General features: G+C 59.7%; 4 protein-coding genes across 7 annotated transcripts; 1 reads left to right on the top strand and 3 right to left on the bottom strand.

Moving 5' to 3' along the window:
• Positions 1 to 6,856: 6,856 nt before the first annotated feature.
• Positions 6,857 to 21,109, top strand: MAP3K10 (mitogen-activated protein kinase kinase kinase 10). 2 transcript variants are annotated; one of them, XM_040976314.1, is made up of 10 exons: positions 6,857 to 8,156; positions 12,738 to 12,918; positions 15,302 to 15,450; positions 15,812 to 15,987; positions 16,540 to 16,786; positions 18,169 to 18,285; positions 18,782 to 18,950; positions 19,037 to 19,149; positions 19,372 to 20,064; positions 20,518 to 21,109. In XM_040976314.1, exons 1-10 carry the CDS (start codon positions 7,472 to 7,474, stop codon positions 20,838 to 20,840), a joined length of 2,853 nt encoding a protein of 950 aa, XP_040832248.1. In that variant the 5' UTR covers positions 6,857 to 7,471; the 3' UTR covers positions 20,841 to 21,109. The 2 variants fall into 2 exon arrangements, with proteins under 2 accessions (XP_040832248.1, XP_040832249.1); XM_040976315.1 differs by having other exon boundaries at positions 7,124 to 8,156; positions 19,372 to 20,058.
• A 232-nt stretch (positions 21,110 to 21,341) lies between these two features.
• On the bottom strand, positions 21,342 to 23,312 carry TTC9B (tetratricopeptide repeat domain 9B). Its single transcript, XM_040976607.1, has 3 exons — positions 22,888 to 23,312; positions 22,166 to 22,348; positions 21,342 to 21,448 (listed from the first exon to the last, which is right to left on the bottom strand). Exons 1-3 carry the CDS (start codon positions 23,306 to 23,308, stop codon positions 21,342 to 21,344), a joined length of 711 nt encoding a protein of 236 aa, XP_040832541.1. The 5' UTR covers positions 23,309 to 23,312.
• A 2,046-nt stretch (positions 23,313 to 25,358) lies between these two features.
• LOC121153779 (cyclin P) lies at positions 25,359 to 27,960 on the bottom strand. The gene is made up of 7 exons (XM_040976525.1): positions 27,937 to 27,960; positions 27,687 to 27,854; positions 26,696 to 26,785; positions 26,458 to 26,613; positions 25,942 to 26,100; positions 25,705 to 25,856; positions 25,359 to 25,524 (listed from the first exon to the last, which is right to left on the bottom strand). The coding sequence occupies exons 1-7, from the start codon at positions 27,958 to 27,960 to the stop codon at positions 25,359 to 25,361; spliced, it is 915 nt and encodes a 304-aa protein (XP_040832459.1).
• Positions 27,961 to 32,115: 4,155 nt separating this feature from the next.
• On the bottom strand, positions 32,116 to 66,820 carry AKT2 (AKT serine/threonine kinase 2). Of its 3 annotated transcripts, none has more exons than XM_040976311.1 (14): positions 66,644 to 66,820; positions 53,374 to 53,503; positions 48,441 to 48,569; positions 47,505 to 47,616; positions 38,385 to 38,538; positions 37,941 to 38,072; positions 36,541 to 36,606; positions 36,073 to 36,141; positions 35,511 to 35,633; positions 34,683 to 34,811; positions 34,376 to 34,590; positions 34,188 to 34,275; positions 34,002 to 34,104; positions 32,116 to 33,486 (listed from the first exon to the last, which is right to left on the bottom strand). In XM_040976311.1, exons 2-14 carry the CDS (start codon positions 53,417 to 53,419, stop codon positions 33,407 to 33,409), a joined length of 1,446 nt encoding a protein of 481 aa, XP_040832245.1. In that variant the 5' UTR covers positions 53,420 to 53,503; positions 66,644 to 66,820; the 3' UTR covers positions 32,116 to 33,406. The 3 variants fall into 3 exon arrangements, with proteins under 3 accessions (XP_040832245.1, XP_040832246.1, XP_040832247.1); XM_040976312.1 differs by lacking the exon at positions 66,644 to 66,820 and adding an exon at positions 56,054 to 56,148; XM_040976313.1 differs by lacking the exon at positions 53,374 to 53,503 and having other exon boundaries at positions 66,644 to 66,799.
• Between the last annotated feature and the right edge of the window lie 568 nt (positions 66,821 to 67,388).

Below are 67,388 nucleotides of genomic sequence, written 5' to 3'. Positions count from 1 at the left end.
GGACCACGATGTTCAACTTCTTTATATAAAGTGGTGCTGTTTCAGCAGACAGCCCGCCTGCATCCTACAAACACTTCAAACCATCTTTACACTGTTGACAACACCCCGTAAGTGCTGACAGAGTAATCACAGCATATTGTTGAAATAGTGACAAGGAGGATGCATCTCTTGCAATTTTTAAAACTTGTCTTCGCTGCACGGATGCAGCAGCGACGGTGGCAGGGGAAGAAGGCCGCCCATGCTTGCTTTGCATGCGCCTCGTGGGAAGCCTGAGGACCCGCCCACGGCTCCTGTGTGCGTGTGACCGCGCTGTTCCAGAGGCTCTGCCTGCAAATCTGGCCAAGGTCATTCTGCTGCCCACGGTCTGAGGGGGCCCCGACTTGGCGACATGGAGCAAAGGCCGCCTTGACGGCAACGCTGTTTTACAAGGAACTGCATGGACAGGAGGAAACAGCAAAGGATCCCACAAGGTCAGCACACAGCTGGCCTCTTCTTCACACCTCTCGCGGTGCCTGGGGCAGAGAGAGCGTTCTCAGGCTCCCTGCGCAGCCGGCAGGGCCTTCATCGCCTTTCTCATGGCCCCTCCATCTCCAACATCACCTTTTTAGTCCAGACGTGAGCTTCAAGGTTGCACAGAGGCCCGGGCTGGGCAAGCAGAGAGGGCTGGACTCTGTCTCACTCGCCCTCATGCCATCTGACACCTTCTCTTTGCTGCCTTTCAAGACCTCCTGAGGTCCAGATTCGCCCACGCCCGAGGGTGTCCCACCTCTCCCCTCTCCTCTCAGCAGGCTCCCCCTCCTGGATGTGCCCTGTCCTCAGACCCATCACCAAGGGACCCTCAGCAGCGACACCCCAAAAAGAGAAGCAAGAGGAAACGTGGGTGGGACGGTGCCCTGGGCCCGGGCGTGGGGTGGGGGCGGCTCCTTCAGTCTGCGTGCCAAGCCGGGCTGTGCCCAGCTTTGCAGGCCTTCTCCGCAGTCCCTGTCCCCACCACGTGTCAAATCACAGCTCCTCCCTGTCGGCTAAAAGCGGGTGTGAAGAGCTACAGCGTTGGAAGAGGCTCCGTTTCTCGGCTCTGGTGGCTTCGGCAACCGAAATTCACTTTCTGGGGTTCTAAAATGATGCTTGAAGACCAAGATCAAGGTGTGGGTGGGTTTGGTCTCTCTCAGCTGCTTGCATTCTGGCTGGGTCTTCACTCCGTCTTGCCCCATGTGCTGCACAAAATGTGATCACTGCTCAGCCGCGTTCCAAGGAGATGGGGCAGGGGCCGGGGCACCACTCAGCTGGCAACAGGGGCAGCTAGTCCTTGGCTGTGTAGATTTCAGAATTCTCAGTGTAAGAGGATTCACTACCCGATATAGGACTGAATCTATTTGTTGTCCGTGAATGCTAGGGAAAGGTACAAATCATTAAATAAATAAATAAATATATATATATATATATATATATTTTTTTATTGGAAAGGCAGATTTATAGAGAGAAGGGGAGACAGAGAGAAATCTCTTCCCACCCACTGGTTCACTCCCCAAATGGCCACAATAGCTGGATCCGAAACCAGGATCTACCATGAGGGTGCAGAGTCCCAAGGCTTTAGGCTATCCTTTGCTGCTTTCCCAGGCCACAAGCAGGGAGCTGGGTGGGAAGTGGAGCAGCTGGGAGAGGAACCATTTAGGATGCTGCCACTGCAAGGTGGAAGATTAGCCTATTGAGCCATCGCACTGGCCCCTGGACAAAATTTTAGCAGACCAGTAAACTAGTCTCACACACACATAATATAAGCAAACACTAACCATGCAAGGAAATGCAATTTATTCTTCTTTTTACAATCTACTTTTATTTCTTTGAATCCAGAGAGTTTCTCTCTCTGTTCACTCCTCAGATGGTGGCTGCTGGGGTAACACCAAGCTGGAGCCCGGAACTTCAGCCTGGCCTTCCACGTGGCTGGAAGAGGCCCAGCTGCTTGGATCATCTTCCACTGCTTTCCCAGGCACACTAGCAGGGAGCTGGATGGCAAATGGAGCAGCTGGGTGAGGAACTGGTACCCAAATGAGATGCTGGTGCTGCGGTGGCTTCACTTGCTGTGCCATGACATCGGCCCCCAGAAGAGGCATTCTAATGCAGACTGGAAGGGACTTTCCACAGATAAAATTACAGGACACGTGAGTTGAACTGTTGAAAGTTACTAAGCACAGTGGGTGGTCAAAAGGTTAGGACAGCATATCAAGGTCCTTGGTGGTGAGTCCAGCGCTGCTTGCAGGTCCAGCTTCCGGCTCATGCAGACACTGGGACCCAGCAGACAAATGCACAGCTGCTCAGGCTACCCACACAGGAGACGTGGATCGGGCTCCTGGCTTCAGTTCCCTGCTTTGGCCTCACCCCGCAGACTCCAAGGCTGTTCAAAGAGTGAGCCAGAGGGTGGGAGTGTATGGTCTCTCTCTGTCCCCTCAACTTCTGAATCATGAAACCCCCAAACATGCATGGAGACCAACAATATAATCACATGGATTCATCCCTGGGTGTCACAAGCATTTAGAGAGTGAACCAGCATTAGGAAAATATGTGTTTGTAAGTGTGTGTGTGTGTGTGTGTGTGTGTCACACTCTGCCTTTCAAATATCAATAAATAAAACTTGGGGGGGGCGGGGCCAGCATGGGAGCTATAAAGTCCTTCTCTTGTAACCGCCAGGATCCCATACGGGCACCGGTTTGTGTCCAGGCAGCCTCGATTCCCACCCAGCTCCCTGCTTGTGGCCTGGGAAAGCAGTCGAGGACGGCCCAAAGTCTTGGGACCCTGTACCCTCATGGGAGACCCAGAAGAGCTCCTGGCTCCTGGCTTCGGATCGGCGCAGCACCAACTGTTGCAGGCATTTGGGGAGTGAACCAGCAGGTGGAAGATCTGTGCATGTGTCTCACTGTCTTTGTCATTCTACTTTTCAAGTAAATAAATAAGTCTTTTTAAAAAATGCTGAACAAAATAGAAATGCAGTTAATATCATTTTTATAAGTTTAAATCATAGACACAGGAAAAGCATGTAAATTTTCTAGGAATCTACAGATATCTGAGAACTACAAAACAAACATGTTAGAAAATGACCATGGGGCTGGTATTCTGGTGCAGTAGGTAAAGTTGCCTCTTGTGACACCAGCATCCCATATGGTCACCAGTTCAAGTCCTGGCTGCTCCACTTCTGATCCAGCCACCTACGTGGAGACCCAAAAGGCTCCTGATTCCTGCTTTGGCCTGACCCAGCCCCTGAGATTATTGCAGCCATCTGGGGGATAAACCAATCTCTCTCTCTCTCTCTCTCTCTCTCTCTCTCTCTCTCCTGCCTTTCAAATAATGAAGACCCTGGGAGGAAATAGGGATGGCTCAAGTAATGGCATCCCTGCCACCCAGCCCTGGTTCCTGAAGATGCCAACATGTGCAGCAGTCTAGTCCAGCCGGTCCTGCATCCCATTCAGCTCTCCTATACACCCATGGGTGCTGTGGCCTTAGCTCAGCCCAACCCACCCCCAGACCCAGGTCACACGTATGCGGCTGAGTGTTGCTGCCTTGTCGAGCCTGGCCCACCCCCAGCCCTGGCTCTCATGCTCTTCAGTGGGAACCATAGTCTAGCAGAGGAGTGCCCACAGTTGTCCTACCAGGCCCATTCGCAGCCCCCAATTTTATGAGTACCAGCAGGTGCCATGGCCCAACCTGACATGGCCAACTCCAAGTCCTGACACTCATTGGTGGGTACTAAGTCCTAGTCCCACTGGCCCGACCCATTTTGGCGCTCACCAGTGGGTGCTACAGCCTAGCCAAGCTCAGCCCATCCCCTGGCCCAGCAAGTCCTACAGCCTAGCCTGACCTGCCTCACACCCATGCTGGCTCTTGCAAGTACCAGCAGGTGCTGGAACCTAGCCAAGTCTGGCCCACTCCCAGACCCAGTACACACACATGCCTTGCCCAGCCTACTCTGCCCACAGCCTCAGTTCTCGCACTTACCAGTGGAAGTTGCAGCCCAGCAGGAGAGTCCCTAGGGTTCCCCAAACCAGGCCTTTTCACAGCCCCAGACCTTACATGTGCTGGCGAGTGCTTCAACCCAGCCTGGCATGGCTGTTCGCATCTCAGCTCTCACTGGCAGATGTCGCAACCTAACCCAGGCAGGTGCAACCCACACCCTATCCTGGCTCTCACGTGCCAGCGGGTCCTGCGACCTGGCCCTGCCTGGCCTGCCCCCAGATCTAACCCACACAAGTGCTACAGCCTTATCTGGCCTGACCCACGCCCAGTCCTGGCTCTTGTGCTCCCCAGGGGGAGCTGTGACCTAGCAGTGGAGTTTAAGTTCTCCTGCCAGGCCTACTCCCGGACCCAGATCTCACATGTGCTGGCAGGTGCCATGACCCTGCTTTGCATGTTTGCTTGCCCTTAGTTCTGGCCTTTGCATGTGCAGCCGGAATCACAGCCTGGCCCAGCCCAGCTCCCTCACAGCCCCACCTCCAACAACTGTCCAGTGAGTTCCATGATCCACCCTGGCTCAGCCCTTCCACCCTCAGCTCTCAACCAAATCAGTAGGTGCTGCAGTCCCACCGAGATAAACTTATAAGTCCCCTATAGAATTTGCCCCCAGATCCAGTTCTCAGATACAACTGAGTCTTGAGAAACCACATACATAAAGCTATGGCAATGAACAACAAATCCTAGGTCAAAAGGGAATACCTCGAGCTGCTCTTGTGACACAGATGGGTGCTAGTCTCCCAGAAGAGGCTGGTTCAAGGTTCAAGCCCTGGCTATTCCACTTCTGATCCAGTTCCTGGCTGATGTACCTGGGAAAACAGAAGAGCCTGGGCTCCTGCCACCAGCGTGAGAAACCTGGATGGAGCCTGAGGCTTGTGGCTTCGATTTGGGCCAACCTGAGCTATTGCAGTCATAATCCTCTCTCTCTCCCTCTCTCTCTCTCAACTCTATCACTTTCTCAATGTAACTCTTCTTTTCAGATAAATAAAACATGATTTTTTTTTTAAAAGCGATTCACTCCAAGGTGGGTATTCAGCCTGGCATTTGGCACCCCCCCCCACTCTCACAGGATGTAATGCCAGGCTTCCACACCTCCTGCTGGCGCATCCTGCTAACCACACCCGGGGAAGCGGCAGTGGTGGGCTGTGATCAGATCCCTGCCACCCAGCTGGGAGGCCTGGATTACGTTCCCAGCTCCTGGCCTCAGCCCCAGCCACCACCTGTGAGCCGCTGGAGAGTGAATCAGCAGATGCAAATGCTCTGTCTTGCTCTAAGATATCAACATTTTAAAGACTTTTTAAATTTTTGTATTGGAAAGTCAGAGTTACACAAAGAAGGAGAGACAAGGATCTTCCATCTACTGGTTCACTCCCCAAGTGGCCCCAACAGCCAAAGCTGAGCTGATCTGAAACCAGGAGCCTGGATCCTCTTCCTGGTCTCTAACACAGGTGCAGGGTCCCAAGGCTTTGGGCTGTCCTCGACTGCTTTCCCAGGCCACAAGCAGGGAGCTGGATGGGAAGGGAGCAGCCGGGACACAAACCAGAGCCCATATGAGATCCCGGCGCATGCAAGGCAAGGACCCAGCACCAAGTTACAGTACAGGGCCCCCATCGTCAACATTTCCAGACCAGCAATTCCCATCAGGAGGTACAAATCCCACATCTCAAAGGTTGCCACACAGTGCTGAGAGCAAAATGGCCCGTGGACACTCTCCCTCAGCGTCACTCTTTGGGCTTCAGCCACCCTGCTGGTCCAGCCCCATACACGGTGAGGTAATCCCGCCTCTGAGGCCCCCCACAAAGCTGAGTACCCCGGGGTTACAGCTGAAACCCTTGCACTCCAAGACAAGCCACGCTTCCTTCCAACAGCCTTCTGGATGGATCCTGGATTTCCCTGAGGGGCAGGCAACGCCTTCCTCCTGACACACGGACGGCTCCGTGAAGAATCCAAAGCCCCTCTTTTGGGGTCTCCCAACTCCTCTCCCCTTCTCGCTCAAGTGAAAACCCACAGATCTTGAGTAACCAGGAAGCCCCTGCAGAACTCAGTTTTCTTCTTTAAATAGGAAAGCAAGGTTTCGTTTAAAAAAAAAAAAATCTTGGTGGCATTGCATTTTTGATTCTGGGACAAGTGACTTCAGCTCTCAGAGTCAACTGTAAATTGGGCAGAATGAGCGAAGAGTTAATGACCCCATGTCCATAAAGCAGTGGCATAAGATACACAATAAGTCCTCCAGAAATTGAAACTCGATGGAGATGGGGGGGGGGGGGGCGGTGAGACTCATGATGTGGCCAGCACTTGTGTCGCCTGTGACAGCGTCCAGCCAGCATGTCTTCCCCATAGAGGCTCGCCACGGGCCGGGTAGACCCTCTGGCCAGCTGGAACCACAAACCTGCTCCTCTCAGGAGGTCCAGAGTGGGGTGGGGGTGTCTACGGGTGTGGATGGGGTGGGGATGTTGGGTCCTGAGGATGGACTACATCTCCCGGTATGCAGATCGAGTCCGGGCTCCAACGAGCCGCAGGAACCTCATCCCGGCGGGTTTCGGGGCCCTGTCATTCATTCATCTGCTCCCATTTTCCTCTTGGCTAAGTGCGGTCCGTTAGGGTTCATCACCTCAGCTCCCTCCGCAGCGTCTGTGAGGAGCGCCGGTGCCTTCCTTCAGGCGTCCGAGGGCGCGTCAGAAGTCGGGTGTCTCTCCCCGGGAGGACTCACTCGGCCCCTTGGGGGTCCCCCTGTGACCCCCGAGGCGGGCAGCCAGGCTCTGGGATGTGTGTGTGTGGAGGGCGGGGATTGCTGGCTCGGGGCCCTAGGCCGCGCGGCCGGAGACTACAACTCCCAGGCGGCACCGCGGCGGCGAACGTCACTTCGGCACCGCCGGCGGCCGGTGGAGGGCGGGGGGCGGCCAGGGGCTGGGGCCGACCCGGGAGGCCCGGTGCCGAGGATGGGGTCCGCCAGGCCACCCCGCGCCTGAGGAGGCCGAGGGGCGCGCCAGCCCTGCCCCATTCCGGGACGGCCGCCCCCAGGGCCCCGCTGCTCACCGCCCCCGCCCGAGCCGGCGGTGGTGGCCCGGGATGCGGAGCCGGGGACCGCCGGTGGAGCTGCGCGGGGTGAGAGGCGCGGGGAAAGGGGGCGGCCTGCTGCCCTCCCCGTCGTCCCCGCCGGCGGGCCCCGGCAGACGGCGGGGGAGCTCGCGGCCAGGCCCTCTGGGCGCCCTGACGTCTCGGGGAGGAAGGTGAACCTGCCGTCCTGCCCCACCCCGCGCCGCCTGGACCAGAGCATCCGAGGGGACGACCCTGCCCTATTGACAGAGGCTGCTGCTCGCTCCTGCGGAAGGCCCCCCTCGAGCCATGGCCCCCAGGAGCCCCGTACAGCCCGCAGAGACTGTCCCGCATCCCGGCTGCCGGGGTCCGCCCTCTGCATCCCGCGGGCAGCCTGTGTGAAGCGGCCTGCCCGCAGCCCCCGGGCCGTCCCCCCATGGAGGAGGAGGAGGAAGGGGCGGCCGCCAAGGAATGGGGCGCGACCCCCGCGGGGCCCGTCTGGACCGCGGTGTTTGACTACGAGGCGGTGGGTGACGAGGAGCTGACCCTGCGGAGGGGCGACCGCGTCCAGGTGCTTTCCCAGGACTGGGCCGTGTCCGGCGACGAGGGCTGGTGGACCGGGCGCCTCCCCAGCGGCCGCGTGGGGGTCTTCCCCAGCAACTACGTGGCCCCCGCCACCCCGGCTGCGCCCCCGGGCCTCCAGCTGCCCCAGGAGATCCCCTTCCACGAACTGCAGCTGGAGGAGATCATCGGTGTGGGGGGCTTTGGCAAAGTCTATCGAGGCCTGTGGCGAGGCGAGGAGGTGGCGGTCAAGGCTGCCAGGCTGGACCCTGAGCGGGACCCGGCAGTGACAGCGGAGCAGGTGCGCCAGGAGGCCAGGCTCTTCGGAGCCCTGCAGCACCCCAACATCATTGCCCTGAGGGGCGCCTGTCTCAGCCCCCCACACCTCTGCCTGGTGATGGAGTATGCCCGAGGAGGCGCCCTGAGCAGGGTGCTGGCGGGTCGCCGGGTGCCCCCTCACGTACTGGTCAACTGGGCTGTGCAGGTGGCCCGGGGCATGAACTACCTACACAATGACGCCCCTGTGCCCATCATCCACCGGGACCTCAAATCCATCAACAGTAAGTGGCGTATTCCCCCGCAAGACTTCCTTTCCGCAGAACCTGGTCAGGCCAAGCCATGGTGGTGGGAAAATAGATGACATTGTTAGGGGCGGCCACCCACCTGGTACACCTGGTGGACACCTGGCGGCCAGGCAAGGCAGGCGTTGCACCTGGTCTGGGAGGAAAAGACTCCCCACCCCACCCCGGGCTCCCAGTCGCTTCATCAGTGAACATCCGGGAACATGGGGATGGTCCCACGTGGCCTGCTGTGGACAAGACAAGTGCCACACATGCCCGCCTGCCTTCAGGGCGCTTGCTGTGTAGCCAGGACACCAGAGGCCATCAGGATCCATAGGGAGCGGGCATGGATGTCCCTTGCCCTAAGCCAGAATTGCAGGGGTCCCTGTGCCCCCGGTGCTCATGTCTCGTCGGCTCCGGTTCCTGAACGTTGCTGCCACCCAGGAAGGACTCTGCACACTCTAGGGCTGTTTGAAGGCAGGAGGTAGTAAAATACAGCAGTGGAGATGCAGGAACCCGCTGACAGGACGAGTCCAAGTCTTCATGGCACCGTAGTCTAGTTGTGTCATCATGGTCACATGACTTCGCTCCAAGCCTCAGTTTGCTAGTCAATAACAACAGATTCCTTTGCAAGTCACTCACTTAGCCTAGGGCGAGCACTAGTCAAGGATTATAGTTTGTTTGAGATATCCCTAGGTGACAGGTAAACTACAGTTCTTTGCAATGCTCCATAGATATTTCAGATTTTGTGCCAGTAATTGCCCCAAGATTCAGCATCCCAAAGCAACAGTCAGTTGCTGCGCACACGTCTGCTGGCCGGCGGGCATTAAACTGGGGCTAGGCCTAGCTGGAGAGGCCTTGTTCCAAACAACTGCCTCCATCTTCCTGAGACCTCGGGCTGCCTCAGGAGTGTTGTCATGGGGACAACAGAGGCACAGGAGGCCACTAAAGACCCAGACTGGGGTTCCTGGTCAAAGCAAGTCACGTGGCCATGGGCTAGAGCAGTGCTTGTCCCCTTCAGTGGAAAGCCATCATGGCATGTGCCATAGCGTGTGGACACAAGTCAGCAACATGCCGACAGAGGCCAAGGGAAGACCAGTGCCCCTTACACGGAAACCGCAGGCCCTGCTGCCAGGCTGCCCTGGGAGTGGAGGCCTGACCAAGGTTCCTACCTGCTCTGCTCCAGTTCCTCCATCTCATTTGCCTGGGGGGTTTCAGTTTATCCCACAACGCTTTGTTGCATGCATCCTACCTCTTTTACTTCTTTCCAAGATTTGTTTTTGTTTTAACTTATTTGAAAGGCAGAGCAATAGACAAGTGGGGCCAGGTTAAAGCCAGGTACCTGAAACTGGATCTCCCACGTGGGTGCAGGGGCCTAAGCCCTTGGGCCATCCTCTGCTGATTTCCCAGGCTGTAAATGGGGAGCTGGATTGGAACTGGAGCAGCCAGGCCTGGAACTGGCACCCATATGGGATGCCAGTGCTGCAGACAGTGGCTGAACTTGCATGCGGAAGCTCCTTTCAAACCTCAGACAGAATGCAGTTCCTTGGTCTTTTTCTTTTTATGACACCGCACGGTGTTACGAGTGATATATTAGGTTTATCTTCCAGGCCAATAAGAAATACATTGGTCTTGCTTAAATGTTGGTGTGCATGTCACTTGTCACGGTGCTCAGCGCAAAGTCAGCGCTTCTTTTAATGTTCTTGAATGAATGCTTGTTATCCAAGGCAACAGAGGTGGAAGTGTAATTTACATTTATTTATGATTTAGAAATAATAATTGCTACCACCTTAACCACTCTGTGTTCATGATGATACAAAGACGGTTTCATTTAATCCGGAAGATAATCCCACAGGATGTGGTGTGACCTCTGACACTGGCATCCCTCATGGTCACCCAGTTATCATCCCAGCTGCTGCACTTGCTCTCCAGTTCCCAGTCAGTACAGCTGAGAAGTCAGCAGAAGGTGGCCCAAGGCTCTGGCCCTCTGAGCCCACACGGGAGGCATGGTGGAGCCCCAGGCTCCTGGCTGGCCCTTGCAGCTCTCTGGGGAGTGGGCCAGCAGGAGGAAGATCTCCCTGGTTTCTCCATCTCTCTAACTCTCCCTTTCAAATAAATGAATTAATTTAAAAATAATAATCTCACAGGATGTTATCATCCTTGCTCTACTGAAGAGGAACTGAGGCCAAAAGAAATAAACACACCCATGTCTTAAAATTGCTCATTACAGAATTTGGTCAACATCTGCTATTCTGTCGTAGCAATATCTGAACTGTACCTTGACCATTGGGTTTTTGTGCTTGTGTGTGTGTGTGTTTAATTTTTATTCTTTTTAAAATGAATTTGAAAGTGAGGGAGAGGGCACTCCCATCCACCACGATAAAGGCACCATGTGAGGTGTGAGCCTTCTGTAGCCAAGCATCTGGATCCAAGACCCATCTCAGCTCTGACTCCAGCTTCCTGCCGATGTGCACCCTGGGAGGCAGCAGGGCACGGCTGCAGTGATTGGCTGTCTGTCAGGGCATGGCTGCCGTGATTGGCTGCCTGTCACCCATGCAGCTGCAGCTCCTGGCTTCTGCCGGGCCCCGCCCCCAGCTGAGTGGGCATGTATCAGATGAACTAGTATCTCAAGCAGCACTTTCTTTTTTTTTTTAATGTTTACATAATTGAGAAGTGGACCACTCATCAGGTTGGGAAAGGCCAAGGAAGATGGATGGGACAACTGTTTACAATTTTTTACAGTGTGGAAAGAGCAAAGGGAGGGGCCACTCCTTGCTGCCAGACTGCATCAGCACCCGCCACTCGATTCATCTTAGAGACCCCGATATGAGGAAGAATGTTCCAACAATGTTCAATGTTTTGTTTGAGCGGTTTTGATAGTTCTGGAACTTTATTGCACCAGGGTTGAGAAAATCTTTCCAATATCTATTGGTTGATAAATTCCACCTTAGTGAGCTGGGTGTCATATGCCCCGTGTGCACCAGGGCATGCTGCGCCCTGTGCAGTGACAGAGGCATCAGCCACTGAGGAGGCCCAATACCAATACACACACTCCAAGATTGGACACATATCTTGTGATTTTCCATTTGGCTAGTGGTCTAGTTGAGAAACCTTGCCAGACCTGACTTGTGTGCACCAGCTAGTGCAGGTTCTGGCTCAGTCCGTCACCCGCATCAGCCTACACACATACCAGTGAGTGCAGTTGCTTAGTCATTTCTACCCCCAGTCCCACCTCCTACACAAACCAACAGGTGCTACAGTCTAACCCAGTCCAGCTTGCCACGAACCCAGCCCTTATGCTCACCTGCAGAATAGTCAGGATGATTCCCAGTAACCTCCACCCAGCCCACTCCCAGTTCCCCCACACCAAAACCCAGGCCACACATATGCAGATGGGTGCTGCCGCCTTGTCCAGGCTGGCCTGCACCCAGCCCTGGCTCTCCTATTCACCAGCAAGAGCTTCAGCCTAGCAAAGGAGTGCCCACAGTTTCCCTGCCAGGCCCGCTACCAGCCCTGGATCTTGCCAGGGGATACTGAAGTCCAGCCTGACATGACTTGCACCCAGCCCTGGCACTTGCCAGCAGGTGCTACAGCAAACCCCAGCCTGCAGTTACTCTGACTCTTCCATGTGCCAGCCGATGCGGTGGCCTAGCCTAGCTTGACACTCCCCCCAAACCCAGCTTACATGCAGGCCAACAGGTGTTGCAGCCCCACTCAGCCTAGTCCACCCCCAGTCCCAGCTCTCACACTCACAAGTAGGAGCAGTGGCCTATCAGGCTCGTCCCCCAGCCCAGGGTCTTTCACATGCCTGTGGTGCTACAGCCCAGTCTGGCATGGTGTGCTTCACCTCGGCATCTGCCAGCAAGTGCTACAGCCTGGTTCTTCCTGGTCTACCCCCAGTCCCAGCTGGTGGGTACTGCAGCCTAGCCCAGCTCAGCCAGCCCCTAGTCCTAATCCTCATGTGAACTGGAGGGTATTGTGGCCAAACCCGGCCTGGCCTGCACCTTGTCCTGGCTCTCACACCTGCTAGTGGGTGCTCTGGACTTGCATAGTCCGACCTGCCTTCAGACCCAGCCTTCACGTTTGCCAATGTGTACTGTAGCCTGCGCTGGCCTGGGCTGCCCTCCAGACTCATTTCTCACATTCACCAGCAAAAGCTGTGTCCTAACAGGCAAGTTCCCCTGTCAGACTAACTCTGTCATGAATCTTACACACGCTAATGGGTGCTTGGCCCATCCTAATGTGGCCTACCTCTAAACCCAACATTCACCAGCAGGCCCTCAAGGAACACCTTGGCCGCCACACTGCCACTGCCCTAGCCATTGGTTCTCAACTGTTCATTGTCGGAGTCAGGAGGGTAGAGGACCCAGGGGAGGTTCCATCTTCCCTCCTCGGGGCCTAGGGCTGGGATTAGATGGCTGTGGGAGGCTCACAGGTGTTCCAGGCCGGGAAAGGAGCTGCTACAGGGTGGAACAGCTTAGGGCAGCAAAGAGAGAGAGGACAGGGTAAGGGCCAGGATGCCGGAGCGTGTGGCCCCGCACGTGGGCAGTCTGGGTAACCCCGTTTCTTCCCGCCCCGCAGTCCTTATCCTGGAGGCCATTGAGAACCACAACCTCGCAGACACGGTGCTCAAGATCACAGACTTTGGCCTCGCCCGCGAGTGGCACAAGACCACCAAGATGAGCGCCGCAGGGACCTACGCTTGGATGGCACCCGAGGTCATCCGTCTCTCCCTCTTCTCCAAGAGCAGCGACGTCTGGAGGTGCTGAGGGGCGGCCAGGGGGCCTGCAGGAAGGGGGACAGAGAGGAGGGAGTGAGGGCATGGAGGGAGGGAAGGCCTGCCAGGAGGGGCCTGGCCCAGCAGAGGGGCCTGCCCACAAGACCAGGCCACCATAGGGGTGCCAAGCAGTTGACTGATTCACTAGTAGAATGATCCAGATTAGAACAAGAAATTTAAAAAATAGGTAAATAGGATATGGGTGTCAGCACCAAAGGGCTCCTTAGGCACCCAACACAGCACTCCCATTTGACTGGCAGGAGATGGAGGCTTTTGAAGACGGATAACCATCCATCAATCCATTTATCCATCCATGTATCCATCATCCATCTGTCCATCCGTCCATCCATCCATCCACCCATCTGTCCATCCATCCATCCATCCACCCATCCGTCCTTCCACCCATCCGTCCATCCATCCATCCACCCATACAATGGTGTTGGCTTTAAGAGACATGGCATTGAGCAAAAAGTAGTAAATATTTTCAAGTGCAGAAGAAGTTCAGAGAATAAGCAGTGTTCTAAGTGAGGGAAACTATAAGAGAAATGTTGAAGCGACAGTGAGTGTGTGTGCTGGATAAAGGGCTGGTGCTCCAGATGAGGGGCTGATGGTGCAGGAGGCCCAGCCATGCCAGCTGCCAGGAAAAAATGCTTCACAGGCAGGGGGAACAGCTGCCCCCTGAGAGGGGCCCGGGTGGGGAAAAGCATGAGGTCCTTGTGGCCAGAGCAGAGAAGGTGGGGAGGAGACGCTAAACAGAAAGGCTCGGGCTGAGGGCCTAGGCTGGTGTTCTGTTCCAAGTCACCAAGTGAATTTAGGAATGACAAGATCTGATTCCAGGCTTCGGAAGTCCCCTGGGTTGCTGGGAGAAGGGTTAGAGGAGGTGGAGGGAGGTGATCAGGAGGGGTCTGCTGACCAGCCATGGAGCAGCAGCTGTGTGAGCCACAGCCTCTTACATGATTGGAGCCAAACTCAGGCCTCCCCACATGCCGTCCCTGGCTGAGTTCCAGGAGGTGGAGAGCAGGAGCGAATCAGAGCGCAAGTGTCCAGCTCAACCTAGACATCCGCGGGCTTCAGGTCAGGCCTCACCAGTGGCGAGATGCGCACCGGGTCTGTGTGCATTACAGCTGCAAAGAGGAAACACCCAGCATAAAAACGAGATGGAGGTTTTATCCAGGATGCCCAGGCCTGCCCCGGTGCCCCCAGGTGAGGGGCTCAGTCACCCATGTTGGGTCCCTGTGGGAGCTGCCGACACTGGGCAGGACGAGCCATTGTGGTGGGGTGCCAGTCTGCACTGTTCCATAGCATGCTGTGGTATTTGTCCCCACAGCGTTGCGGGGAATGTGGGGGGTCCACCTCCAGGTGAAAACCCCTGTTCCTTCCTTTCACCTTGCACAGCCACTGCTGTCCCCAAGGTTGCTTCATGGTTCCAAAATTGCTGCTTGAGTCCAGCCTCTGTGTCCACATTCTAGCCAGTAGGAAGGAGGAGGAGGAACAGAGGACACTTCCTGGAATCTGGTTGCCTGTGACACACCCCTGGGCCAGGACCAGGGGAGGGGTCGTGCGGGCAGAAGAGCTGTGAAGGAAGCTGGAGGATGCGTGCAGCAGCTCCCCTCTGTCCGGCTCCCGTCCGCCCGGGCAGCCACAGGAGAAGCGAGGCCACAGCTGCAGGAGGGCAGACGCCGTGTCTGTGGTTCCGGTGCTGGGCACACGCTGGGCCCTTCATAAGCATGCATGGGAGCTGGGAGAGTGCAGGAGCGGCTGCAGGCTGGGCACTGTGCAGGGCAAGACAGTCAGGCTCCAGAAGGTTCCAAGGGCCACTGGGGATGAGGCACACGTCATTCACTAGCACGGAATGGACTTCTGGGGCCCCAACGCCAGCGTCGTATCGATCTGCACCCCAGAGTGGCCCTGCCACCTCCCAGCTGTGGGACCTGGGCAGACAGCTCCACCTCTCTGATCCTGCGGATAACATGGGGGTCCTGTGATACCTTTGGCCTCGAGGGTGTTGGGAGGATTACCAAGAGCGCTTTACACAGGGCCTGGCCTGGAGTGCATGCTTGAGGAATGTTGAAGCACATTACTTTGCTGGCAGGGGTCTGTGGGGACAAACCAGAAGGCCTCTGCGAGGTGTGGGAGAGCATGTGGGGTGGGAGGAGGAGAAGGTGGGTGTGTCTTGCAGGCACAGGAGATAGAATTCAGGCAGGGCTGGGGGAAGAAGCAGTGAAGGAACATCAACCCCAACCCAGCTGCTTTGAAAGGGGAGGTCAAGCCAGCCAGGGCTGGGCACGGGGCCAGGAGCAGGGCGGGGGCATGGGTGAGGATGGTGAGCAGAAAGCTGTGGCATCACCCCCCTCTCCCCTACCTGCAGCTTCGGGGTGCTGCTCTGGGAGCTGCTGACGGGTGAGGTCCCCTACCGTGAAATCGACGCCTTGGCCGTGGCGTACGGCGTGGCCATGAACAAGCTGACGCTGCCCATCCCCTCCACGTGCCCTGAGCCCTTTGCCCGCCTACTGGAGGGTGAGCCAGGGCCCCATGGAGTGGGTAGGCTCAGTTTGGGGTGACAGGGCCCTCAGGCCCAGGAATGAGGGAGAAGGGCCTGGACCCCCACACCCCTGTTCAGCCAAGCCCAGTGCTCTGAAGGCAGGCAGCCTGCCAGGCTTGAGGGACCTGGGGTTTCTGTGTGGATCATAACCCACAGGACCCCGCCAGCTCACGAGTTTCCCTCAGTGGACTGTGGCTGCCTCACCCTCAGCTCCAGGGAAGCTGGTCGCCCACAGTCCCCAGATGTCCCCACTTTACTGTGAGCTGGCTCAGGCCCCTGCTGGGATACCTGTCGCCCTCATTGCCCACGGCTCTCCTCTCCCTCTGCGACCCCCAGAGTGCTGGGACCCTGAACCCCATGGGCGGCCGGATTTTGGCAGCATCCTGAGGCGGCTGGAGGCCATCGAGCAGTCAGCCCTGCTCCAAATGCCGCTAGAGTCCTTCCACTCGCTGCAGGAGGACTGGAAGCTGGAGATCCAGCACATGTTCGACGACCTGCGGACCAAGGAGAAGGTGAGGGCTGGGGGGAGAGGCAGGGAGAAAGTAGGGGGGGTGGGGAGGGGAAGAGAGGGAGGGGCAAGGAGAAGGTGGGGGCAGGAAAGGTGAAGGCAGGTGCTGGGATATCGGGCCCCCTTCATCTGAGTGGCCGTGGGGTCCACGCAGGCTCAAGGGAGCCTGTTTGCATGTTAAGGAAAGCTGCTCCGGTCGGTGGCTGAGCAGAGAAAGGCCTGTTCCCTGGAGTACTCCTGGTGATACGGAATGAGGCCTGGGGTTGGTTTTCAGACACCACAGCGAAGAGCAGGAGGAAGAGGAAAGGGGGAGTGCGTCGTGTGCGTGGGTGCCCTGGAGCCTGCTGCTGTCTGTCTGCGTGGATGTTTCCCATATTGAAGAGTTAAAAAATATTTTTTAATAAGAAAAAAAAGGGCACTCCCTTTTTTGCGGCGTGGGTAGCTCATACAGTCCCCTGTCCTGGCTCCCAGAGTGTCTATTGAATTTGAGGTGGACCTAGCCTCCCGGGGCTCCTCCCCCTGCCCCGCACCCCCAGCTCCAGCGTCTGCTCCCCAGGAGCTCCGCAGCCGCGAGGAGGAGCTGCTGCGGGCTGCCCAGGAGCAGCGCTTCCAGGAGGAGCAGCTGCGGCGGCGGGAGCAGGAGCTGGCCGAGCGCGAGATGGACATCGTGGAGCGGGAGCTGCACCTGCTCATGAACCAACTGAGCCAGGAAAAGCCCAGAGTCCGCAGACGCAAGGGCAACTTCAAGCGCAGCCGCCTGCTCAAGCTGCGGGAAGGCGCCAGCCACATCAGCCTGCCCTCCGGTACCGCTCCCACCCCCTGGGCCGCGCTGCCCCTCCCTTGTTACAACTTGGCTGTTAACTGCACTGTTCTACATCACGCGCCCCCACCCCTCCACCACGAGCCCCCTCCAGACAAGGTCTCACGCCCCTGAGAGTGACCTTCGCTATTTGCCTGGTGCGGTCACTTCTACACCTGAATCTTAGCTGAGAGGCAGAGAGCAGCGGCAGGCTGGGGCTGGGTGGGTGCTGGCTGGAGGTGGCAGGCACCTGGCTGAGCGGCATTAGTTGCGGGCGTTTCCTGTGTGCCCCCTCCGCCTTAATCCAGGCTAAGAGCAGGACTGCCTGTACAGCACTGGTGGCATGAGCTGGGGGACGTGGCTACACCTTGACCCTCCGAAGCAGAAGGTTCGCAGGCACCAACCACAGAACTGGATTCCAGGCTTAGTCAGTCAGTCAGTTCCGGTTCCATGTCTATTTCTAGTTTCACAAAGACAGCTTCCCAGGCCATGTGTCCCCCAGGCCCCCACAGAGGGACATGCAGTGCGTCCCTCTCCCCGACAGCCAGGCCCTGAGCCGCTGCTCCCAGCAGCGCTGACCCCAGGAGACCTTTCCCATTAAGAGAAGCAGGTGGCGGCAGCTTACATGTATGTAGCCCCACTTACCTGTGCAGTCAACACCCCCAAAATTTGTTTCTGACATATTTTGCCTTCTCTATCTTTTTTTCACATGCAATCTTTGAACCCCAATGTGTATTTTATAGTCACACCACGTTCCCTCAGAAATGGCTAGACACTGCACGGGATGCCTGCAGCCCACGTCATAGGGCTCCATTCAAATCCCAGCTCCCTGCGGATGTGTCCACAGCAGGCAGCTGGCACCACCCACGCAGGAGACCAGCACAGCCACCCGGGAGCGACCCAGTGATGGAAGGTTGAGCGCTCCCACCCTCTGCCTTTCAGCTGAAATGAAAATAAATAGAAAATTTATATATATAGAGAGAGAAAACTGATTGGTACTTAGATTTCATAATTTTTGTAGCTGACAAATGTAGATTCACTCAGGTTGTCTCAGACACACTTGAATCCTTCCATCCCCACCCAGGGTGGATGAGTTCATTGTCATTCAGCAAAGAAAGGTTAAACCCCAGTGCCTGGGTCACACACATCATGTAGTCAGTCAGCGCCCGAGGCCCGAAGCTCCTGCTAGGCACCGAGGAGCTCCAGGGGGCATATCCTCCGGCAGCTGGGGTCCTGACAGACCCAGCTCTGCACTGCTGCCAGCTCAGGCACTGACCGGTGGCCGCTGCCGCCCCCTCTGCAGCCAGGGTCTGGCATCCACCAAGCCGTCGTCTTTGTGCTTGCCCTCAGCCTCCGTGGCTCACACAGCCCTCCTCCTCCTCGCAGGCTTCGAGCATAAGATCACAGTGCAGGCATCTCCCACCCTGGACAAACGGAAAGGATCCGACGGGACCAGCCCCCCTGCCAGCCCCAGCATCATCCCCCGCCTGAGAGCCATTCGCCGTGAGTACCACCCAGGTCCCACCAATCATCCGTGTCTCAGCCAGCTGTCCTTGTCACACTGGCTGCTGGAAGAAAAGGCGGCCGTGGTGCTGGAGGGGGCAAGGAAACGTGGCTGCAGCCCACTCCGTCCCAGGGCCACAAACCCTGGGGTTTGCCCGCAGACGGCTGGGTGCACCCCAGGCACCTGCTTTGAGTAGGCCCAGGAGGCCATTCTGGCAGGGGACCCAAAGACAGCAGAGGCAGATGCGCCTGCCAGGGCTTGCCGAGTGTGGCAGGGAGCCAGCCGCCGGGCGCTGAAGGGCAGGTGGACTCCCCAATTGAGGGGTCAGCTGTGAAGAACCCCCCAGGATGGGGCTGAGGAAGGCTTCCGCCGGGCTGACAACAGGGGGAGCTGCCTGGGGTTTCTGGGGAATCTGCGACTTGAGGGGTGGCGGGTGGAAGTGAGGCCAGAGGCCAGGTGGGGAGAGCCTCATGCCAGGACCTTCTCTCGGCCCAGTGACCCCTGTGGACTGCGGAGGCAGTAGCCCTGGTAGCAGTGGCAGCAGCGGGACGTGGAGCCGCAGTGGGCCCCCCAAGAAGGAAGAGCTGGTTGGGGGCAAGAAGAAGGGCCGCACGTGGGGGCCCAGCTCCACGCTGCAGAAGGAGCGCGTGGGAGGAGAGGAGAGGTACCTTTGGGGTGTGGGGAGGCGCCACCCCGTCTCCAGGCGCAAGGTGGCCGACCCCTTACCCCCAACTCTGCGGGTTCCTGCAGGCTGAAGGCCCTGGGGGAAGGAAGCAAGCAGTGGTCATCCAGCGCCCCCAATCTGGGCAAGTCCCCCAGACACACACCCATCGCCCCTGCCTTCGCCAGCCTCAACGAAATGGGTAAGAGGCCGAAGGTGTGTGGTGGGGAGGGCTGGGGGTCACCAGCCACGCCCAGAAAGGGGAGGAGCTGCTTCCCCTTGGGAGCCCACCCTCCGTTTGCGGAAGAGAAAGATTCAGGTGTGATGGGGGGGACAGTCCCTTGTCGCGGAGTCCAGCAGACTGGGCTTGGGCGCCAGGGGCTGCCCCCACGCCGGTGACGGGTCCACGGCTCTCCACTTGCAGAGGAATTCGCAGAGGCGGACAGAGGCAGCAGCGTACCTCCCTCCCCCTACAGCACCCCATCCTACCTCTCGGTGCCACTGCCCGCCGAGCCCTCCCCGGGGGCACGCACGCCATGGGACCCCGTGCCGGCTGCTGCCCCCACCAGGGCCGGGCACAGTGCCCGGCGACGCTGCGACCTGGCGCTGCTGGGCTGCGCCACACTGTTGGGCGCTGTGGGCCTGGGCGCCGACGTGGCCGAGGCGCGTGCGGTGGATGGCGAGGAGCAGCGGGGCTGGCTGGATGGCCTCTTCTTCCCCCGCGCCAGCCGCTTCCCAAGGGGCCTCAGCCCACCCGGGCGCCTCCCGAGCCGCCGCGATGACACGGCGCCCTGCCCGGGCCTGGCGCCCTCGGCCACCCTCGTGTCCTTGTCCTCCGTGTCTGATTGCAACTCCACGCGCTCACTGTTGCGCTCCGACAGCGACGACACCGCCGCGCCAGCCGCACTGTCCCCGCCACCCTCCCCACCCACGCCCGCACCCACCACCAACCCCTTGGTGGACCTGGAGCTCGAGAGCTTCAAAAAGGACCCCCGCCAGTCACTCACACCCACACACGTCACAGCCGCGCGTGCGGTCAGCCGTGGGCACCGGCGGACACCGTCGGACGGGGCGCTGGGGCAGCGTGGGCCTCTGGAGCCCGCAGGCCATGGCTCTGGTAAGTGCGGGACCCACGTCCACACACGCCCCATCCCAGCTTTCCTCAGGCCCCCCATCTCACCCCTTCTGCACCGTCATGGATCCCCAAGTGACAAATAGGCTGGGAGGGGCAGGCCTAATGTAGCACCCACAGGGACTGGCGAGCCTCCCAAACCTGCACAACTACCACCTTCCGTGCCACCTGCTGCGAGGCAGCCCTCCGCTTCGGGGACAACCCCAGGCCTTGGTCTCCTCCCTCCCATGGTCCCAGGCCGACCTCAGGTGCTTGAGGGCCCCCCGGGGTTTGGCTGGCAACTGCTGGGCAGGACCCAGGCCAGGAAACAGTGTCAGGACTTACAGGTTTATCCAGGGGAGTGGAAATCCCACGTTTTAGGTCAAATCTCCCTGCCTTGAAACACCACCCTGGTCCCAGCCCACCCTCGCCACCCCGCCTCCCATCCTCTCTCCACAGGCCCTCGAGATACCTTGGACTTCCCCCGCCTGCCTGACCCCCAGATCCTATTCCCAGCCCGCCGCCGGCCCCCCGAGTTCCTTGGCCGCCCCACCACCCTGACCTTCGCCCCAAGACCCCGACCGGCTGCCAGCCGTCCCCGCCTGGACCCCTGGAAACTGGTCTCCTTCAGCCAGACGCTCAGCATCTCACCCCCCAGCAGGCCAGCCACTCCTGAGAGCCCCAGGCCACCCGGCGTGCAACCCACGCTGCTGGACATGGACATGGAGGGCCAGAGCCAGGACAGCACCGTGCCCCTGTGTGGGACCCACAGCAACTGCTGAGGCCTGCCAGTCCTGCCCGCCTGGGCAGCCATGAATGTAGCGCCCCAGGCCCTGCCCCGGCCTGCCCCTCCCACGGGGCGGGGGAGGCCCTGGGCAGGACACTCACTCTATTTATTGGGGAAGGAGGGGAAGGGACATTTAATTTATTCCTTTATATCCCAGGGGTGGAGCCCTGGGCCCCACCTTGCAGTGGGGGAGGGTGGGCAGGGATACTCAGGGACAGGGCATCATGGGGGATTGGCACAAATGGCAGCATTAAAGTAACCCCTGCCCCTACCTCACCTGGCTGTGTGTCCTGCCTGGCCCAAGCCCTGGACGTTGGGCTGGCCCCACACCCCCTCCCCAGGCCACTCTGGGTTTCTGAGCTCCAAGGGATGAGGCCCAGGCCCTCGTCGCCACAAGAACTCCACACAGAGAGGTTACGGTCACAGGTGCTTTACTAGCAAACACAGGGAGGAGTCTGATGGGAGGGGGCCAGGGTGCAGCCCCTACCCGTGGGCGTCAGCCAAGCACACCCCGGGGCCGGGCGCCTGCCCCGCTGTCCCGCTGGATGCTGCAGCGGTTCATCTTCAGCTGCGTCAGCTGGATGTAGCGGAGGACGTTGGTGTCTGGGAGGAAGAAGGGAGGCAGGCAGGGTGCTGCCAGGGTGTCCTGGGGCAGCAGGCGACTACCACATCTTTGTCATCCTGTTCCCCTGTCCCCCCACCCTGCACACATACACACAGCCATGTTGCCAGAGTTCCAGGGCTGGTCGACAGAGCGGGGCGGGCATTGGCATCTCACAGCTCCAGGCTGGTGTCTGCTGCACTCCTGCCACCTTCCACCGTGCAGTGACACCTGCCAGCAGCCCGTCCTCCCCACATAGCTCGGCAGGAAAGCTCACAGCCCCTCTCTGCTCTCTCAATCCTGCATTGTACACCTGCTGGGCTCCCTTGTGCACACCCCTGACTGGTCTCCCTCCCCACCAGCCCCTCCTGCAGCACAAACACTGATTGCCCCATCCTGGGTGGGGGCATGGTGGGCTGAGGAAGTGAGTGGGTACATCTATGAGTGGGTCAGTGCACAGAGGAGTGTGAGGGGGAAGGGGACCGAGATGAGCAGGTGGATCCGGAAATGGTGAGGTGAATGGACGGGACCTATCAGGTCAGCGACTGAGCAGCTGGGAGACAGTTGGTGACGGGGTGGGTTGTGAACGCTGGGTGACTCAGTGAGTAAGAAGCAGGTGGAGGAAGTGGGACGCGATGAGGGCGTTACAGCAGCCCCTGCAGGCTCTGTGGAGAACAGCGAGCTGCCTTTCCTGCCCTGGGCCCCGCCCCAAAGCTCACCTGTGGGTTCCCGGCTGCGGGCTTCCTGCAGGTAACGCAGCGCGCGTGCGTAGTCACCCAGGTGGTAGAAGGCGATGCCAGCGCGGTATGTGGCCTTGAAATTGCCCTGCTGCTTCTCCAGCACCTTGAGACAGTACTCACGCACGCGCTCATAGTTCACCAGCTCCGACTGCAGCAGGCAAGCTGCAGGGAGAGAATGGCCTGCTCAGCCACCCTGCCTGGCCTGGCCTCCAGCTGCAAGCGCCTTGCTCGTGGTGGACCCTTTTCTCAGGGGATCGCTCCGCCACCAGGGGGCACCATGCGGCCGGACATCGGACTGAAACCCATCTGCGCCGCCACTAGGGGGAGCCGGGGAGCTGACAAGCACCTGCCCGCAATTAACCCCGGGCGGCTCGGGCAGGAGGGTGCAGTGCAACCCCACAGACAGGGCACCCACACAGGCACTCTCCTCCAGGTGGGCCTTTCTCACCTGAGGCTCACATGTGGAAGGGGGAGAAAGGAAGGACTCAGGGCAGGCGGGGCCCAGAGACGCAGTCCATTTCCAAGCAACACCCCCAGCCAGCTCCAAGCAGAGACCCCTCCATCTACCCGCAACCCCTTTACTTATCCAAGTTCTGAAATCCCCTCAGCCCTCGCCTCTGCAGCCTTGAGGCCCCGCGACTGGCCCTTAGACCTCCCCGCCTCACACACACGCCCCTATGTGCTCCCCGACGGCCCCGTACCCGTGAGGGAGTCGTAGCATTCCACCTCGGTGTTCTCCACCAGCCGCTGCTGCTCCTCGCTGAGCCGGGCGGGCCCCGGGCTGCTGGAAGGCCCGGGGGCAGGGGTGGCCAGGCCGCCAGGACGAGCCCCCTGCGCCGCCTTCAGCTGCAGCAGCGCCCGGTGATATTTGCCGATAGCTTCCCGGAACTTCTTCTCCCGGTAGCAACGCTGGCCCTCCGCCTTGAACGCCACGGCGGCCCGCAGGCTACTGTCCAGAGCCGCCGCCAGGCCCCCCGACGGCTCTGGGGCAGGGGCTGGCCGAGCTGAGCCATGGCGGGAGCCCGGGCCCGCGCCAGGCGGGGAAAGGGCGGGAGGCGGGCGCGGCGGAGGCTCCGCGGCGGCGCTCAGCATCAGGACCGGGGACGGCGCTCCGCGCTGCATTGTGGGAAACTCCTGCGGCCGCCGCTGCAGCTACCGCATCGCCCCCCGCGGGGCCGGTCCCCACCCTTTTTCCGCCCCCGCACCTCCGACAGCCGACTCCGGCTGCCCCCTATGGGTCTGGAGAAACCCCTGGAGACCTCAGCCCCCGCCCCGGGTCTCGGTCCTCCAGCCGCGGCTCCCTACTGCCTCCGGCCGACCGCTCTCCTCCTCCCCGGGCCCCAAGCTCCCGGAGGCTTCTAGCCTGTTTCCAGCCCACTGGCCATTTGGCACATTGGAGAAGAGCACAAGATGCGGATGCGAGCTGGCCAGATCCGAATCTCCGCCTGTTTTCTTTGCCAGGTCTCGGGATGCCATCGCCTGCAACTCTACATCCCGGTGGATAGCAGGGCACACTGCACCGTGGATAACTAGCCGCCACTCCAGGTGCATCCGTGCATGCTCGGCACCATCGTTCCCTGGGGTCTTCCCCGGGCTCAGCTCTGAGCAGGATGGTGCGGGAGCCGGTACACACCATGGGAGCTTCTGGCTCCACGATCTAGGGTGGCTTAGCCTGGCAAGCACAGGCAGAAGGGTCCACCAGAGGCAGCACCGACCCCTGGCATCCGTGGGGGGTGTGGGGGAAGGGCCAGGTCCCCGCCTGGGTGGGACAGCCAGCGAGAGCCCAGAGTGACCGCCTCTGAGATGAAGACCCAGGGCGAGCAGGACCATACCCCGGCTCAGCCATGCCCTGCGAGCCTCCCCGTGGACTCACCCACCCATGGCCCTCATCTCCCGCACCCGCTGAGAGACATGGATGCCATGAAGAGCTGCAAGGGCGAGCGCCTTTCCCCTGCGCCCCAGGTCCCTTGCTTGGGCCTCAGCCAGAAGCCTCCCCCCACTTGCATCCGCCACTCCCCTCACTCCTGCCTAGAATCCCCACCCCCACCCGGGGAATCCAACCTTGAGACCTGAAAGAGACCCTGCCTTTCCAACCTCCAAACCCAGGCTCCATTGGCAGTTAAATCCCTCACTTTCTACATGAGCTTTTTATTTTTTAATTTATTTTTTATTTGAAAGGCAGATTTACATAGAGAAGGAGAGACAGGAAGATCTTGCATCCACTGATTCACTCCTTAAATGGCCACACAGCTGAAACTGAGCTGATCCAAAGCCAGAAGCCAAGAGCTCCTTCGAGGTCTCCCATACAGGGCCCAAGGACTTGGACCCTGTTCTGCCCGCCACCCTCCCAGGCTACAAGCATGGAACTGGATGGGAAGTGGAGCAGCAAGGACCTGAACCAGCACCCATATGGGATGCTGGTGCTTGCAGGTGAAAGATTAGCCAGTCGAGCCACCAAGCTGGCCCCCTGGTGTGTTTCATTCTTATTGAAACCATGGAAACCTGCTGATTCATAGCCAGTTTCCTAACCTAGTAAAGGCCAGAGGCAGGGGCAAAGGTGGCTAACTCAGTCCCATTCTATACAATGCTGACAGACACCTGCTTGCTAGAGGCAGCCTCGCGTCCAAGCTTTCCTCGTAGATTAACTCTCCTCCGACCCACGCCGGGTCCACGCTGCAGCTGCGCCCATTGCCACCTGTGGCACTCGGGGGAGCTCAGACGCCCCCGACCACCCTTCCCAGCACAGTCAGGCAACCCCCCATGCGTGGTATGCGGGCCACCCGTGACAGCAGACGTGCTAATGGCATCGCGGGGGGCAGGGTGCAGCTTCCTGTAAATACCATCCAAAAAACCTGTTGGCACGGGACACGTTCCTCACGTCCGAGGCTGGGGTGCAGGTTCGGTTCCCCGCAGCACCGCAGCCCCTCGCCTCCCCAAGGGAAACCCAGGGAAGTCCGCCGGCGCCCTCTCGCGGACGCGCCCGGAATGTAAACGCTGCGGACGGACTTGAGAATATTCAGTCAAAGACAAGCGAGGCCCCACAAAGACCAATCAGCAACAAGACGGGGGCTGGCGTTCGGCCAATGAGAACAGAGAACTCTCAAAGTTTTTAAAAAAAAAACAACAACTTTATTGAGAAGTTCTGTGGGTTGGGTTCCACCGCTCCCGTGGCTCAGGGCGGCTCGGGCTCGGGGCGGCGGAGCAAGCAGGCGGCGGCCAGGCTGGTGCCCTGGCGCTGGGGCCGCGCGTACTTGAGGAAGACGGCGGCGCGGCCGGGCTCGGGACCGCGAAGCGCTGCGCGGGCCATGCAGGGCTCCAGGGCGGCCAGCTCCGCGGGTCTACAGCGGGCAGACGGGGAAACTGAGGCAGGGGCTGGCGGCAACCCACCCTCGGGGACCGAGAAAGCACAGCGACCTGGGTGCCCCGGGAGGATCGGGAAGCCCTGAGCAGTAGGGTAGGCCACGGGGAGCAGTGGGGCCCGGAGGTGACACTACACCCCGACACCGTCCAGGCAGTACCTGTAGAGCATGGGCTCGGGCTGGGAGCCCGCCCCGTCCACCACGTGGTGCGCCAGGCTCAGGGCCGCGGCTGCGCGACGCCCAGGTTCCCAGCCCGCGGCTTCAGCCTCCAGCAAAGACAGCTCCAAGAAATAGGCGGCCAGTCGCAGCACCTGCCCCGGGTGGACGGAGCGCAGTCAGGCCCGGTCTCCGCCGCGCGGGGCCCTGCTCCCCGCCCCACCTCCCAGGGCGGCGCACCTGCGCGCTGCTCCCGGCCAGCGCGGCCAGCAGCTCGAGGCACAGCAGCGGACCAGGGTGGTGCAGCCGGAAAGCCAGGCGGCCGAGGATGTGGCGCTCGGCCCGCAGCAGCTCTGCCCGCGAGAACGACCAGGCGCTCAGGAGACAGAGGGAAGCCGGCTGCGGGTCGAAGAGAGAAAGTTGCAGGGGCCCGAGGGCTCCCCTGACGATCACTGCTGTTCGCCAGCCGGGCCTCCTTTTCCCGGATGGGGTCCTGGTTCGTGTCTGGGGTCTCAGGCCTAGCATGCATGATGCACCTGGGACGTTTCTCCTGGGCTCGGTCTCAGGTTCCCTGCTCCCCCTAGGGCAGGTATGTGCAGGCAGGGCACAGGTGGACAAGAACAGCAGCCACGCAGCGACTCCAGCTGCCGCCCCTCACCTTTCTGTTTCATCTCCTGTGCTCGTAGTCCCAGCCCGGGGGGGGGGTGCGGGGAGGAATGGGGTGCCCGCAGCGACCGAACCTCTTGTGGGAAGTACCTCGGGAAGCACGCACTCCTCCACTTTGCAAGCCACGAATAGGCAGGCCATGGCCAGCAGCTGCAAGCGGTGCAGGCGCACTCGGCCCGCGAGCAGGTAGGAATCCAACAAGTGCACGGCCAGATAAAGGGTGTCTCCCGCCAGATCCAGGTACTCCTAGAGAGAGGGGCACGGGGAACCAATGGAGTTTCAGGCGGCAACAAGCATCTCCTCCCTCTTGCCCTGGCCCGGTACCTACGTGCACCTGGACCAGCCAATCTACCACGAGCGCGCGCATCTCCGACGTCACGGGGCGGGGCAAAGAGCTCCTGGGCAGCGCGGGGCACACCTGGGGTCAGGCAGGGAAAGCCTCACTCGCCACACTTGTGCCTGGGTCTCCGCTGAGCTCTGGTCCTGGGCTCAGCCGCTTCCCATGAGGCGGTCCTACAGGCAGAGCAGCCTCCAGCAGGGACCCATCTGAAATCCTGCACTTAAGACTCCTTCCTGCCCACCTGGCCAGTGCGAAGCACCCCCTGGGCTTTCCAGATGTCTCCAAGACCCCAGACTGCACTCTGTCACCAGCCCTCAGGCCACTTCCCCTCCAGCACCCACAAGCTGAGCTCCTCAGCTGCAGACTCCAAGGGGAGAAAATGCTGCTTCCTCTGGTTCTCCCCTCCACATCCCACACTTCATCCCCCCCAGCTGCAGTTAGAATGACTGAGCTCCCCCCAACTCCCAGACCTTGACCCACTCTTGCCTCTACCAGGTATGGTCCTGTCCCAGCTCCCCACCCTCTCTCATGGCATCTCAGCTGCTGGCTTTTTTTTGGTCCCCCACCCTCCCATCTCCCATTACTGCCTCCTCATTCTGTGTTCCACCCAGCGTTACCCCCTCTCTCCTCCCAGAAGATCTAGGGCGGCCCCAGGTGTTCTGTCTGCCCAGCTTGGCTGTCCACACCCTGGCAGCAGGGTTTCTGGCCACAGGGCAAGGATGGGACGTTGGCAGATAGAGCACTCACAGATGTGTGTTGGATAAACCTGCCCTTTGGGTAGGTCCTGGAGCAGGGCCTGTCTCATACAATCTCCACCATCACCTGTAGCTGCTCCTCTGTGGAGGCGTTTGTTGACAGTCACTACTTGGGAGTTTGTTGAGCGAATAAACCGAGTACCGAGTACAAAAGGCTCTGATAGGTCGTGGGGCACAGCTTGAGGGCTGCGGGAGGGGACAGGGGAGAGGAAGTCACGGCTCACCATGACCTCAGTAAAGATGTCCCCCGCATACTCGCGCTCTCCCTCCAGCCCAAGCGCGCTCAGTGCCTCCTCCAGCCCTGGCGGCTGCTCGGGGCATCCCAAGGAGACACGCGAGCCCGTGGAGACAGGGCTGCTACGAAGCTCCTGATCCAGGGAGGCAGGGGGACTCTGCAAAGGACAGGAGCTGGAAGTCAGCGTCTGGAGGGAAAGGTCTGGGCACCGGGAGGGCCCCTCCGCCCCGGCTGCTCACCAGCATCCTCGGGACACGCTTCATGTCACGGACGAAGCCACGGGCCGGCAGCCGCTCCCAGCTCGAGAGAAACCCGCAGCGTGGGCGCGTTAAAAGCACCTGCGCGCGTGCGCACTGAGCTCGCGTCAGCAGGTGGCCGCGCCCTGCAGCGGCAGCAGCTGGAGCCCCCAGACTCAGAACGGTCCGACCAAGACTCGCTTTGCTCAGCCCGGCAAGTCACTTCAAAACGCGGCCGGCCGGGCTGGGCCTGGCCATTCCCTCAGATGGCCTTTCAGGGTCCAAGGTGGAGCCCAACGCACAGTACAAACTTTGGACTGGTAAGGTACAAACTATCAGTTTGTTCCCTACCCCCAGGCCTTTGCATCAGCCACTCCTGAAGAACACTCTCCCCTCCCGCAGCTGCCTTTTTGCCTCCAACTGCTCATCCAGAAACGGCTGCCCCCACAGCCAGGGCTGCCTGCCAGTGGTCTCCTGTCATTCCCTACTCTCCAACTAGCCACTCAGGGTCTTCCCATTGCCTCTGTGCACCACCAGAGCCAGGTGTGGGTCATGGTTTTTTCACGGTTTTTATCCTGCTGAGAACTGGGCCAAACCAAATGGCCGAGGCTGGCTCAGTGGCTGTTGAATGAATGGAAGTGATTGCCAGCAGCTGGGCTAGGGCTGGGGCCTCTCTGAGGAGCCAGGCGAGTGGAGGGAGAAGGGAAGAACTTTCGTGGGAGTGTTTGGGGGCCGGGGGGTGGTTGCAACAGCAGCGTATGCAAAGACCCCAAGGCAGGCCAGGATCCGCTGTGTGCAAGTGGTCAGTGCAGCCAGAAAGCTGAGCTTGAGGGGTGAGGGACAGTGGAAGAGGCTGGCCTGTCGCCATGCCCAGGGGAACACAGCAGTCAGATGCTGGAGTGTCAGCATCCTGCATTGACAAGATCCCGACTACCCACATGGCCCACATGCCACTCTCCATGGCCTGTTGCCACCTCTCCTCTCATTTCCTCCCACTCTCCCTCTCCCTGACCTCACTTAAGGGACCCTGGCATCTCTAAGGGTTCTTGGATGCCCAAGACTAGGAAGCTGCATTCTTGGGAACTTGGCACACTTGCAACGCCCCTCTGCCACCCCAGAACTGTGTGGGCTATGACTTCTGCATTCAAGATGGTGGTCAAGTTCATGGCCAGTGCTCAGTGTCTCTGACTAGAGAGCAAGAGCACAGCCATTCCGGTCCTTGCTCGCCTGAGAAAGGGACCGCTCGGTCTGATGCATCCTTGAGTCCCTGCAGCTGGGGCTGAGCAGGTGGGAGGCAGGGAATGTGGCTGCCTCCCCGCCCGCCCGCCCCTGCGCCCTAGAGATGAAGCATGAGGGCGGGGTCAGAGCTTAGCCTGAGGTCCCACCTGCCTCCCCCCAACCTTGCTGGTTTCCTGCACTGCAAAGCATATCGGGAGGTGGCAGCTCCTACCTGTGAGGGCAGCAGATGGCACCAGGAAGCGGGGAAACCTGCTTTGGTGTGGTGGCTGAGTCCACCCAGGGGAACAGGGTGCGCCAGAGGTCCCGGCCACAGGAGGAAATAGCCCAGGTCTCAGGAGGTGAAGGGAACCAGTTACTGCTCGCGCAACAAGACCCGAGCCAGGTGCAGGCTCGCCAGGGACTACCCATTAGGGTAGTATAACCCCAGGGACTACCCATTAGGGTAGTATAACTACCCATTAGGGTAGTATAACTACCCATTAGGGTAGTATAACCTTTGCTAAGGAGTGAAGACGCTGGCGGGGGCTGGGGGAAAGCAGGATGGTGGTGGAGGGCACACCTGGTGATTCTTTGCACCAAACGCCTGTGCCTGAGACTCAGAAAGCTACCAAGATGGTGGCGGGCAGGGCAGAGGGAAGGGAGGAATCCTCACACCCCCAGCTTGGTCCTGTCGCAGCTCAGGAAGAATGGCCGTGCCTGAAAACCCTCCACCTCTCCTGGGCCAAGACCCACCCCTCAGTACCCCGTGTCCGCAAGCCTCCCCCAGCTGTCCCCAAAATGCTACAGGCTGCGACAAAGGACAGGCAAGCGGCTGCGCTAAATCCACCATTCTTTCAGCCATGGCCACACTGTGGCATGTTGCTGGGGGGGGGGGCAGATAAGGGCCACACACCTGACACTCCACTCTGGGCCCCTGAGTGAACAGTTTGTCAAGTTCCTTTTTTTTTTTTTTTTTCTTATTTCTTACACTTTTCTTGGAAAGGCATATTTACAAAAAGGAGAGACAGATCTTCTATCTGCTGGCTCACTCCTGAAATGGCTGCAGCAGCCAGAGCTGGGCCACCTGTTGCCAGGAGCTTCTTCCGGGTCTCCCAGGTGGGTGCAGGGTCCCAAAGCTTTGAACCATCCTCCACTTGCTTCCCAGGCCACAAGCAGGGAGCTGGACGGGAAGTGGAGCTGCCAGAACACAATCCTGGCGCTTGAAGGGGAAACATGGACACAGGGTCCCGTCAGGCTTCTTTATTGATGAATTCTTCGGGGAGATCAGCAGCCCCCCACCCCTGCCCCGCCAGGTGCCCCTCCCTGAAGGCAGGCCAGATTCCTTACCTATTTTTTTTTTTTAAGAGTTATTTTTAATTGGAAAGTCAGATATACAGAAAGGAGGAGAGACAGGAGGAAGATCCTACGTCTGATGACTCACTCCCCAAGTGAGTGCAACAGCCGGTGCTGTGCCGATCTGAAGCCGGGAACCAGGAACCTCTTCCAAGTCTCCAACACGCGTGCAGGGTCCCAAGGCTTTGGGCCGTCCTCGACTGCCTTCCCAGGCCACAAGCAGGGAGCTGGATGGGAAGTGGAGCTGCCGGGATTAGAACCGGCACCCATATGGGATCCCGGCGCATTCAAGGTGAGGACTTTAACCACAGAGCCACTGCGCCGGGCCCTCCTATTCTCCCTCTTAACACCTCTCAACCAGGACCCCCATTCTGCTGCTTACCGGGCTTCAGCTGTGGTCACCATGGCCTCTTTCCGCTGCTCCTGGCTCCCTCGCGGGACCCATCGGGGAGGTTTTGTGTTCTGGTTCCCCCAAGTGGTTCCTTGCTTCCAAAATGTCCCAGACTGGGCCCGGCGGCGTGGCCTAGCGGCTAAAGTCCTCACCTTGAAGGTGCCAGGATCCCATATGGGCGCTTGTTCTAATCCCGGCAGCTCCACTTCCCATCCAGCTCCCTGCTTGTGGCCTGGGAAAGCAGTCGAGGATGGCCCAAAGCCTTGGGACCCTGCACCCGCGTGGGAGACCCAGAAGAGGTTCCTGGCTCCTGGCTTCGGATCAGCATAGCATCAACCGTTGCGCTCACTTGGGGAGTGAATCATTGGACGGAAGATCTTCCTGTCTCTCTGTCTTTCCTCCTCTCTGTATATCTGACTTTCTAATAAATAAATCTTTAAATAAAAAAACCAAAAAACTGCAGGGAACAAATGAGCCCCCATCCCGTGAGGAGGCAGCCGGAAGCACTGCACTGTACACAGGGTGTCCAGCGCAGGCCCTGGCATCTCAGGATTGACGCACATCCTGTTGTGATGCCAAAACAACAGCCATGTGTGGTGAGTGACAGCAGCAGTGCCCGGCCGTCTGGCTGCTCTCAGGGCAGCCGTTCTCACCCACTGAAGAAGCAGGGCTCACGTGTAGAAAGCCTTAGCACCTTCGGGCAAAATCCAGAATTACAGCCCTTTGCGGTGGGTATTGTGGGGCATCAGGGCTCAGCCCACACATCCACTAGGCCGTCAACCACATGTTCAAGGGCTCCTGGCTGGCTGTGAGACACCAGCAATTCTGCAGTGGGAAGTGGAGGGGCAGCTGCTGGGACTCGGGGGGCTGTCAAAGCAGCCGGCCCTCCCTCCCGTGGCTCCAGGGCCAGGACACCACATACCCATCCTCCTCCTTCCGGCCCCACCCTCCCTGTCCCTGCCCCCCACCCCTTTCAGCCTGAGCAGTCCCTGGAGACCCAGAATGGTCTCTGCTCACCTCAGGCCTGGAAGTCGAAACGGCCGAGGTCACTCCGCAACTGTGGACCCCCATCTCCCTCCCCAGCCTGAGCCGTGGCAAATGCCCACCCCACTGGCAGAGCCCACTGTCACCTGCTCCCCCACCTCCCACCAGCCCTCGGAGCAGGGGCGGCACTCGGTCCCCAGGGGAAGGCTTGGTAGCTGGCACAGTGCAGGCTGGGCTGTCAGAAATGAATGTCTTTATTGCTTGTACCGTACAAATAAAAGGGAGGGGGAGGCCAGTGGGCCGGGGTGGAATTGTCCGATTAACACACAAACACGCAAGAGGGAAGACCCCCCCCGACCCCCCCACACCCTCACCCTTCTGTGAACTGCCTGTTACAGGAGCAAGGTGGGGGTCCACAGCACAGAGGCTGAGTTCCAAATACCCAGAGATGCGGGAGGGTGGGGGCAATCCCTGCTGGGTCGGCACCCCCCACTCCTGGGGGATGAAGGCCTGAGCCCAGCTGCCTGCCCAGGCACACACACGCACACACACGCACACCCGCAGGTCCGGGATGCTGCCATCACCCAGCCTGGGCACACACGGGGCACAGCACGCCTGGGATTCACTCACCATGGCCTTAAGGCTGCAGAACATTGGGCTCTGGGTAGGGCGGGGGTGCAGGAGCCTCCCTCCTCAGGGGCCCCTACCCCAATCCGTACCAGACCCACTCACCTCCACCCCTCCCCGAGTGCCCAGGGCAATACTGTCTTGGTGTGAGATGTGTAACAGCATGGCACTGCCTGCCCCCGGGCAGAGGTGGAGATGCCTGCCCCACCCTCTGCCAGGGCCGGCCCGAGGCCAGTGCGAGGTAAGGCCGGTGGGAAGCCCTGGTAAGGCACGCGGCGGTGGGGCGACAGGCAGACCAGCCCCCAGTGTTCCTGTTGCCTTAGCCACAGGCTCCGGGGAGCAGCTTGTCGGGAGCAGGACGGGAAGGCTGGGACCTGGCTCCATGCCTGAGGAGCCCTGGTCCCAACCCCACAGCCTCCAGGGGCCCTGCTTGTCCCTGGACATTATTGCTTTTCTGCCCCTGTGGGGGAGGGGCGGAAGGCAGCACCAGGATGCTGAGAGGGGCGCGGCCCGAGGGCAGCCTCCGTGCCCAAGCAGCAGGCCGGCTGCCAGGCCGTGCGCACTGCAGCCTGACTGGAAACCTGGACAGGCTCCCCACGTCACTCTGGTGGGGGCTTGCACTGATGAAACCCTGAAGCCCTCCCCGTGGCCCCAGCAGCTTCTCCCCAACACCCACACGAGCACAGAGGTGAGGCCGAGGCCGCTGGCACCAGTCAAGAGGAAAGAGGAACTGGAAATGGGTGGGGAGACAAGGGCTGGGGGCACAAACCAAAAAGGCAAAATAAAAAGTTTCTTTAAAAAAAGCCGCCCCGGGCAGGGGGCGGGCGGGGGGGGGTGTTAAGGGTGGGAGGAGGAGCGGGTGGCGACCGAGTGTATCCTGCGTTGGTGGCGGCAGGCGGCTCACTCGCGGATGCTGGCCGAGTAGGAGAACTGGGGGAAGTGCGTCCGCTGGTCCAGCTCCAGCGAGCCCGGGCTGTCAGCTGCAGGGAGGGGAGGCCGGTTGCGGAGCCCACCTGGCGGCAGGCGCTCAGCAGCGCCCTCTGCTGGTCCCCGGCCAGGCCTGGCTGGGAGCGCCAGGGCAGCCTAGGTCCTCCTGGCTCCTGCAGGGTCCATGCCTCGCCGCAGCCAGGCGCTGCTAACGCCCTGAGCAGCCCAGTTCCTCCCTGGAAGACGTGTCCGTGGCTCCCTACGCTCCCCTGAGATGCCCCCCTGCCCGCCTGCCGTCCACTCCTTGCTCACACGTGCCACCATCTCGAGGGGGACTCCCTGGGGAAAGGCTTGGTCTCTACTGAATGCCGGCCAGCACTGCGCTCAGCCAATGGCTCCTGGGCACCCTCACCAGGGCCCTGGGGACCAACAGCAGAGACCACCGAGATGCGGAGGGCAGACTTCAAGGAGCCTCTCAGGCAGGTGCCCAGATCATAAACCCGACCACCCACCCACAGCCAGGCCCAGGGGGCGGAGGGGGGCGGGAGGGGCCCCAGCAGCCACTCACAGCGGTCCGGAGGTGTGAGTGTGATGGACTGGGCAGTGAACTCGTCGTCGAAGTACCTGGTGTCGACCTCGGATGTCACCTGAGGCTTGAAGGGCGGCGGGAGCTGCGGAGAGGGGCCGAGTCGGGGACCTGGGCTGGGCGGCCTGGATGCCAAGCCCCCGGGAGCAGGTGGCGGCTGACGCTCACCTTCTTGTGCACCACGTCCTGCCAGTTGATGCTGAGGAAGAACCTGTGCTCCATAACCTCCTTGGCATCGCTGGGTCCCCCGCCGAGCCTGGGCAGAGACGAGATGGCCGTCAGCACTCAGGCACAGCTGCCGGCTCCAAACCTCTCCTTCTCAGAGGAGGGAGGTGAGAAGGCTTGGGGGGCCCCACCTCTGCTTGGGGTCCTTCTTGAGCAGCCCTGCGAGCAGGGACTTGGCCTCGGGGCTGAGTGTGCGTGGGAAGCGGATCTCCTCCAAGAGGATGAGTTCGAAGAGGCGCTCGTGGTCTTGGTTGTAGAAGGGCAGGCGGCCGCACATCATCTCGTACATGACCACGCCCAGCCCCCACCAGTCCACCGCCCGGCCATAGTCATTGTCTTCCAGCACCTGGGGTGGGGGGAAGGGCAGTGAGGGGTGCTGCTGGAGGCCCCACCAGGCAGGACACACAGCTCCCCGAGGCTGCCCGCGTCCCCACCCACCTCGGGCGCCAGGTACTCAGGTGTCCCACAGAAGGTCTTCATGGTGGCCCCGTCACTGATGCCCTCCTTGCACAGGCCAAAGTCCGTGATCTTGATGTGGCCGTCCTTATCCAGCATGAGGTTTTCCAGCTATGGGAAGTCAGGGTGTTGGGTGTGCCTGCCTCCTGGCCAGAGGGAGGCTCCTGTGGGTGCACCCCACCCGGGGCTAAGCCTTCTCCCACCAAGGCCTGGGGAGGCCAGACCCTGCCATTCCCTGGCCCGGATCCAGGCAGCTTCCCCCACTGTGGGGTACAATTCTTTCAAGTCACCACGGAGGACACTATCTTGGCTCCATTCTTTTCCTACACTTCTTACGTTGTAACTCACACATCAGGGAAGAGTTTGGAGAAAACATAAAAGCAACACAGGATCTCTAGGCATCACTTCCGCCCGGGTCAAGACAGACAAGAGCAGTGCCTCAGAGCCCTGCTATGCCTCGCCTGCCCTGTTGAGCAGCTGGGACAGCTTGATAGATTTGTGACATCTCCCCTCACCAGCGGTCTGAGCCACAACCACACTGCCATATAACCTGGAGCCCCACCACGGATGCCTGTCTGCCCCATTCAGGCCCCACCTAACAGTGTGGGCATGGGCTGCACAAACACCTGCCAGGTGGCCCATGCCTGTGTGCTATGTACACGCTGGGGCGGATGGTCCTGGGTCAGTTTGGTGGCAGGGCATGGGCCAACAGACATGCCCACCAGCAGCTCAGGGGTGTGTGCAGCAGGCTAGGGGTCCCCGCCACCCCACGCTCTGGCTCCTGTGCCCTGTGACAGGCCATCAGCTCACCTTGATGTCACGGTATACCACATCCCGCGAATGCAAGTACTCAAGAGCCGAGACGATCTCTGCACCGTAAAACCGTGCCCGCTCCTCCGTGAACACGCGCTCCCGTGACAGGTGGAAGAACAGCTGTCAGCGGAAGTGACAGGCAGAAGCGTCACCCTCAGCCCAGCCACAGGACACACTGCTGTGTGCTCCATGAGCTGGCATGTGGAAGTCAGGAGGGATACGGGAGGGACAGCGCATGAGGACAAAGCACGAATAAAGGGCCAGAAGGTGGACAACAGCAGGGAGGCAGAGAGGAGCACGGGTCAGGAGGCTGGCACCAGGCGGGATGACAGGAGCCAGCAGCTCAGGAAAGGTGGTGGCCAGGTTCACAGGGGAGCAGTGGTCTGTGGACTCTGACCACTGTGTGTTCCCCACAATCCCCCAAGACCTCAACCTGGAGCAGTCAGCAACCACCACCATGCCATGGCCCTCTCCCATGCCTCCCGCCTGTGTCCGGAAGCGAGGATGCTGCCCCGTCATGCACACCTGGTCTGGAAGGAGCCCCAGGACCCAGGCTCACCTCACCACCGTTGGCATACTCCATCACGAAGCAGAGGCGGTCATGGGTCTGGAAGGCGTACTTCAGTGCCTATGGGAGACCAGGGCGGCTGGGGCAGGGGTGGGGTGCAGCCAATATACACACCCTCCTCTCCTGCCCTGGGGCTGAGATCCCACCTCACATCTGGGGTATGGGGGTGCACTCATGCTGCACTGGCACAGCCAGGGGGGATGCAGGTTCTGAGCTCCCAGGGGTGTTAGGCTTCCTCCCCACAGTCCTAACAGAGCTGGATAGCCGCATGGGGCTGCATGCAGGTGCCAGCTCTCAGAAGCTCACCAGTGCCCATAGGTCCCAGTGTGGTCTGCTCACCACCACAAATCTGTTCCTTGAACCAAACGGCCTCAGCAACCCCTCTTCCCCCACACCGTGACCCAACAGGACCCCCAGAGTACAGCTGCGACTCGTGGCGATGCAGCCTCAGGCACTCACTGTGAGGAACGGGTGCCTGGTGTTCTGCAGGACTCGGCTCTCGGTGACCGTGTGAGCGACTTCATCCTGCACACAAAGGGTAAGTGAGGGACTGCCTGGCCCAGCTGGGGAGGGACAGGGCACCCATCCTTAGCCACGACTGCCATCTGTGAGCCCTGATGCAGTAACTGAGCCGGATAAGGATAAGCAGGACTACATGGTGGGAAAGTCCACAGGGGCTTTAGACAGAGGGTTCGGGTGCCACCACTGGAGGTGGGCCCAACATGGGGTGCACCTGACCTATAGTGGGGGGCAGGGCCACAGTGGAGTTCCCAAACCTCTGAGCCATCAGTGGCCCCAGAGACACCGGCTCCCACGAGGAGAGGGGTGACTTGCTCCAAGGCCACATGGGCCACATGTCCCCTGCATGCCAGGACAGCACCCACAACCCGACGCCACCAGTGCTCTGCCAGAGCTGACACCCATCACACCGGGAGTGACTGCTAACTGGGGTGCTTAGTGTCTGCCACCCCTCGGCCACATTCCTTTGCCAGCTAAGTCGGCCAGGCTAGTGAACGACAGGATACACCTACCTTCCTTTGCAAGGTTTCATGTGCTAGGAGAGGGGGAAGGGGTGTTCTCCATGGCAGATAAGAGCTGCTCGGCACACCAGTTCCCACCCCTGCCATGGCAAACCCTAGCAGATGGACGAGTCCCCGCGGCACATGTGGGAAAGCAGCAGGGAGCTCCAGGCTCCTGGCTTTGGCCTGGCCCAGCACTAGCTGATGCAGGCTGTGATCTAGGAGTGACCTAGTGATGGAGAGCTCTGGCAGTCTTTTACATAAAATGAAAAATAAATAGTTTAAAAAAAATCATGTATGTCTGGAATCTTCCAATAGGAGAACTTGAAACAAAGGGAAAAAATAGAGTTCCATTCCTGGCTCAGCCTCCCCCAGGGCATACCTTAGGGCTCAGACAGGGCTGATCAGATGAGATCAAGTCCCTCTCTCCATGGCCACCCAAGGTGCAAGGGGACTTGCAGGCAGGCCCCCTCTCCCACTGGGACTTCCAGGACTGAGTCTAAAGGGAATGCAACTTGCAGGGGGAAATGACAACAGCTGCAGAAGGCGCAGGTGACAGTCCAACCCCTCAGAGCCTCCAGCCCCAAGCAGGCATCGGTTGCAGCCCACCAAGCTGGGCTACTGCATGAGGCCAAACGTCATGGTTCCCAGCATCATGAGACCTCACGGGCACATCAGTGAAGCAGGCCAGTCCCCAGAGAGCCCAGTCCACCTGAGCTGCCAAAGTCCCTTCCGCTTTTGCCCTCACCAAAAAAGGGCAGCCAAATGTGCCTGGAAAGGCAGAAGGTGGCCCACGAGCTGGGCCCCTGCACCCACAGGGCTCTAGCCATTATTGCCCACCTTGGCAATGATGACCTCCTTCCGCAGGATCTTCATGGCATAGTAGCGGCCTGTGGCTTTCTCCCGCACCAGGATTACTTTGCCGAACGTGCCCTTGCCCAGGAGTTTGAGATAGTCGAAGTCATTCATGGTCTGCGGGGATGGAGAGCGATAGTCGGGGCCTGGCACTCAGCTAGTCGGGGCCTGGCACTCAGCTGGGGAGGCAGCCCCAGGAGGAAGGAGGAGGGGAACTCCAGACATGGCAGCCACAGGGCCAGCCTGGGGCTGCAGCTGGAGCCAGGGGGAGCTCTGGGCAGCAGCTCTTGTGTCACCAAGGCTGTCCTGCCTTGGGGCCTGATCTGGTACAAGCCCTTGGACTGAGCTCTGCAGGGAGCAGCACTGGCACCTGGGGCTGCCCCGGCCCCACAGCTGGATCCTGCCCACACGGATGGCCACAGCACTCACCACCTTGGCGCGAGCCTTGCTGACTGCTACTTCCATCTCTTCAGCAGCGGAGGAGTCGCTGGGGGACCCACACTTGTAGTCCATGGGGTCCTCCCCGGGGCCACGCTGCTTCAGGCTGTTGGCAACCATCTGGATGGCCCGCATCCACTCCTCCCTGCGTGGGGACCACATGAGAGGCTCGACTCAGACACCACAGGAGCACCTGCCCTTTCAAGGGGCCAGCATGTGAGACAGTGCCTTTGGACACTTCAGGATGACATGGGACTATGCCGACAGGGACAGAGGGCTACTTTATACTTCTCAGGTCTCAAGGTGCAATGGGTGGGGGTGGCCCGAGTGGACCAAGCAGAGCACCCCTGACCTCCTGGGGCAGGGTTGGGGAGGGGACTCCTGAAGCCAGATGGCGACCCAAGATGCAGACTGGTGCACCTCCTAGCCAGCCCCTCAGCACAGATGGCTCCAGTTTACACGTCACCAACGTGCTGCTGAGAAGACCGGGGGCAAAAGAAAAAATTCGGGCTGACGCAGGCAACAGCTGGCCGGCCTGCAAGGAGCAGAGGCGGGGTGGCGTGCTGAGGTGGGAAAGCAGAAGAAGTTTGCTAAAAAAGAAGCAGGTGCCAGCCAAATGGAGCCTGGTTTAAGATCAACAGACACTGTTAGCCTCCCAAAGGGGCACCGCTTCCAATCCAGCTCCCTGCTAGTGCACTGTAGAAGGCCCAGTGCGTGAGCCAGACCCAGACGGGGCTCCTGGTTCCCAGCTTTGTGGGCCATCTGGGGAGTGAACCAACACATTGAAGATACTGCTATTTCCTTCTCTGTCCTTCTGCCCTCGATGAGTTAAGTCAATCATTCTAAAAACTTAGGCTGAACAATACTGAACTGTTTATATATATTACCATTTTGGACACACACACAGAGTAACTTTAAGCACTTCAATCTATACATTGTGTAGTTTGTCCATTTTGTTTGTATCTAGAAAACAATTACAGGGCCAGTGGGGAAATAAAGCAACCAGCATGAGAAAGTTCGGAGAGAGTGAGCAAGCAGCCTCCCAGATGTCAGAGATTTACCTAAGCCGCAGCAAGTACAGCAGCCCCAACAGAGCCAAGAACCGAGAATGCCGGCCCTGCCCTGCCCACCTTCCAGTGGCTCCCCAGCCCCGCCAGAAAGTGCCACGCCCGCCCATGGCTTAGACAGGGTCCATCCTCCACCACCCAGGCAGCCAGGGGGCAACAGAACCCGAGCTGGATCCACCTGTGGGCCAGCCTCCTAAACCTCCAGTCTTTACTGAACTGGGCTCCGCTTTCTCTTGATGTTACACAAAACACAGGGGTGCAGCAGGCAGGGTGCAGCTTGGGAAACCGCATCCCATTTCAGAACTCCTGGCCGGCAGCAATGTAAGGAAAATCTCCTTCGTCAGGAAAAAATAATACTATTTATTTGAAAGGCAGAATAACAGTCCCCAGTGACCACAACAGGCAGGATGGGGCCAGAAGCCTTGAACTCCATCCTGGTCTCCCACGTGGATGAAAGGGGCCCAAGATTTTGGACCATCCTCTGCTACTTTCCCAGGCTGCAAGCAGGGAGCTGGGTGGGAAGTGGAGCAACCAGGGCATGAACCAGTACTCACATGGCATGCCAGCACTTGCAGGCAGGAGATTAGCAAATTGAGCCATCGTGCTGGTCCCATAAATATTTTTTACCAAGTAAAAATTGGGGCAGGTGAGAGTCCCGGCTACTCCAATTCTGATCCAGCTCCCTGCTAATGCCCTGGGAAAGCAGTGAAGATGGCCAAAGGCCTTGGGCCCCTACACCCATGTGGGAGACCCAGAAAAGGCTCCTGGCTCTTAGCTGCAGACTGGCCCAGCTTGATCTGCAATCAGTTGGGGAATGAACCAGCGACTAGATCTCTCTCGCGTACCTTTTTTTCTGTGTAACTCTGCCATTCAAATAAATAAATATCTTTAAACACAAAATAAAAATTCCATTGTGTTTCCAGCTGACACCTGACAGGCAGGCCTCACCCCTCGGGCTGCTGGGCCGCACAGACAGTGTGGGAGTCATTGATGCAATCAGATAGAGCAGGCAGGGCAGGGCAGGGGCAGCAGTAGGCCAAGGTGGGGCAGGGACAGGTATAGTGCAGAGGCAGGGGTAGGGCAGGGGCAGGGCAGGGCGGGGCAAGGGCTGGAGCAGAGCAGGGGCAGAACCAGGGCAGGACAGGGCAGGGAGGAGGCAGGACAGGGGCTTGGGCAGAGCAGGGCAGGACAGGGGTGGGGCAGGACAGGGCAGGGTGGAGGCAGGACAGGGGCATGGGTGGAGCAGGGCGGAGCAGGGCAGGACAGAGCAGGGTTGAGGCAGGGCAGGGCAGGACAGGGAAAGACATGGGCGGGGCAGGGCAGGAGCAGGGCAGAGGCAGGGCAGGAGCAGGGAGGGGTGGAGCAGGACAGGGGTAGGCTGGACGCTGACTGCAAGGATCCCAGACACCACTGGTGTGAAAGGGAGGGCACACCCAGGCACAGTTCTGTGTGGCTGCAGCTAGCCGATCAAGACTCCATACTCAGGGTCAGGCAAGCATGGCCATCCCCAAGCACACACCCACACCTGCTCCCATTCACACGTGGATTCAGGCAAGTGTGGCCGTCCCTGGTCACATACTCACACCCACACAGGTTCAGGCACACACGGCCGTTCCCAATCACACATTCAAGTGAGAGCAAGCATCCTGTCCCGTGCACAAACGCAAGCGAGTGTGACCATCTAGCTGCACTATAGCAGTCCTGGTTGGAGGAGGGCAGCCGCCGCCAAGGGACCCAGCATCAGGGGGGGACAAGGAGCCCTCCAGTCACCAGCACTCAGGAGCACCCCAGGCCCAGCGCACACAGCAGAGCAGGAAACTGAGGTACCAGGTTAAGACCCAATTCCAGAAGAAGAGCAGGTGCACCAAGCTTGCTGAGTGAGTAACAGGGATGCTCCAAGGCCCCAGCTGACACACAGGCGGCTCTGTCCTCTCTAACCAGCTTCAGCCCCATGACACCTAGCCCTGAGATGGATAAGCATCACACCCCACTCTGTAAGGCAGATGCGTTGCAGCAGGGGTCCACACGGAGTGTGCCCGCAAGGCCAGGGCCTCCTACCCATAGGCATTGGGTCATGAAGGGGGCACCCATTCTCGGCAGGGCGGCATCTCTCTCCCCAGCCCCATGCCTCCAGCAAGCATTTCTCAACTCGTTTTACCCTATGCCCCCTTTGGAACGAATTATAGCCTAAGTCCCAATCCCAGCATTAATATTTTTTTTTTTTTTCAAAAAACACAGGGGCAGGGACCTGTCTCATGATGCCTGATCAGACCAGAGCAGTCCTCTTAGAAATTTCAAAATGTTGACCCTGAGGCTAAGACTGTGGGTTAAAAAAAGACACAACAGCCACCCACAGATCTCCTAAGTGACAACATGGTGTCTATGTTAAAAATACATGCGGCAGGGGCCCGGCGCAGTGGCGCAAGTGGTTAAAGGTCCTCGCCTTGCACGCCCAGGATCCAATATGGGCGCCGGTTCTAATCCCGGCAGCCCCGCTTCCCTTCCAGCTCCCTGCCTGTGGCCTGGGAAAGCAGTCGAGGACGGCCCAAAGCTTTGGGAACCTGTACCCGCGTGGGAGACCCGGAAGAGGCTCCTGGCTTCGGATCGGCATAGTATCGGCCCGTTGCGCTCACTTGGGGAGTGAATCATCGGACGGAAGATCTTCCTCTCTGTCTCTCCTCTCTGTATATCCGCCTTTCCAATGAAAAAAATAATAAAAAATAAATCTTTAAAAAAAAAATACATGCGGCAGTAGGGACATGGCGAGAGCCACATGTGCGGAGCAGGCTGCAGACACACGTGCAGGTGACGCCAGCTGCTTTACAGAGCGGGGAGGGAGGAAGGAGGGGCACAAAGTCAGCTGAGTCAGGAGCTGAAGTGACCTCATCCCAAGAGACCCTGTGAGAATAGAGGCATGAGCCCACAAGGCAAGGGTGCCTCTTGAGTCAGCACAACCCTTGCAGGCCTAGCCCGCCACCAGGCCCCATGGCTGCCATAGGCACAGCAGGGTACAGAGGCAGGAGGCTGGCCAGGAGTCACAGGGTCCTTCTGCCCCAACCCTGCTCTAACTGGACCAAGGCTGTGAGGTTGCAGCCCTCAGAATTCCAGAGGAAAAGCGAGGGCCTCCATCCAGGCCATTCCTCAAGGGTTTGCAACACGGTGTCCAGGACAGAGGGGAGCTCACGCTCAAAGCTGCAACCCAAATTGTCTCCACCCCCCAAAAGGAGAGCCCTGGGGAACCAACACCCCCTCTACTAGGAGACAAAAACAGAGGGGCAGCAACATCACCCACCCCACCAACCCCTGATGTTCCAAGGCATGGGGTAGGGAACTGTAGCTGATGGGGAAACTGAGGCACATAGGGGTGTGGTGTCAGGAGATCACACAGCTGGGGCAGACAGGGCCAGTGCCCAGGTGCAGGCTAAGTTGACTCCTGCTTGGGACCAAGAGGCCTCTCCCAGTACTGTAGGTCCCAGCTGTGTGCCTCAGAAGTGACCAGGCAGCCGTGGTTCCTAGCAGGGACTCTCACAGGCATTTGCACAGACCACGAGTTGCCATGCAGCCCAGGACAAAGTGAAGGAATGGCTGTGGTCCGAGCCTCTCTGTGGAGCGCTGAGGGGGCTCCCCCGACTGAGCAGCACTGACAACAATGTCGTCACCCTTGTCATCTGACAACCCTTGTGACAGTCCCACCCAACAGGTGCAACCACCTGCTTTGCGCTCTGCACCAACAGGCTCACTCTGGTCTACTCTGTGGCTAGCAGAGGTCTGGGCACCTAACAAATCAGGTGTTCCTACCATGGCTCCTTTCCAGAACGTTCTCAGCCCTCATTCAGGGTCACAGTGAGGACAGGCAGGCACAGAGAAATGAGGCAAGACCCAGAGCATGAGCAGTAGCCAGGGCTGGGCCTCAGCTCTGCAGAGGACTGGCCACACAGCCTTCCCGCAGGCAACACCGGGCACAGAGATGCCCTGGGCGTGCGGGCTGGAGCTGACGTGGGTAGGGTGGACTGCAGTGCCTGAGGGGCAGTCGGGAGAACCCGGCCAGCAGTAAATCCTGAGCACCATTCATGTGCCAGGCCACCCTGGGCACCAAGGACAGAGCTGGGAACAAGACACCTTGTAGCCACTAGCCCTACAGGGAAGCCACATGAGATGGACCAGCAAAGGAAATCTCCCCATCAGGATGGGGTCTAAGCCAGGACCGAGGACATCACCAGCACTTGGGACCGCCCCAGCCCCTAGAGTGGGCACCTGGCCTGCGGCTGTGAGAGCCAGGAGACATGTGCATGCAGGATGGAGGAAGCAGCTGGAAACAGACCCTGGGGCCAGAGGATGCTGGGGGCCTGCCGAGGCTGCAGCAGGTGAGCATGGCAGAGTCAAGGGAGATGAGTGGGGGAGAAGAGGGCAGGACGGAGGACAGGCTGGACAGCTCCCTGGGCCACCATGAGAGGGACCTGGAATGGCAGCTAGGTTTTACACAGGGGCATTAGGCACCCATCTGTTTACATCAGTGGCCAGTGAGAGAAGCCAGAGGCACTGGTGGCAGGGACCGCAGCAGCCCCAAGTGCACAAGGATTCCAGGGGCAGGCTGTGCCGCGGCCACTTCTACATCCACTTCCTCCTGTGCTCCTCCCCACAGCCAGAGAACCGAGCCCCAAGCAGAAAGGCACACAGCAGCCACCCTGGCAGGACACAGCGCCCCTCTGAGGGCAGCTCAGGGAGGTAATGTGATGGGGTTGTCCTGCGAGTACAAGTGAGCCCTCTCTGCCAGAGCTCCGTCCTCCTGAAAGAGAGGGGCCAGTCTAAAGGGGGAACGCTGCTTCGAGTCCTGGTTATTCTGCATCTAATCTGACTCCCCACAAATGATGACAGCTCATGTATTTGAGCTCCTACCACCATGAGCAGGAGGACCTGAGGGAGATCTGGGCTCCTGGCTTCAGCCTGGCTTGGTCCAACTGTTGCAAGCATTTGGGGAGTGAACCAGCAGATGGAAGATTTTTCTGTCATTGCCATTCTTCCAAGCAGATGAAAATAAACACATTTTTCCTTAAGTTGAAACTCCTAAAATCATGCCTTGCTCAACAACAAAAATCCATTTTAATTTTTCTTTTACTAACTAAATATTTACTGAATATGCATCTGTGTGATAAATGCATAAATAAATAAACAGATCAAGTCCCTTTAGTATTGTGTCTGTCAGGTAAAGGAAACAGCCCCATGTATGGGGTAGGAGGCTCTGGGGGGGTGAGCAGAGAACCACGGTGACATCCAGTGGGCAGAGGGTCCCCAGCAAAGGGAACAGCAAGCACAAAGGTCCTGGGGCAGGAAGCCAACCAGCGTGGGGATCAGCAGGTCAGTGTGGCTGAGGGAGGGTGCCAGGTACACCACAAGGCGGTTCGGTTCTGGGATCCAAGCAAGGTTCTGGTGTTCCAAAATGGGACATGGGTGTTCTGATCCAACCCTGTGTCCGTGGACATCCCTAAGTCAAAAATCTGAACTCTAACATGCCTGGGCAGTGGGCTCATGGTTGAAGACACCTACACCCCACAAGTGGGCGAGTTCTACCCGCAGCTCTGGCTCCCCACTCTAGCATCCCACAGATACAGACTGGGAAGACAGCAGGGCTAGCTCAGGACATGGGACCCTGCCTCAGGGCACCTGGGCTGAGCCCCTGGGCATCTGGGCAGGGAACCAGGAACTGCAAGCTCTGTCAAATGAAAGGAAAAGAAAAATACCAAAATGTTTAGAAATATAATGCTTTCACTGGAGTGTGGACATGACTTTCAGAAAGTTTCAAAATTCGGAGCACGCTGAGGTGCTTCTTCCAGATTGGGGGTACTCAGCCTTATATAATCACCTCAGCCACTATAGGCTGCCACGATTCTACAGGACAAAGTTCTTTTTTTTAAATGTATTTTATATGTGTGTGTGTGGATATGTGCAAGAAACTTAATCATTTCAAAGACAGAGGGAGAGGCAGAGAGCCCATGGATCATCGCTGGTTCATTTCCCTACTGGCCCCAATAGCCAGTGCTGAGCCAGATGGAAGCTGGGAGCCAGGGGATTCATCTGGGTCTCCTCCGCGGCTGCAGGGGCCCCAGCACTTGGCTCGTCTTCTGCTGCTTTTCCAGGTGCATGAGCGGGGAGCTAGATTGGAAATGGAACAGCCAGGACACAAACTGGCATCCATTTGGGATGCAGGCAGTAGCTTAACCAGCTTCCTTGCAGCACAGCCCCAAAAGTTCCCACTCTTAGGAGAGGTCTACTAAAGCAATAAGGAGTAGACTCTCTAGGGACAAACACAAGTTCAAGAACCAGCGTAAGAGAGGGTCAGGTGACGCTGAAGTGGCGCATGCTGAGCTGCTGTGTCTGCGTGTAGACCACCTACATGCTCTGTGCCACCTCAACTCACATGATCCCATGGCACAGCCTTCTCTCCAGGGGGAGCAGCGGCAGAGGGATGGGGCGGTACTTGCCCTGTGACATGGGGACTAGATCACCTCTCACCCTGGAAGGCCCTCAGCCATTCGTTAGCTTCCTCCCTGGCCTTACAGCAACACCAGCTGGGGCTCTAATGGGTGCTGCCCAGGAGCCAAAGCCATGGCCAAGCTCTCCTGCTTCTGCTTCTCTTCCCTTTGTGCCTCCTGGCACAGCAGCCACACTGAAGCCTCGGTGGCCCTGAGCACAGAGCCAATCCACCTCCACCGGGCCTTCCTCCTGTCTGCCGCTGGCCTGACACCCAGCACCCACACTCCTGCTGCCCTGCATCTGCTTTCACCACCATGCCACACTTTGGCCCCTGGTTTTCAGTTGAGTAACCCCTCAGCTGGCCGGGGCAGCAGTGTTGTTCCCCGTGGTGGGGTGGATGTATTTTTAACCCTCGGGAGATATGCTACGGTAAGTCCTGCGCCAACCGTGGTGACACCCTGTGAAAACAGTACAGCCACTGGAACTGCATGTCCATGAGGCAGCTGCTGGCCACTGTGGCCAGTTACCATGGAAACAAGTGAACCATCACAGTCTTCGCTGCTGCCTTTCCAACTACCCAGACACAGAGAGCCAAGACCCGGGACACTCAAGAGGCTGGCCTCGCCACACAGTGTATTCCTGCTGGGTGCTGCTGGTCCCAAGCTCGCATTGCTGCAAAATGCACGCCTGCTAGATAGTACTGGTCCCAGGTTCTGCAGGGCCAGCTTAAGTCTGGAGGAAGTTCTCAAAGCAACAGCCCAAAAGATGAAGTAAAGAAAGGGACACTTGCCAGCCAGTATAAAGAGCTAATATATAAAGAGCTTTTGGATATAAACAAGAATTGTGCAACAGGCAACTGTCTCAACTGGCCCTAGAGGGGCCACAGGCCTCACAGAACCCCCAGATTCAGCCCAGCAGGAGCCCCTCACCCTGATATGCACCTGTTCTCATAAGCAGAGGAGACCCCCATAGCCAAGAGGCCACTCGGAGAGCTGCCCCAACACACATCCCGGAGGCAGACCCTGACAACTTGGCTGCATGGAGGAGCTGAAACACCAGACATGACCCACTACCCTCAGCAACGCTAGGGAAGCATGGGGACCCAGGCATCCAACTGCTGAAGGAAGCCAAGCAGACAGCAGCTCTGTGGTTCACCGAGGCCGACCAGCACCAAGAGATGGAGCTGTGCTGAGCCAAGACAGAGTTCAGAACAGAGCATGGACGAGACCTCTGTGGCCTCCAGCAGGGAGGACAGTAGCTGGGGCAAAAGGGAGGGCCCGGCCAGCTGGGGTGCAGGTGGGAGTGAGCCATCTCCAGCTCCACCCCGCTGAACCTGAATCCCTGCTTCTGGTTCTGAGCTGGACCCCTGCCCCTGCCCCGAGCCGCAGGTCCTCGGAGGTCCCGACCCAGGCCACAGGGCTGTGGCTCTTCCAGGCCCAGACTCCCGCAGACTAGAACGCCTTGTAGGGTCCCAGGGTGAAAGGGGGGGGGTGTGTCTGTCCTCCTGCAGCTACCTCCTCACACCCACCTGGGCCACTGTGGGCAGCAGTGCCCTGTGAGGGCCCACACTCACCTCTCATCCGGAGAGTCCACGTGGAAAGTCCTCTCAATGACCGTGGTCCACTGTAGGCAGCGGATGACGAAGGTGTTTGGCCGCGGCCGCTCAGTCTTCATCAACTGGCATTCTGCAGGCAGGCAGGGGAGGGGAGGACCATGAGCCGGCTCCATGCCCTGTCCCGTATCCTGCCCTCACATGCATGGACCGGAATAGGAGCAGATGAAAGACACCTGTAAGTCAGGCTGGGACAACGTGGGCACAAGGCTCTAATCTGGGAAGCTGCTGGGAAGAGGCTGGGCATTCTGGTGAGACAGGGGCGAGCAGTGGAACTGGAGTCACCAGTGATGGCAGGGTAGCCAGAAAAAGCTTTCTGGGAGCAGAGTGGGGGGTCGGGACCAGACTATGAGGGGAAGTGGCCTGGTGGAAGAAGCTATGGAAGCAGGTGGAGCAGAATGCTGGAGAGGAGGAGCTGCTTGGAGTGAGGCGGCACAGCCTGTTTGAAAGGTTCTCTGCAGGCCAACAAGGATGTGGTGCCCGACAGGTCAGCAGCCGATGAAGGAGCAGAGGGTCCAGGACAGGACTGGGTGTTGCAAGGCCGAGGACCAGGCCCTGGGCATGTGTAGCTGCCGCTGGTTAGGGCTCAGTGGACGTGCCCTCCAGGTGCAGACAAGAAGTCAGCCCTGCAAGGCCTGGGTGGATACTCCATCCCTCCAGGTCATCGGAGAGGAGAGGCCTTGCAACCAGAACTCAGGGCGGGAGGACCCTGACCGCAGTCAAGAAGTCCAGAGCCTGGCTGGCTCAAGCTGGGGCACAGAGGTGTTGCGGGGGCAGAGGTATAGGGCTCCATCTACACAGAAGGGCAGGAAATGGTTCTGAAAAGATCAAATCCCATGTGCCCTTAAGATCTCACAGTCATTTTCTTAGCTTGCGAACTCTGGTTCTGAGACACACCTGCCACAGAGAAGTTATTCAAGGGGGGCAGGGTCTGGTCGGGGGCTTCAGGCCGCTCCTTATAGCCAATGAAGGAGCCATCACTCTTCAGCAGGAAGTACCGGGGCCGCCAAGTCTTGATGTATTCACCTGAAACAAGGCATGAGGGGAGAGGGTGAGGCAAGGTTGAAGAGAGGTCCAGGTGGGCAGCTGGCATGACCATGACTCACCAGGGGCGGCCAGAGAGCCCCTCTCCCAGGAGAGCCCTGGAGGTGGCCCCTGCTGACGCAGGCAGAGGCGTTGGGCCCAGTGACCCAGAGGTCATGCCTGGCAGGAAGGCGCCTGCAGCAGTGCCCTGGGGCGCCAGCTGCCCCAGCCTGTGGCCAGCAGTGAGGCGTCCTTGCCAGCATGGCTCTGTCCTGGGGGAGACCCAGGCTTCCGAAAGCACACGCCCTGTAGTCTTGTAAGGCCAAGCCCTGGGGCTGGGCAGCAGATGGGATGCCAGAGCCCTCAGTGCCAGGCAGGGGAGTGGCTGCCTCGCCCTCTCACAGCCCTGGCCCCGCACACATGTCCTGATGGGGGACTCCAGCACTTCACTCACACTGTACACACACATACACACCACACACAGAGACAGACACACACACACGTCCACAGAAGAGCCTGTGCACAGCAGCCACAACCCACAGACCCCTGGATTCCATGGAAGGACTACGGGGCCACAGACCCTGTGACTCTGTTTCTAGGACTTGTCCAGAATAGGCAAGTCCACAGAGACAGATGAGGGGTGGGAACCATCCAGGGTTTGAGGGGGAAGACCCATGGGTGAAGAAGTGCAGGCGTCCTCTAGTCACTGTGGTGACGGTGGCACAGGCTCGCCACACCAGCAGCCGTACTGCACACTTCTCATGGCTGAGCTGCGTGCTGTATGGATTGTGTCTCAGCAATGCTTTGAAAACCGAGGGCCGTGCCCACATGGTGGCATAGCATGCTAAGCCCCTACCTGCGACACTGGCAGCCCACAGGGTACCCGTTGGCATCCTGCCTACCCCACTTCCTGTCCAGTTCCCTGCGAATGCACCTGGACCACAGCAGAGGATGGTCCGAGTGCCACGGCCCTGCCACCCACAGGGGAGGCTTGGACATAGTGCTAGGTTCCTGGTTTCAGCCAGCCAATGGAAGTTCTGAGTGTGTGTGTGAGACGGAGAGAAGCTCTGCTTTTCAAATAAATCTTTAAAAAAAATTTTTTTTAAATCAAAATGGATATGGCAAGAATGAAGTACCTGCCTACAGCTGAGCACAGCATAGATGCTCAATAAAAACCCCTGGTCGCCAGCCTATTCCGCATGCAATCAGCAGGCCAGCAGACCCTGGGCTCACAGGGAATACAGAAGGTGGGAGGGCAAGGCGGGCTCAGGGTCACATTTGCTGCACCACCCGGGAAGTCACTTTGCTCATTGGGGTCCCTGTGCCCTCTTCCAGAGGTGCCCGTGAACCACGCAGAGGCCCCTGAGGGAATCACCTGGGCCTGTGCTCAGATCTGCCCTTGGGTCACACAGCGTTGAACTTGCTAAGCTCTTTACAGTGGAGGCACTGAATAATGCCAATCAGGTATAGGTCAGATTCCACAGCACAGGAAAGGGTTATACGTCATGACCAAGTGAAGCTTCTCCCAGGAAAGAAAGGATGGCTCAGGACACACCGTCAGTGTAAACCCACACACCGCGCTCACAGGAGGCTTTGCAGAAGTGAAAAGCCATTGCTCTGATTTACTCAGAATTACAAGGCACCCCTCAAGAGTGCAAATGGTGAAAAAAGAGCAAAGTTTAAATATTTGCACTTGGCAATTCCAAAACTTACCACAAAACGATAGTAATAAAAATGGTGTGATTACCACAATAAACGTGCAGACCAATGAAAGAGAGCTGAGAGTGAAAGCTTAAACCCAAACGTCCATGGTCAGTGGGTGCTCCAGGGGGCCGGCACTGCAGGGCAGCAGGTTAAGCTGCCAACTGCCACGGCAGGAGGATGTGAGGTTGAGTCCCCACTGACCCACTTACAATCCAGTTCCCTGAAAACGTGCCCAGGAAGTCAGTGGAGGACAAAGACAGGGTCTGCGCCCTTGGACCTCTGCAGGAGGCCCAGACAGAGTTCCAGGCTCCCGGCTCAGGCCTGCCTGTTGCAGCCATTTGGGGAGCAAATCAACAAAGGTAGATGTGTGTATAAAACTCCCCTTCGCATAACAGTCTTTCACATTTTTTTAAACTGTTTATAGCAACTCAACAACAAAAGACAAATAGCCTAATTAAAAATGGATCAGGGAGTCCAACACACGTTTCTGCAACAGCAAAAAGCATGTGATGAGATTGCTATGTTACAAGTCATCACACCAGTGTCAACACATCAACACCAAGAAGAGGCACCCTTCCTCTGCCCTGGGGCTGCCCTGGGGCTGCCAGGAGAGCAACAAAAAACAAAAGTTGCCCACAAGTGCTCCCAAGGGGGCAAAGGGACCCTGCAGCAGTTCTGGAAAGAGCCCAGTGTGGTGCCACCACCACGCCAGGCTTGGCCCGGCCAGAGTTAACACAGCAGACATACATACAGAGGGCAAATACAGGAGTGGGGAATACAGGTGACACAATCACACACACTCAGGTTGGAGATCAAATTGTAAACAGAGATAGTGTTGGTTCCACTCTTGAACACAGCGGGAAGAACAGCCAGCCTGCAGCAGCATGGCCCATGCTAGCCACAGGGCAGGGGACTCCCAGGTGAGCGATGATCACCACGTGACGGACACCCAGGGAACCAGCTGGCCGTAACAGGAGACAGACACCTGCTACCTCCCGGAAGCGCTGGAGCACATCTGTGCAAGGAGCCCGCACACAAGGGCACGACTGCACAGGGCCAGCGACAGGGACCCAAAGCAGGAAGCAGACGGGCAGCTGCCAGAGGCTGGAGGCCCCACAGTTTGGACTGCTGAACGGGTACAAAGTTTTCTCTGGGGTGATGGAAAGGTCTTGGAACCGGACAGCGGGGGCGGTTGCGTAACTCAGCAAACATATGAAAGGCCACTGAATTGTACAATTTAAAATGGCCAGTTTCAGGCTCAGCAAGGTTGGTTCCAGTTTTCTTAAAAAGAGAACAACTAGGACACCTCATCTTTGCTACTGGAAGCCTGGGGGGGGCAGTCTGCTGGAGTGGGAGGGCATGGGTAGGCAAGGAGGGGTTCATCTGTTACTTTGTGAAAGGAAAGAAGATGAAGAAAGGAAGAAAAAACATCCTCACAGCTTCCTCCCCCTTACAGACAAAACTGAGGCACAGGCAGGTGCCAAGGCTTGGCAAGGCTCCCAGCTGTCACCGGGAGAGGCAGAGCCCAGAGCCCGTGCCTGGCCACTACTCTGCCCATCTCCACGCTGGCCACAGAGGCTTTGACAGGGCTGGTGGGTGTGGGAGTGGTGAATGGGGTGAGCCAACGCTCAGTCACCCATGTGTGGCAGGAGGGAGGCTAATGGTCACCCTCCAGGCCTTGAGAGCACTGGTTCAGGAGTCTGTTCTGGCACTTCCTGCAACCGCCTCTGCTTTCCAGTCCACACAATGGTATCTACCCCACAGGGCAGGACTGGAGCCTTGGGCCTGCCCACAGCAAAGCCCAGGGTTGTTTAGGAAACTGGGGTTGATGTTCTTTTAACCAGCAGAGGGGAAAGGGAGGGTGCAGGTGGCAAAGACAGGGGCAGTTGGTAGGGCCTACAACCACTGGCTATGACTCAAACGACAAGCACATGGGAGTGTCAGTGGTGGCCCTCCTGAGGCAGCTGTGTCCACACTAGGCCATCCCAGCAGCCAGGGAGAACCTGTGTGGAACACACATGGAGACAGCAAGGCCCCAAGGGGGAGCAAGACCCAAGCAATGCCATCAGCCGAATCCAGAAACAAATTCCCAACCCCCACCGTTCTCCAGCCACTTCTGTGGCTCCTCCCACTCAGACCCAGATCCCAGCACATGCCATGCATGCAGCCGTACTCCCAATCTCTCAGGCAACAGGTGCCCCTGAACCCCAAGGGCGGAGCCATGCACTTGCAGAGGCAAGGGGCTGATGCAGGGACTGAGCACCCTGTCCTCAGGCTGCTGACCAGCGTGACCGCTGTGAAACCAAGGCTTTAAGAGAGTAGACAGCCCTAGCTCACACACACCGAGACAGAGTGGCAGAGCAGGGGCTAAACCCTGCCAGGGCTTGACAAACTCTAACGGTAGCCTCCAGCGCAGGATTCAAGCTCAGGCTGGGGCCAGGGGACAGTGGGAAGGAGTGTCCCTGCTTAGCCTAGTGGGGGACCTGGGCCAGGCAGCGGCCTCTGTCCCCTGGGGCTGCTCAGGAGGGATGGTGAGCTTATCTCCCAACCCCCACAGCCCCACGAGCACCTCTGCCTCCTGCAAAGCCTGCTCACTGGCTCAGGGCTCCCTACTATTCCTGCTGTGAACCAAGGTGCTCATTCCCAACGCTAGTGCTATTTGGGAACTTCCTGCTCACGGATGCCTCCCATTACTCTCCCATTACTCTGCGACCACCATGGGACTGTTTGCCCAGGAGCTGTCTGCACCTTGAGACCAGAGTGGGGAGACCAGGTGCTGGCCCGCTGGGCTCCCTGCTGCCTTGCCCCAGCCCCTCATGCTCACCTCGACCAGGGCCGCAAATGCTAGAGAGACTGGAACACACACAGCAGCTGCCGGCCGGCCCTGGCCCTCCCAGTCGGGTGGGGCACGCCTCACCTCCTCCAGGACTGTCCCCAAAACATCCTCAGAGTGGCTCCCCTGGACTCCCACAGCTCCTCCTTGTCACAGCAGTAGCAGCACCACAGGGGTCACCTGCCTGCTTCTTGGCCATCGATCCCTGATGCCCAGGGCAATGTGGGCTCCATGGAGGACTGTGCCCCGTGGGTGGAAGTAGGTCCTTACCGCGCTTGTGCAGCCAACCCTCCTTGATGACAGACACCTCGTTCATGGCGGCAGCGTGACCCGCTGTCACCTCACTTGGCGCAGCTCAGGGCAGCAGGACATGCAGGAGGCACTGTGGACAGAGCCCAATCTGCAAGACAAGAGAGGGGCCAGTCACAGGGCAGAGCCTGAGGTCAGGGGGCCTGGCTTTGAGGCCTTGCCTTGTCTGTGAGGCCCCAGGTGGGCCAGGGAAGATGCTGGAGACCAGGCCTCAGGGCCCTGTCTGAGGGGGACTGTCACCCCTGTGCCCAGGGACTCCAGTGTGGGGCAGCAGAGCTCTCTGGCCTATGGACGGCGAAGTGGGCCCCTCCACCACGCCCCCCCATCCCCACTGCCTAAGTGCCACAAGGTGGCTGTGGTGCCACCCCTGCATCACTGTCGTGCCCCACAGCTGAGGTAACCCAGGATGAATTGGACAGGCCCAGGCACCTTAGGAGCAGGCAAGGCCACCAGCATCTGATGACCCATACCCCATACATGCCACTCACACTCCAAACGTAACCTCATACCCCCTCATACACAGCCCTCGTTGCGCACACACACACACCCCTCCCGTGCTCCACACCTCATATCCCACACACAACCTTTCTCACACACCCCTCATCCTATACACTTCCACACCTCACACACACACAGAGGTGCTCTCACTCGTTCTCTTTTTCAAACCACATAGCCACCATCTGTCACCATCAGCAAGCCAAGTACCCCTCCACCTCCCCTCCCTTGGCCAGCCCCCAAGACCCTTTCAGGCTTCCCCCACCCCGCCCCCGGCCCCCAGATGATGGAAGAAAAACAGGTCTGGGACACTCCAGGACCATGAATGCGCAAGTAACCTACTGCGTATGTCCAGCGGGCTTGGCCAGGCCCTGGTCCCTTCCCTGGGACCTCCGCTCTGTCCTCAGGACGAGCAGCCGACAGACTGACAGACGCCAAGGCCGCTGCTTGATCTCAAGTTCCCAGAACAGAAGAGAGAAGGGCGCGAGGCGGCTGCCAGCTGGGCCCCTACCTGGAGCAGGGGCCCTGGAAGGGGGCCCTGGCACCCCGCTCCACTGCCCGCCCTGCTAGGCGCCTCGCGCCTTCCCAGGCCCTGGGGTTATTTACGGACAGCAGGTCAGGAGCTCGGGCGGTCCCCCGGAGAAGCGGCAACTGGCTCTAGGGACACTGTGGGCACTGGCTTTCACTAGTACCCCAGGAGAGCTGGTGGGCCGGACACACTACTGCCTGGCATGTGACGGTGGCAGGCTGCCCAGACGGGCAGAAGGAAGGGAGGTGAAGTGGGAAGATGGGGGAGGCAGGATGGACGGGACAGGGAGGGCCGCGTGGGTGGAATGGTGGAGGTCACGTGTGGACTCTGAGGTCCCCAGGCAATATGCGGAGCCAGGCAGCTGATCCAACTGCCACACCCCCAGATAGCTGACCCCCTGGTGCCTGTCCACCTCTCCTGAAGTAGGGCCGGTGGGCTCCCATCCCCTCCCCCACCCACATTCTCTATTCAGCAGGTGCAACCCTCCTTCGTCTGTGTAAAGCCCCTGGGGTTCAAGGTCCTGCAGGAGCTGCCCGGCAGCCTCTCCCCACTACAGCAGCCTGGGCCTCCCACAGTCCCGCCCCCACAGTCAGCACCCACCTCCATCAGAAGGGGACCCTGTCCCTCTCCGCTCAGACCCACAGCAGGCATCATTCCTCTTCAATCTGCCCTCCCCACTTCCACCTTCCCCTCCAACCCCTGGGCCCTCCATGGTCCCCCTTCCCGCTCAAGATCTCAGCTATGCCTCTTCCCAGAAGCCTTTCTGGCTGCAGGCGACACACCTGCAGCACCGGTGATGGGAAGACCTGCCAAACACCCTGCAAATGAACGTGGGAAGACACTTGCCAATTCTGCTCCTGAGCGTGTCCTCAGCCAGACACTGTCTTGAGGGCAGAAGACACGGCATGCCCAGAGCACAGCCCTGACTTCCCGGGGTTCACATTCCAGCAGGGAAGCAAAACACCATGCAGAATAAACACAGGACAACAATGCGTGGGGAGAAAAGCAACAAGCAGAGCACACCAGGAGTGGCCTGGGACAGGCCGTGAGAGTGGACACGTGGCACGACCAAGGGCACACTTGCAGGGAAAAGCATTTCCAGCAGGGAACGGCAATGGCAAAGACTCTGAGGCCAGAAGGAGCTGGGCAAGTGTGGGTGCCACTTGGAGCTGAGGCTGGGAGACTGGGGAACCCTGGCCTAATCCTGAACTAAGAGTTGAGCTCAGGGCAGGCTAGCCTTGCCAAAGGTGGAGGGGGAAACCTAGGGCTCCGAGGGAAGGGCAGGTAGCTGTGCAGGTAACCGTGTCCAGCTTAGCTCTCCTCCCTCACTGGCCCAGCGACATCACCTCTCAAGGCCCTGGGGACTCAGAGGTACCAGGCTACGGGCCACTGTGAGCACAGGGCTCGTCTTACACTCTGGTGCCTAGGAAACACTCACCCTGCAGCAGCCACCAAGCAGGAGAGTGGTGAGGGCAGCCAGGTATGGCTGAAGGGGGTGTTCAGAACTCTGGAACCCTAGGGCCATGGCCAGCTGGGTGGCCTTTTCATAGTGCTCCCAACTACCCTGGCATAGGAAAGGCCACAGGCTGGGGGCAGGAGGGGCAGCGGGGCATTCACCTTGTGTCCCCGGGCATGAAGCGGTGGTGGCCCTGGCCACTGCTCTGCACCCGGAGCCCCTTTGCACAGTCTCTTTTCGGCAACTAGGAAGCGAGACCGGGGGGGGGGGGGGGGGCGGGCTGGAAGATCCCCGCACCCCACCCCGTCCTCCCACTGAAGGCGGTGCCTCGGCCGAGGTGTCCATGACGCAGGCCAGCAGTGATGAAACAGGCACCATAGCCAAAGGCCGGCCAGCTCGCAGGGAAGCAGCACACAGGGCCTGCCAGCACCCTCCCCGCTCTCCACTTCCCAGGGGAGCCAGGCTGGGGCTCTGCTGAGAGCCCAGGCAAGAGCCGCAGCTGTTGGCTAGATTCAAGTCAGCAGCGTGGCAAAGTGCACACAGCCAGAGCGTCTCACACACAATCCCATTAGCTGTGAGCAAGTGCAAATTAAAACCAACCGTCTCCCAGGAAGGCCTGCGATCAAGAAAGCCACCGCCAAGTGTCCGGAAGGATGCAGGGGGGAGGGGGGCCGCCAACTCTCATTCACGGTGGAAAATGACTTGGCAGGAGACACGAAAGCTCCGCCTGTGCCTGCCCTACCTCCCAGCAGTTCCCTGGCTCCCGGATGGCCAGCAGCCCCATGGCTCACCACACACACACACACACACACACACACACACACACGTACCTGCGGGGACACAGCAGCCACAGCCACCGCAAGCCCCCAGGGCAGAAGGACCAGAAGGAACAGTCAACAAACTGCAGAAGCTGCACAGTGGAGCTACTCCAGGCAAAGCAAGCGCTCACTCGCCAGCCCCAAGCACAGCCCAGGCCACAGCAGCCTGGGGAGGGGCGAGGTAGGCCCAGCAGGCTCCAGATGGCCCCCACCAGGGGGTGGCCTTTCTCACCCCACTGAGTGGGGAGCCAGGCATGAGGAGGGCAGCGAAGGAGAGGAAGAACTTCCAGGCGCTGCCCCTACCTGGTAGGAATTCCTCAGCTACTTGCTGCTATACTCCGCAAGGGAATTAAACGCTACTTTCCCGTATACTGCAGCACCCAAAAGTTATTTGGGGACCCAGAAGACTCCGGGCTGCTCCCTCCCCAGGATTCCTCTCAAGAAGGCAGGGTCAGTCCCCCTTGGAGATGCAACCTGCACCCCGGATAGGGATGGGGCCCGCAGCTGCCAGCACTGTGGGCACAGAAGGTCGGCGGGAGTGTGGGGACAGGTGTGAGGGAAGGGTCCGGGGCGCTGACGGCACTGGGGAGGTTTTACTGCCTCTGCCCAGCGCTCCACTGGAACAGGTGTTTCATCTGCCCGGGAACAGCGCCCAGAGTGAGGCGCCCACAGAGACCACCCCCAGCCCCGACTCCGGTTGCCCTGGCGCTGGGCTGGGTGCTGGAGAAGCCATTTGTGTAAAGGCCAAGGTGAGGTATGGCCTGAACTGGTGGCGCAGGGGCATGGGGGTGGGGGCGACTCAGGGACCCAGGCCTTCCAGCCTTTGGTCTGCTCACCTACAGCAGGAAAGTGGGGTAGCTAAGCTCTGGCCCGGCCCGGTGGCCACTCTGAGTGACAGCACATCCCTATCCGCCTGGAGAAGTAGCCCCTACGGGAGCGCCGGCTGGAGGCCTGTGCCCCCCACCTCCTCCTCCAGGTGTGCTTGGCTCAGGCAGAACCCTAGGGGCCCCCATGTGGAAACCTGGGGTCCCAGCCCTGCTCTTCTCAAATCCCACTCACATGCCACTTTCCTAGTCTTCCTCTGTGTGCCTTCCCCCACCACTGCTGCCTGTGTGTGCCTACTCACCAGCTTGCTGCCCACGGCTCCGGCCAGTGATGCCAGCAGTCAGGGCAGGGACCTTGTACAGAGCTCCACAGCCCAGATCAATGGCTCAATGGCTAAATCATCACTTGCTAGCAGCAGGATCCCATGGGTGCTGTTTTTTGTCCTGGTGGCCCCACTTCTCATCTAGCTCCCTGCTTGTGGTTCGGGGAAGCAGTAGAGGGCGGCCCAAAGCCTTGGGACCCTGCACCCGCCCGGGAGATTCCAAAGAAGCTCCTGGCTCCTAAATTCAGATCGCCTCAGCTTTGACCACTGTGGCCATTTGGGGTGTGTACCAGTGGTTGGAAGATCATTCTATCTTTCCTTCTCTTTGTGAATCTGCCTTTCCAATAAAAACAAATAAATTAAAAAAAAAAAAAAACACACCTCTGCACATGGGTGAACACTGCAGGACAGCGGGTAAGGCCCCTGGCACCCAGGTGGGAGACCTAGATGCACTCCCAGCTTTGGCTTGGCCTGGCCCCAGCTGTTGCAGGCATTTGGGGAGTGAACAAGCTGACTGAAGATGATTCTCTCTTTCAACACTAAAAACATAAAAACTGCAGAACAAACATGTGCAGAGAGAAGCCTCGTGCCTGGAACAAGCTCAACATAAGCTCAGTGCCTTTGCTTGCTGGGTTCTTTCTCACTGCCTCCCTGAGCTGGGTGTGAAAGCCAGACAGCACAGATGGGACACAGGAGGCAGGTGGTGAGGGAGGCAGGGCGCCGCGCCTCCTTGGGCTGGGGGGGCCCCAGGGAGCTCTGATCACACCTCTCCAGGTCCTCCCACCCCAGGAAGACTTGCTCAGGAAAGCCATTCAAGGACGACTCCCCTGACAGGCGGCGTCAGTGCTCAGCACTGTGGGAATGGGATGCTGTGGGGAGATGGGGATGCAGTATTGGGCCTAACGGGTAGCACACCTGAGCACGGCACTGGCTGCCAGGGTTCAAGGCCCCAGGTGCCTGGCTAACAGCGAACCTGGGAAGTGTGGACAGCTGAACTCCCTGGGTTCCTGCCACCCACAGGGGAGGCCTGAACTGGACTTCTAGCTTCAGCCCCAGCCTGGGATTGCTGGGAGCAAGTGGGGAGCCAGCCAGCCAAAGCGAAACTTTTTCTGCGTGTATCTATTAAGAAACAAAAAGTGGGCAACAACTCCCTTCTTGGCCGCCCTTCACCACCCTTTCCTCATCACGTTGCCCTGTCCACAGTATCTCCCCAGCCCCCGGCCTTCCTCCCTGGGCTGTGACGATCACAACATGCCAGTGGCACAGCCACTCCTGCAACAGCCTCGCCTGACCATGCACACCTGGCCCCGCCTCTGCACTGCCTGGAGCCTCCACTAAGAGGGAGAATCCCATGACTAGTACAAAGCCACGTGCCTGGCACACATGACGGGCCTGCGAACCCTGCCCCCCACGCCGCCAGCTCCACCTGACTACAGAGACCGAGGCGCAGTGAGCCACCTGGCCAGCCGGAAGTGCAGACAGGGACATGGCCTCATCACCCCACAGGCCTGAGTTCCCTCCCCATGTGTAGGCAAGGGCTCAGCATACCCTGCCCCACGGACAGGATCCAGCCACTTTGGAGCCACGCAGCCTCCAAAGCATGGAATACCACCTTCATTATGCGGCCACTTCTGTGACAAACCTGCACACAGCGCCACCTGTGTCCACAGCCCAAGACAGAAAGCACCTCCAATTCATCAAGAGCCACAGCAGCATGGAATCTAGGGTGGCCCTCCAGGGCAAGGGGGGCAGGTGCTCAGCTGTCACAGACAGAGGAGAGGAAACCAGGGGACAGGGGATGGGGGTTCTGAGCACTAACGGGGGACTAGGGGTGGGGGTGCCGAGCACTAACAGGCATGGAAGGCAAGGCAGCCTTGATACCTGGACGCCCAAGTTTCTTTGTCACCTGTGTCCTAGGCAAGTCGCTATCCCGTTTCCTGTTCCACAGGTTAGGGACAGTGAGAGGACGCCCCACACTCCACCAAGGCTTCAGAGAGGCCCAGATGAGGGGGCACATCCACACAAAGGCCTCCAGGAAGAGCCCGCCTGGGCCAGCTGCGCAGTGCTGCAGGTGCATCACGTCCCACACAGTGTATTTCTGAACACATCCAATTGTACCAACTCTGCCGCCCTGGTGAGAAGGGAAGGCAGAGACTCGCTCTCACTCACCACAAGCACCCCCCATCTGTCTCCTAGCAGTGGGAGGGACTGGTGGCAGCGTGGAGACGAGGGTGGTTGCCCAAGAAACGGGGACAAGAACTGAGGGATTCCTTCTCCTCACCGTCACCCTGCACAGGCTGAGCCCCTCAGGTGGCACCCACAGAAAGCACGCCAGCCATCCCAGGTGGCCTGGCCAAGGGCTGTACACACAGCTCTCTCCCCTGCATGCACAGGGGCCAGGCCCCACCTACCACAGCCCTGTCTACCTCACACCCTCTGCAGTCAGCTCACCTCCCAGTCCCCAGCATGCCTGCTCTCTCACCTCAGGGCTGCTACAGGGGCTGGTCCCACCAGCCAGCTCATTGCTAGCTGTCTTCACTTGCAAATCCTCACCTCCACTGCCCAACTCCCTGGGCACTGCAGCCTCCACGCCAGCCTGGCAGCTATACTCAGCACGGGTCGAGCCCGTGCCCACAGCTCCCTGCCTGCCCCCTGCAGCCCAGGGCTGCACCCTGAGTTTGAACCAGCCCCAGCCTTGGTGCTCAGAGCTCTGCTGGGCAAGGGAGAAGCCAAGCAGCCCACGCCCACTATACTACAAAGATGGCAATGGCTTGTCCACAGGGCTCAGGCGCAAAGGGTGGGCAGCAGTGAGCAGAAGTAAACGCTGTGCTGCTGTGTGGCAGGAGTACAGGCAGTAAAATAAACAAATAAGCCAAGGACAGAGCCACAGCTGAGGAGGAGGACTGTCAGAGAAGGAAACCCAAGCCAACCCCTGAAACAGACCTGAAAAAGAGCCCTGTGGGAGCTCCCCAGGGGGTGCGGGGACTCAGGGAGACAGAAGGTCTCCAACTTGGGTAGCTGTAGTGAGGGCGGTGACTCTTAGCTGGCGCGAAGCAGGGAGGCCGGTAGCAGGGTGGTGTGGGGCTGGGGTCCTTTGGGAGGCTGTGTCAGCGACAGCTCTCAGCTCCTAGTCCAACGCTGACACCATCTGACCCGGTGCGGTTTACGCATCTCCAAAGAGAATTTCTCGCACATACCAGGGTTGTCGTGAGGACCCAGGGAGATGCGCCCACGCCTGCCAGGGCAGCAATCACAGAAACATTAACTCCTAAACCAAAGCCACCCTGGGGTAGCATAAGCCACCAGGCCTAGGGAAAAAAATCAGCTGGAAGGCTGGCGCAGTCTGACCTCTCTGAACACGTCCACTGTTGGACAATGACCAACAAGTGGCCACCTCAGTGCTCCCCACAGCGGCTAGGCCCAGGGGCCATCTCAGAGCACAGCAAGATCCACTCCCACCCCTCCCTCTCCTGGGCCAGCTATCACACAGGGCCCTTCTTGGGGGCACGAAGCCGTCTGGACTCCTTGTCGTAGCCACCCTTCTTTGCCCTCCACCCCCAGCCTTAGCCAGGGCCAGCTCTGGGGCACCTGACCCTCCGGGCTTTCTGACTCAGTGCTGTCCCCTGCGCTGCACCCTCTCCCCTCTGCCCGGCACTGCCCTCCATGAGCCTTCAGCCAAGGCCAGTTCCATGGCTGTGCCCAGCAACAAGCAGGCAGATGCCTGGTGCCCAGGGACTACCCATGGAACATGGCAAACACTCACTGGCACTATCTGGGGGTGGAACGGAACACAGGAACAGCCCAAGACAGCCAAGGGCTGGCTCCAGGAATCTGACCAAGGCAGGGCAGTGGAGGGCGGGGAAAGAGTGCCTCCCCCCTCACTACTCCCCACCTCTGGAAGAAGGAAGGCCCAAGGCCAGAGCTCCAGGGACATTAGGGGTGGACAGACACAGCCAACCCCAGCCCTGAACAGGCATGGGTCGGGGTCCCCTCCATTTAGGAGCAGAGAACACATTACGGTAATACAGCCCCCAACACACCCCACCCCATCTGAAAGGGGCAGACTCAAGACCAAACAGGGCTGAAGTTGTTTCTGATTGGTCACTCCCAAACCCCTTGACTCCAGGCAAAGGCAGTAACATCTCATGCCTCAATTTCCTCACCTGTGAAATGGGACATTCCAGGATGCCAGGAAAGGGGATGTCAGACTCTGAGCCGGCCCAGCCACAGCACTATGTCCAAGAAGCGCTCGGTGCCCCAGCCTTGCAGGCTGGGGCGTGAGGGGGAACGGCCCGACCCCTCCTCCCATCCTGTCCCTCCTGGCACAGCCCTCAGCCTCCCCTTCCCCGAGCCCCAGCCTCACACTCCCTCCCTCTGCCCATAGGCCCATCTCCCTGAGCACAGGCACACAGAGAGAGGCAGTAAGGCCCTGCCCCTCGTGGCTGTCCCCCACCCAGGTCACGGAGCAATCCAGGTGAGGTAAGGCAGCGGCCATGCCAGTACGGCCGGGAGCAGGCCGACGAGGTGGAAAGCTGAGCAAGGCTTGGGTTTGCGGCCTCACCCTTAGAAGCAACATCTGCGGACGGGTTCCCGGGCTCAATGGCGGGGGTGCTTCCGGGGCTGCCTGTGGGGGCTCAGCTGCATAGCCTCCCTTGGCCGGTCCCACACGCTGGGCTCTGCTGAGGGTGCCGAGCTGGCAGTGGGTCCTGCCCCAGGGGGCCAGGCCAGATGCCGGCCCATGCCCCTCCCTCCTGGGTCTGCTCCCGGCTGGCTTTCCCCGAGCTGGGCCTCTCTCAGCTTGGCTGCCTGTCCAGAAGAGCCTGCCACGGAACCACCCCGGCCGCCCAGAGGCCTGTCAGCACAAAGAGCTCCAGGGCTGAAGGGAGGCCCAGCCAGGAGCTTGTGGAGACCCCAGAGGGCCACTCCAGCACCACAGGCACCTGGAAGCATGAATACCAAGCCCCTGTGTGGGATCAGGGTCACCCTCCCTCAAGGCTGCCAAGCAGCTCTGAGCATGCGAGGAGCCTGGAGCTGCACAGCCTGAATTTAGAACTGTCCCCCCACAGCTCCTTCACCACACTCCAGGCCCTGCCCATGTGCCACCTCCTCAGGGAGTCCCTCCTGGATAACCCAGCTTCCCCGCACCTCCTTCCCTGACCCCGTCCCCTGCCATCTGCCAGCACTTGTCTTTACTAGAAAGCCAGCCCAGGAGACCTAGTCTTCCCAGCCCCAGCACAGCACGGGCCATATCACAGCAGCCCACATGGCGGGCGAAGCAGCCTAGATGGGCCGCGTTCCCAGGCGTGCTTCCCACTGTCACCTGATGTCACCCAGCGAGCCTGCCTGGTAAGTCTCTCACCTGCCCCCCGTGGAGGAAACAGCCCTGGGTCCTAGGGAACCTGGAGTGGGCGGCCACTGCCCTTCAGCTCGGAGAAGCAGGAGATGAGGGAACAGCTTGCCAGGCCTGCTGGCAGCCAGCAAACCTCCCCCCAACCCAGACACACCCCACCAGGCCTGCTGGCAGCCAGTACCTCCACCCCCCCACACACACACACCATACACATACTCCCTAGGCCTGCTGGCAGCTAGCACTCTCCCCCAATACACACACACCCTACCACCACCACCACAAACTCAGCACCAACCCTGCTGGCTCCTCACTCCCACCACGCAGGCCTCCACTGAGCCTGACCCTCTTTGGCATGGCACTGGGCACCCTGGGCCCTGCCTCTCCGGCTGGGACGGCCTTGTTGGACCCCCCAGGGACCAGCTCCACTCCAGACGTGGAAGCCCTCAATGAGATCTCCCGAGTGAGCTGAACCCACAGCCCAGCAGCTTGTCCCCGACGCCCTGACCAGTCCCTCCACCCCAACACCCAGCAGGCCACAGCGGTGGCTAAAGGGACCCAGACCCTCCCTCGGCTCCGGGCCTCCCACCTGTACTTCCCAGGGGCCCAAGTGCCGATGAGTGGGTAAACAGGGAGCCTCAATTCAGGATGGGGCTAGGATTCCTTTTTCTTTTTTAAAAAACACTTATTTTATTTTTATTAGAAAGGTAGGTCAGATTTAGAGAGAGAAGAAAGAGACAGAAAAATCTTTCATCCACTGGTTCACTTCCGAAAAAACCACAATGGCCAGAGCTGAGCCCATCCGAAGCCAGAAGCTCCTTCAGGTCTCCCAAGTGGGTGCAGGGTCCCAAGGACTTGAGCCATTCTCTACTGCTTTCCCAGGCCAGAAAACAGAGAGATGGATGAGAAATGAAGCAGCCAGGACCTGAACCAGTGCCAATATGGGATCCTGGTGCTCCCAAGATAAGGATTTAGCCACTGAGCCATCGTGGCGGGATTGGGTCTAGGATTTCTGATTCTCAAGGGGTCAGGGGAAGGAGTGCTTGCTGGGTGGTCCCCGGTAGAGTGCCCCCACCTCTTTCTGCACGTGGTAATGCTACCCTGGCCTCCTGTATAAGGCAGATAGAACCTTCGGGCTCCTCTTGGAAATAGCTGCAGAGGTGCCCCAGGGGCTCCCCGCTTGTGCCGCTCACCATGGTTGAGGACTCAGGTCTGACCAGCAGGCACGCCCGCACAGGGGAGTTATCATCCCTCCCGGACTCCAACCAGGACCGGAGCCGCTTCCCTGAAACAGCAAACCCCTGCGGGCTGGTGGGGCTGGGCTGGGACACCCCGAGGCAACAGAGGGAAGGGCTTGGAGGAGCTGGGTGCCTCCATCCCGGGACAGGGACATACCCACTGCAGAGGCCACACCTGTGTGTGTCAGCTGCCTCACTGAGCCCACCATCAGCACCGCTGGTGAGGGGGCACACAGCAGGGATGTCTCCATGGCTGGACATGCCCACCTCCTGGCAGCTGTGAGGCCCCCACAGTGCAGGCACCCTGGCTCCACCCCAAGGAAACCCTGGGAAGGCCTCTCCGTGCCCCACGCTTGGGTGCTCAAAAGCTGGGCCTCAGAGAGCCCTGTGAGTGGCATCAGGGGCTCGCTGACCTGGGTTTAAGCCCCTGAAGCTCCATTCAGATTCCGTACCATACGAGGCCCCCAGGGTCCCAGCACTGGGCACTCAGTGAACCCTCGGGGACAAGCCCTGCTCCCATCCCCTGTGGCTGAGGCCATGGGTGCTGTTCAAGACTTAGCTGGGGTCCAGTGTGCCAAAGGCCCCACATGGAACCAAAGCCCAACCACCCCTGGTGACCCACTAGCTGGGGTGACGAGCCACCTGCCAGGACGTGTCTGGAAGGGAGTGGACACACACAGCGCCCACCATCTGTGAAGGACGCTGCGTGGCACAGAGGACGCATGCACATAGCCAGCTGCCACAGCCAGCGCTCCACAAGCTGGCGGGGGCCCGTGAGAGGAACACACCCTCATGGAGAGAAGCTCATGTGCTCCCACGTCCTCACACTGGCTCAGGGGGCTCCCTCTCTCCAGGAGCCGTGGCCCATGGATGCCGAGCAGTGAGGTGGCATGGCCGCGGGCCAGAGCGCCTGGATGCCCCTCCGACCACCTCGCCAACTCAGTTTGGCTTGGTCACTCAGGGAAGCCAGCCAGCCCCTCATCCCCAGGGACCTCCAGACCTAGGACAAAGGTTACAGGGCAGGCTGATATCCCGCGCTGGCCCAGGCAGCCTGGTGACTTGCTTCCAGGGCTGGCTGCTCCCAGCACGTCTCCAGGGGCATACCAAACTGCATCTCCAACGCAGCCTTCATCCCTGGAGCCGGTGGCACCAGAGGCCCCCTGTGTTTGCACTGGAACACAAATACACACGCACACACCAAGTGCCCTTGAACTCCACAGGACCCCGCTGTGAGGCCCACTGTGAGCGCCGCTCAAGTGGCAAGAGAGCAAACACTAGGGATGGTGGGGACGTTGGGACAGGGAGATACGCAGGGCCTCTCCTTCAGGGGATCACAGACGTGAGTCGGAGACCTGGCCCCTTCACACCCTTGCCAATCAGAGAAAAGTCAGGCCAGGACCAAGTTCTGCCTGCTTCCCAGGGGTGGGGAGCCGGGGTACAAGGCTGCACAGAAGCCCCTCCCCTGTGGGGTACACGTGCCAATGATCCCCCAGCCCAGCCTCGGGCTGAGCCCCACCCGCGGGGCGTCTCCAAAGCTTGGACCAGAGCCACCCCCCCACCATCTGTCCCCTGGGGCACAGCTCCCCAAAAACCAAGCCCAATACCCTCTCCCACAACACAACCCCACTGCACACCCCTAACACTCCCCCACTCAACCCCATCACCCACTTCTCCCCACAACCAATCAAAAGCGTCAAGCCCCACACCTCAGGAACAGGAGCCCCTCCTCTCCACCGTCCTCCCCGTCCCGGCCCTGGGAGCGTAAACACCGCAGCCCTCCGCCTCCCGGACTGCGGGGACCCCGGCGCACCCACACTCGGGCCAGCCCGTTCTCCACGCCTCGGGACGCGTGGAGCAGCGACCCGTTCCTCTGCCCTCGGGACTTTTACATCCCATCTCCCCGTCGGCCTCCCCCTCACGCCAGGCCATCCCCAAGCTCGGGCCTCGCATGCTCAGGCTGGCTACCCCCGCCCCGAGGTGGTACGGGCCGCCGCCGCCGCCCCCGCCCGGCCCCTCGGGGCTCGTACCCGCCACCCCTGCGCAGCCGCCCCGCTCGAGGCCGGGAGAGGGGGCTCCGGCGCCGTGGCCCCCCTTCCGGCGGGCGCGGGTGGTACGGCCCAGCGCGGCCCCGCGGGGGGCCCGGACGCGACCATCGCCGCGGGAGGGGGGACGCGCGGCACACGCGCCGGCGCGCCGCTCACCTGTCACCGGCGGCCGCCCAGCCTCTCCGGCGGGGCGCTGCTCCCGCCCATCGCCACGCTGCGCCGGCTTCTCTGCTCCTTGTGTTCGCGAGCCGCGGCGGAGGCAGGAGCGGCGGGCGGCGGCGACGCCTTCTCCCAGCCAGGCCCAACGGCTCGCGCGGCGCGGCCCCCCCCGCCCCCTCCCCCTCCCCCAGGCCCCCGCTCCCCGCCCCCTGCCACCCCCCGGCCGGAAATGCCGCCACCAACAGGAACTGACGTACAAAGAGCGGAACGAGATGGGGCTTGGAGCGCTCGAACGCGCAAGCGCCGATGCCGGAAAGGAGGCGGGGCTCACGGCCCGGCGCCTGCGTACAGGGAGCGGTTGAGGTCCATGTGGCTCCACAAAGGATTCGGGTTCTGGCAACCGGGCGGAAGAAGGGACGGCGGGACTGGAGTGCGCAGACACTCCTGCCAGCCCTCCACCCCCGCCCCGAGGCCGTCCGCAGGGAGGGCTTCCCGGCAGCCCCTGCTCCTGATTTACATACGCTTTGATCTGCTTTTTCCTCCGCTCTTGCTGTTCCTCCCGGGACCCGCGCTCTTAAAGGGCCAGGCCGCGGGAGAGACCCCCGTCCCGGTGCTGGCCGGCGCGCGTGGGCACGGGGGGCGCGGCCAGGCTGTTCGGGGTGTGGATCCTGAACTTTTTTTTTTTTTAGCAGTAAATGGATGCTGCTGGGTGGAATTTAGCAGTAAATGGATGTTGCTTGGT

This window comes from Ochotona curzoniae, unplaced genomic scaffold (genome assembly GCF_017591425.1).
Source record: "Ochotona curzoniae isolate NIBS_2020 unplaced genomic scaffold, NIBS_Ocur_1.0 contig_2699, whole genome shotgun sequence".
Classification (NCBI taxonomy): domain Eukaryota; kingdom Metazoa; phylum Chordata; class Mammalia; order Lagomorpha; family Ochotonidae; genus Ochotona; species Ochotona curzoniae.
This window is presented reverse-complemented; position numbering and strand designations above follow the sequence as displayed.

What these genes read in the sequence shown, in the direction of transcription:
- MAP3K10 (XM_040976314.1), top strand. Translation starts at nt 7,472, where the DNA reads ATGGAGGAGGAGGAGGAAGGGGCGGCCGCCAAGGAATGGGGCGCGACC. An exon ending in GGACCTCAAATCCATCAACA is followed by an intron (nt 8,157 to 12,737) that starts GTAAGTGGCGTA and finishes CCCGCCCCGCAG; the next exon opens with TCCTTATCCTGGAGGCCATT. An exon ending in CTTTGCCCGCCTACTGGAGG is followed by an intron (nt 15,451 to 15,811) that starts GTGAGCCAGGGC and finishes TGCGACCCCCAG; the next exon opens with AGTGCTGGGACCCTGAACCC.
- AKT2 (XM_040976311.1), bottom strand. Translation starts at nt 53,419, where the DNA reads ATGAACGAGGTGTCTGTCATCAAGGAGGGTTGGCTGCACAAGCGCG. An exon ending in CTGAGTACCTGGCGCCCGAG is followed by an intron (nt 34,591 to 34,682) that starts GTGGGTGGGGAC and finishes CCCCCACCCCAG; the next exon opens with GTGCTGGAAGACAATGACTA. An exon ending in ACTCACACCTCCGGACCGCT is followed by an intron (nt 33,487 to 34,001) that starts GTGAGTGGCTGC and finishes CCCTCCCTGCAG; the next exon opens with CTGACAGCCCGGGCTCGCTG.
- TTC9B (XM_040976607.1), bottom strand. Translation starts at nt 23,308, where the DNA reads ATGCAGCGCGGAGCGCCGTCCCCGGTCCTGATGCTGAGCGCCGCCGCG. An exon ending in ATGCTACGACTCCCTCACGG is followed by an intron (nt 22,349 to 22,887) that starts GTACGGGGCCGT and finishes CTCTCCCTGCAG; the next exon opens with CTTGCCTGCTGCAGTCGGAG. An exon ending in CCGCAGCCGGGAACCCACAG is followed by an intron (nt 21,449 to 22,165) that starts GTGAGCTTTGGG and finishes TCTTCCTCCCAG; the next exon opens with ACACCAACGTCCTCCGCTAC.
- LOC121153779 (XM_040976525.1), bottom strand. Translation starts at nt 27,960, where the DNA reads ATGAAGCGTGTCCCGAGGATGCTG. An exon ending in ACATCTTTACTGAGGTCATG is followed by an intron (nt 26,786 to 27,686) that starts GTGAGCCGTGAC and finishes GCCTGACCCCAG; the next exon opens with GTGTGCCCCGCGCTGCCCAG. An exon ending in ATTGGCTGGTCCAGGTGCAC is followed by an intron (nt 26,614 to 26,695) that starts GTAGGTACCGGG and finishes CCCTCTCTCTAG; the next exon opens with GAGTACCTGGATCTGGCGGG.